General features: G+C 33.7%; 1 protein-coding gene across 4 annotated transcripts; it reads right to left on the reverse strand.

Annotated features, from left to right (window-relative positions):
- Positions 1–19,939: 19,939 nt before the first annotated feature.
- LOC122020503 (protein FRIGIDA-ESSENTIAL 1-like) lies at positions 19,940–58,762 on the reverse strand. Of its 4 annotated transcripts, none has more exons than XR_006122238.1 (6): positions 58,400–58,762; positions 23,722–23,893; positions 23,034–23,242; positions 21,592–22,910; positions 21,342–21,487; positions 19,940–20,396 (listed from the first exon to the last, which is right to left on the reverse strand). XR_006122238.1 is itself a non-coding variant. In XM_042578459.1 (5 exons), exons 1-5 carry the CDS (start codon positions 58,644–58,646, stop codon positions 21,458–21,460), a joined length of 1,977 nt encoding a protein of 658 aa, XP_042434393.1. In that variant the 5' UTR covers positions 58,647–58,762; the 3' UTR covers positions 21,062–21,457. The 4 variants fall into 4 exon arrangements, 1 of the variants encoding a protein (XP_042434393.1); XR_006122239.1 differs by having other exon boundaries at positions 19,941–20,364; XR_006122237.1 differs by having other exon boundaries at positions 19,941–20,406; positions 58,400–58,761.
- Positions 58,763–72,089: the final 13,327 nt, after the last annotated feature.

A 72,089-nucleotide genomic window follows, 5' to 3' on the forward strand; every position in this document is an offset into this window, starting at 1 on the left:
ATTGTTGTCAATGAGCAAAATATCATCTACGTATAGTACAAGAAATACCACCACGTTTCCGTCACTCTTCTTATATACACAAGACTCATTCGGATACTGAATGAATCCATAAGACTGGATCACTTCATTAAACTACATGTTCCATGATCTCGAAGCTTGCTTCAGTCCATTAATAGACCGATTGAGGTTACATACAAGATGCTCTTTGCCCTTCGCAATGAATCCCTCTGGTTGCTTCATATGAATGTTTTCTTCAAGACTTCCAATAAGGAAAGTTGTCCTGACATCCATTTGTCAAATCTCATAATCCATATGAGCGGCAATTGATAAAAGAATCCGGATAGACTTAAGCATGGCTACCGACGAAAAGGTTTCCTCATAATCGATTCCCTCTTTCTGAGTATACCCTTTTGCAACAAGTTTTGCTTTGAAAGTTTCCACCTTCTCGTCTACCCCTCTTTTTCTTTTGTAGACCCATTTACACCCAATGAGTTTTACACCATTTGGTGGTTCTACAAGCTCCTAGACCTTAGTAGAATACATAGATTCTATTTCAGAGGTCATTGCAGTTTGCCAAGATGTTGTATTTTTATCTTGGAGTGCTTCATCATATGTGCAGGGATCAGGTTTATGTTCATCATGGATCAAGTCTGAAGACTCTTTCAAAAACATGAATCTATCAGGTTGCCGAACACTCCTCCCACTACGTCGTGACACTGCTTGTAATTGTGCATCATTAGTGACACGTGTTGCAGTTTCTTGTGGTATCTCATCTTGTACCGTTGGTACTAAAGTAGATGTGTCTTCTCTTATTTTTTCAAGAACAATTTTACTCATGGACTTGTGGTTCATTACATAGTCCTCTTCTAAAATTCGGGCATTGATGCTAACAATGACCTTCTGATCTTTAGGACTATAAAATAAACCATCTTTCGTTCCTTTAGGATAACTCAAAAACAAGCGAACTTTTGTACGTGATTCCAACTTATCAGTGTCTCCCTTCAGCACATGTGCTGGACTACCCCAAATCTGAATATGCTTCAGACTAGGCTTACGCACATTCCACAATTCTGTGGGAGTAGAGGGTACTAACTTAGAAGGTACCAAGTTCAGAATGTACATTGTCGTTTCTAGAGCATATACTCATCATTGATCTAACCATTTCCATAAGAGCCCTATTTCTTCGTTCTGCCACACCATTCTGTTGGGGTGTACCAGGTACAGACAATTGGGATTAAATTCCTGCCTCTGATAAGTAACTCCTAAACTCTCCTAAGAGGTACTCGCCACCACAATCAGACCGTAGTGTCTTGATACTTTTACCATGGCGTTTCTCTACATCAGCCTTGTACTCTTTGAACTTATCAAAACACTCAGACTTACAGCGCATCAAGTAAATGTACCCGTATCTTGAATAGTCGTTTATAAAATAGACAAAATATTCAAACCCACCTCTTGCCTGGATAGTCATAGGTCCACACAAATCAGAATGAACCAATTCCAACACATCTTTGACTTTATACCCCTTGACCTTAAAATGTCTCTTGGTCATTTTCCCTTCCAAGCAAGATTCGTATGTTGGAAAGTTTTTCACCGCCAATGAACCCAAAGGTCTATCAGCTATTAGCCTTTGAATCCTACTCAAGTTAATATGACCAAGCCTTAAACGCTAAAGATATGTTTGATTCATTTCCGAAGGTTGCTTTCTCTTATTAGAAGATGTGTTATTAATTTTTATTTATTGCATCGTGGGAGTTATTGGATTTAGAGTATACAAATTGTCAACAAATGTACCAGAACAGATAACTACCCTATTTTTCTTGACAACTACTTTATCATCAAAAGAAACAAAATATCCATCCATAAATAGTTTAGAAACAGAAATCAAGTTCTTTTTAAAACTTGGTCACAAAGATAATTTCTCAAAATCAATGTTTTATTCTTATTAAAGGATAAATAAACATCTCCCACTGCAACAGCCGCCACTTTTGTGGCATTGTCCATGTAGACAGTGATTTCCCCTTCATATAGTTGTCGAGTTTCCTGAAACCCCTGCAATGAATTGTAAACATGATCAGTGGCTCCCGTATCTATACACCAAGTACCGGTAGATAACACCGCTAAATATGTTTCAACAACTAATGAATAAAATATATCTTTATTGTTCTCCCTTTTGTGAGGACAGACCAAGTTTTATTTCCAATCAATGTAATTGGGACTAATAAGTTTGTTCTCATTCAATATAACAGCAAGACGATTGAAAGTCATTTGAAATCCTAAGAATCACAAAATATTTGGTCAAAACTTTAGAATTTAAAATAATATTGATTCCTCAAACAATATCATTTAAATTCACAAACACCTCAAAACACCGTGAATTTTGTATGCAATGATAGTGTGGATATATACAAATTCAAACATTTGTAAGAGGGAGTTTTACCCATTAATTTTATTATCTTGTCAACCTAACTTTATGACAAATAAAATTAATAGTTGATTTTTCTTCGGTCACACAAATAATAGCAGTGACTCCGATAGGCAGGATACTATTAAATGTGCCTAAGTGTATACCATTACTTGATACTTAGTCCATTAAATAGGATTGTGCCCTTCAGATGGAGAAGATCATACAACCTAAATAATTTCCTATAATCATACATAAAGGAAGTTTGATCTAGTGATCCGCAAACAAACTCATCCGATGTGGAGGAAGACACTCAAATCCAACGCGCAAGTTTGAATGCATCACTTACAAACCAGTAATGGAGATCGTGGAATTTAAATAATTCATCTCCCACTTAGTTATTTAAAGAGAGGAATTTTAACACACACAACACAACATAAAAGGCAATAAATATGAAAACTAATTTTTCAACTATTATGGCTTTATCTATAGTTGTCCTTCGTGTGCCACTAACCCTAGCCGCCGCCAACAGGTCATGTCGTCACGTCTATCTTGCTTCCTTTTCCGCTGTGCCTCTAGTCCTCAAATAACACCATGCCTCGCAAGGATACAATCCGCGACAAAATAAAATTTTACATTTATCGATCTTTTATTTCACAAGGGAATGTACATGTAATCTAGATCGAACAGAATGTAAAATCCTAAAATCTAATATAGCTCCTGCTGTATTTAATAATTATAATCATGCACACAAATAAAATGCCCTCGACATGCCCGAGGGTCCAATCACACATAAACACAATAGGGTCATAATAGTTGGAACTAGGATGCCTGCAACCACAAAGTTAATCTATTTGTACATCCTACTATTATCCTGCCTAAATTTATGTATGAAAAGTACATAAATTAATTGAAAACCAAATACAGAGAGGCAGAAAACTAGCTCTGATACCAATTGTTGGATGCTACCCAGAATTTCGTTCTGTTTCCCCTATACAAAAATTTGTACAAGTACAGAATTTTTCCTAGCAACCCATGTGTTCTTCAAAAGTTAAACTTGGATTGCAAACGAAACTTAACATTATTAATCCAAGTTCAACTCATGTGTTCTTCATAAGTTAAACCATATTATAGAAGTTGATTAAATATCTATTTCAAGGATTGGCTACCAAGTCGTTGGCGAGGCACTCGGCCTTCTTGGTTATGGGATCATCCACCACTTCCTAGACAAAGTCTTTCAAAGAAATTAAATATTTAAACTCCTTACAGTAAATTCTAAGTTTAACTACAGAGAACTCAATTGAAGCAAAGAATTGATAGCCTCTTATATTGGTATTTCAGGATCCATACAAAGAAAAACTAAACTAGTTTTGCTGCGGAATAAAGAACTAGTTGTACCTTTCTTCGTAGACAAAGACCTCTTGATCTTCTGCTATATTCCTCTCCTCTTCTTGGACGCTGTGTGGACGACGATCTACCAAGACAAAGACACCCGACCTACTCCTTCTTTTCCAAACTTTCGACCACCAAAGAATATAAAGTGAAGAGGCGCCTCCTCCTTCTTCTTCTTCTCCTCCAAGCAACCGACCACCAAGTGTTTCTTCTTCTTCTCTTCTTCTTCTTCTCCTTCAAGCCGTGACCACCAAGGTGAGATGGGCACCGGCCCTAGAGGGAAGAAAGGGAAGAAGTGGGGTGCCGGCATAAAGAGAGATAGAGAGAAGAGGTCAGCCACCAAAGAGAATAAAAGAGAGAGAACTTAGGTTATGTTTTTGGGCCCCCCCCCCCCCCCCTCCTCTTTTATATTCTTTGCTTGCGGCTAAAAAGGAAAGTTTTAACAAAATTTTCCTTTTATTTGCTATTGTGGATGGTTAAAAAAAAGGAAAGATTTTAACAAAATTAAAATCTCTCTTTTAAATCATTGTAAATAACTATAAAAGGAATATTATAACAAAACTTTGTTTTAACAAAATCTTCCTTTTATTCCTATATTGATTGGTTAAAAAAAGAAAAGATTTTAACAAATTAAAATCTTTCTTTAAACCATTGTAGATAACAACAAAAAAGGAAAGATTTTAACAAAATTAAAATATCTCTTTTAATCCTTTGTAGAAAACTATAAAAGGAAAGATTTTAACAAAATTTTGCTTTAAATAAAAACTTCATTTTCTCTTCTATTATGGCCGACCCCATGCTTGGGCACCAAGCATGGCTTGGTCGGCCCACATCTTAGGCACCAAGCAAGGCTTGGTCGACCCCTTGCTTGGGCACCAAGTAAGAATGTGGGCGGACCCTCACTTGAGTAGGAAGGAAAATCAAAATGGGTGAATGCGAGGCTTTATAGAGGCTACAGCAAGGACCGAGAGAAGGAATTGGTTTTGACCTACTGATGAGCTTGAGCTTCCTATGTTCGACCCGAACACCCAACTCAAGTTCATCAATAATATCTCATACCACTAAAGAGTTATTATTGAACTACCGCACCAATCTCATATTATATTATGGGCTCCTTCTTATCATGAGTGTGTTAATCTCCCTGTGTTTAAGATATCGAATGTCCATTAATTAAATGACTTACTGAAAACTCACTTAATTAATATCTAACTCCAAGAGTAGTACCACTCAACTTCATTGTCATGTCGAAACTAAGTCCACCTGCAGAGTTTACATGATAATCCTTATGAGCTCCTCAAGGGGGCATCATCATCCTAATAAATAAGACACAGTTTTCTTCTATAATCAACAACACACCATATAAATATTATTATTTCCCAACTTATCGGGCCTATTGATTTAACGAATAAATCTCACCCTTTGATAAATTAAAGAAATAAATACTAAGTACATGTGCTTATTATTATATCAGAATTAAGAGTACGCACATCCATAATAACAGAGGTTCTATTTTTTTATGCAGTCAGTATAAAAGGAGCAACCTCAAATGGTCATGCTTTATACACACATAGTGTACTAGTGTAATTTTATAGTCAAGATAAATTAGTACCAAATTATACTACATCCATTCCAATGGTTTGTCCCAATCTATCTTGGTTGTGAGCTTCTATTTATAATTTATAAGGAACTGATAACATGATCTTCTGTGTGACATCACACACCATGTTATCTACAATATAAATTAAATGGACAACTGCATTTAACTAAATGCAAACATTTGACCAATGTGATTCTCATTTCAAAATAAACACATTTCTGCTTAACACTCCTCCATGCTATGGCTCCACCTCCCAAAGTAAACACATACTCTGAGGCCGACTTACTATTGCCTCTATCTGATTGGAAGTCCGAATCCATGTAACCCACAGAGAGTAAATCATCTACCTGATAAACTAGCATATAATCTCTAATCCTTTTTAGGTACTTCAATATATGATTTACGACAGTCCAATGTCCTTGTCCTGGGTTACTTTGTTATCTGCTAACCATGCCCACGGTAAAACAGATATCTGGTCTCGTACATAGCATCACATACATTAGACTTCCTACAGCCGAAGCATAAGGAACTGTCTTCATGTCCTCTATTTCCTTTGATGTTTTATGAGACATCTCTTTAGATAAAGGTACTCCATGTCGAAAAGGTAAAAAACCTTTCTTGGAATTTTACATGCTAAAATGAGCTAGAATAGTATCGATGTATGAAGCTTGGGATAAGCACAACATTCTTTTCTTGCGATCCCTTATTACTTTGATCCCAAGAATATGTCCACATTCTCCCAAATCCTTCATATCAAACTACTTGGACAACCATACCCTTACGTCTGACAACACTTTGACATTATTGCCAATGAGCAAAATGTCATCTACGTATAGTACAAGAAATACCACCATGTTTCCGTCACTCTTCTTGTATACACAAGACTCTTCCGGACACTGAATAAATCCATAAGACTGGATCACTTCATTAAACCGGATGTTCCAAGATCTCGAAGCTTGTTTCAGTCCATAAATAGACCGATTGAGTTTACATACAAGATGCCCTTTACCCTTCGCAATGAATCCCTCTGTTTGTTTCATATGGATATTTTCTTCAAGACTTCCATTAAGGAAAGTTGTCTTGACATCCATTTGCCAAATTTCATAATCCATTCATAATCCATATGAGCGACAATAAATAAAAGAATCCGGATAGACTTAAGCATGGCTACCGGCGAAAAGGTTTCCTCATAATCGATTCCCTCTTTCTGAGTATACACTTTTGCAACAAACCTTGCTTTGAAAGTTTCCACTTTCTCATCTGTCCCTCTTTTTCTTTTGTAGATTCATTTACATACAATGGCTTTTACACTATTTGGTGGTTCTACAAGCTCCCAAACTTGATTAGAATACATAGATTCTATTTCAGATTTCATTGCACTTTGCCAAGATACTGCATCTTTATCTTGGAGTACTTCATCATATGTCCAGGGATCAGGTTCATGTTCACCAGGGATCAAGTCCAAAGATTCTTCCAAAAATATGAATCTATCATGTTGCCTAACAACCCTCCCACTACGACGAGACACTACTTGTAATTGTGCATTATTTGTGTGTTGCAGTTTCTTGTGGTATCTCATCCTGTACCGTTGGTACTAAAATAGACGTGTCTTTTCTTTTTTCCTCAAGAACAATTTTACTCATGGGCTTGTGGTTCATTACATAGTCCTCTTCTAAAAATCAGGCATTGGTGCTAACAATAACCTTCTGATCTTTAGGACTATAAAATAAACCACCTTTCGTTCCTTTAGGATAACCAACAAACAAGCGAACTTCTGTACATGATTCCAACTTAAGCGTCTCCCTTCAGCACATGTGCTAGACTACCCCAAATCCGAATATGTTTAAGACTAGGCTTACGCCCATTCCACAATTCTGTGGGAGTAGAGGTTACTGACTTAGAAAGTACCAAGTTCAGAATGTACACTGTCGTTTCCATATCATATCCCCAAAACGAATTTGGTAATTCTGAATAACTCATCATTGATCTAACTATTTCCATAAGAGTCATATTCCTTCGTTCTGCCACACCATTCTATTGGGGTGTACCAGGTGCAAACAGTTGGGATTGAATCCCGACCTCTGATAAGTAACTCCTAAACTCTCCTAAGAGGTACTTGTCACCACGATCAGACCGTAGTGTCTTGATACTTTTAGTATGACGTTTCTCCACATCAGTCTTGTATTCTTTGAACTTATCAAAGCACTCAAACTTACGGCGCATCAAGTAAATGTACCCGTATCTCGAATAGTCGTCTATAAAAGACACAAAATATTCAAAACCACCTCTTGCTTGGGTAGTCATAGGTCCACACAAATCAGAATAAACCAATTCCAACACATCTTTGACTCTATACCCCTTGGCCTTAAAAGGTCTCTTGGTCATTTTTCCTTCCAAGCAAGATTCGCAGGTTGAAAATTTTTCCACCACTAATGAACCCAAAGGTCCATCGGTTATTAGCCTTTGAATCCTACTCAAGTTAATATAACCAAGCCTTAGATGCCAAAAATATGGTTGGTTCATTTTCGAAGGTTGTTTTCTCTTATTAGATTTAGAAGATGTGTTATTAATTTTCATTTGTTGCATCGTGGGAGTTTTTGGATTTAGAGTATACAAATTGTCAACCAATTTACCAGAATAGATAACCACCCTTTTTTCTTGACAACTATTTTATCATCAAAAGAAACAGAATATCCATCCTTAAATAATTTAGAAACTGAAATCAAGTTCTTTCTAAAACATGGTACGTAAAGATAATTTCTAAAAATCAATGTTTTATTCCTATCAAAAGATAAATAAACATCTCCCACTGCAACAGCCGCTACTCTCGTAGTATTGCCCATGTAGACAATGATTTCCCCTTCATATAATCGTCGGGTTTCCTGGAACCCTGCAATGAATTACAGACATGATCAGTGGCTCCCATATCTACACACCAGGTCCCGATAGATAACACCGCTAAACATGTTTCGACAACTAATAAATAAGATACACCTTCATTGTTCTCATTTCTACGAGGGGAGTCCGTTAATTGAGTCATCATCTTGAGGATATGATCCCTTACGGGTGTCCCCTCAGTCATGGTGGTCGTCATTAAGTTTCTCATGGCCTCTTGCCTGACAACCTAATTCTGGTGCCCGAAGAGTTCCTTGAGATTGAGCATCATGTCATAGGTAGTGGGTAGGGCCTGATGCTGATGTTGCAGCACATTTGACATAGAAGTCAAAATGTAACACCGCGTCATCTCATCTACCTTAACCCATTTCCTATGCCTGTCAATCTCCTCTTCACTAGAATCGCTATTAGGCACGCTAGGACAGACCTCAAGAAGTACGAACTTGTAACCTTCAGTAGTTAAGACAATATTCAAGTTTCGTTTTCAATCAATGTAATTGGGATCAGTAAGTTTGTTTTCTTTCAATATAACAGTAAGATGATTGAAAGTCATTTGAAATCCTAAGAATCACAAAATATTTGGTAAAAATTTTAAATTTTAAAATAATATTGATTCCTCAAACAATATCATTTAAATTCACCAACACCTTAAAACATCGTGAATTTTGTAGGCCACGATAATGTGGACGTATACAAATTCAAACATTTGTATGAGGGGGGTTTACCCATTAATTTTATTATTTTCTCAATCTAACTTTATGACAAATAAAATTAATAGCTGGTTTGTCTTCGGTCACACAAGTAATAGCAGTGACTCCGATGGGGAGGATACTATTGAATGTGTCTAAGTGTATACCATTACTTGATATTTAGTCCATTAATTAGAATTGTGCCCCTTCAGATGGAGAAGATCACACAAACCTAAATAATTTCCTATAATCATCCATAAAGGAAGTTTGATCTAGTGATCCGCAAACAAGATCATCCGATGTGGAAGAAGGCACTTAAAGTCAACGCGCAAGCTTGAATGCATCACTTACAAACCAGTAATGGAGACCGTGGAATTTAAATAATTCTTCTTCCACTTAGTTATTTAAAACGAGGAATTTTAACATGCACACACACATCATATATATATAGCATAAAAGGCAATAAATACGAAAAATAGTTTTCCAACTATTTTGGCCTCATCCATAGCTGTCCTCCGTGTGCCACCAATCCTAACCGCCGCCAACGGGTCATGTCATCGCGTCTATCTTGCTTCCTTTTCCGCTGTGCCTCTAGTCCTCAAAAAACACCACGTCTCGCAAGGATACGATCCGCGACAAAAATAAAATTTTACATTTATCGATTCTATATTCCACAAGAGAATGTACATGTAATCTAGATCGAACAGAATGTAAAATCTTAAAACTAGTACAGCTCATGCTATATTTAATAAATACAATCATGCACATACATAAAATGCCCTCGACATGCCCGAGGGTCTAATCACAGACAAACACAATAGGACCATAATAGTTGGAACTATGATACCTGCAACCACAGGGTTAATCTATTTGCACATCCTACTATTATCCTGCCTAAATTTATGTATGAAAAGTGCACAATTTAACTGAAAACCAAACACATAGAGGCAGAAAACTAGCTCTGATACCAATTGTTGGGTACTACTCGAAATTTCGTTCTGTTTCCCCTGTACAAAAATTTGTACAAGTACAGAACTTTTCCTAGCATGTATTCTTCAAAAGTTAAACTTGGTTTGCAAACGAAATTTAACATTATTAATCCAAGTTCAACTCATGTGTTCTTCATAAGTTAAACCATATTACAAAAGCTGATTAAATATCTATTTCAAGCATTGTCTTCCAGCTCGCTGGCGAGGCACTCAGCCTTCTTGGTTATGGGATCATCCACCACTTCCTAGACAAAGCATTTCAAAGAAATTAAATATTTAAACTCCTTACAGTAAATTCTAAGTTTAACTACAGAGAACTCAATTGAAGCACAGAATCGATAGCATCTTGTATTGGTATTTCAGGATCCATACAAAGAAAAACTAAACTAGTTTTGCTGTGAAATAAAGAACTAGTTGTACCTTTCTTCGTAGACAAAGACCTCTTGATCTTCTGCTATATTCCTCTCCTCTTCTTGGATGTCGTGTGGGCAACGATCTACCAAGACAAAGACACCCGACCTTCTCCTTCCTTTCCAAACTTTCGGCCACCAAAGAATGTAAAGTGAAGAGGCGCCTCCTCCTTCTTCTTCTCCAAGCAACCGACCACCAAGTGCTTCTTCTTCTTCTTCTCCTTCAAGCCGTGACCACCAAGGTGAGATGAGCACCGGCCCTAGAGGGAAGAAAGGGAAGAAGTGGGGTGCCGGCTTAAAAAGAGATAGAGAGAAGAAGAGGTCGGCCACCAAAGAGAATAAAAGAGAGAGAACTTAGGTTATGTTTTTGGGCACCACCCTCCTCCTCTTTTATATTCTTTGCTAGCGGCTAAAAAGGAAAGTTTTAACAAAATTTTACTTTTATTTGCTATTATGGATGGTTACAAAAAAAAAGGAAAGATTTTAACAAAATTAAAATATCTCTTTTAAACCATTGTAAATAGCTATAAAAGGAAAGATTATAACAAAACTTTGTTTTAACAAAATCTTCCTTTTATTCCTATAATGATTGATTACAAAAAAGAAAAAATTCTAACAAAATTAAAATCTTTCTTTTAAACCATTGTAGATAACTACAAAAAATGAAAAATTTTAACAAAATTAAAATCTCTCTTTTAATCCTTTGTATAAAGCTATAAAAGGAAAGATTTTAACAAAATTTTATTTTAAATAAAAACTTCCTTTTTTCTTCTATTATGGTCGGCCTCATGCTTGGGCACCAAGCATGGCTTGGCCGGCCCACATCTTGGGCACCAAGCAAGGCTTGGCCGACCCCTTGCTTGGGCACCAAGCAAGAATGTGGTCGACCCCTCACTTGAGTAGGAAGGAAAATCAAAACAGGTGAATGCGAGGCTTTATAGAGACTACAGCAGGGACCGAGAGGAGGAATTGGTTTTGGCCTCCTGATGAGCTTGAGCTTCCTGTGTTCGACCCGAACACCCAACTCAAGTTCATCAATAATAGCTCACACCACTAAAGAGTTATTATTGAACTACCGCACCAATCTCATATTACATTATGGGCTCCTTCTTATCATTAGTGCATTAATCTCCCTGCGTTTAAGATATCGAATGTCCATTAATTAAATGACTTACTGACAACTCACTTAATTAATATCTAACTTCAAGAGTAGTATCACTCAACTTCATTGTCGTGTCGGAACTAAGTCCACTTGCAGATTTTACATAACAATCCTTATGAGCTCCTCAAGGGGGCATCATCATCATAATAAATAGGACACAGTTTCTTTCTATAATCAACAATACACCATATAAATAATATTATTTCCCAACTTATTAGGTCTATTGATTTAAAGAATAAATCTCACCCTTTGACAAATTAAAGAAATAAATACTAAGTACATGTGCTTGTTATTATATCGAGATTAAGAGTACGCACATTCATAATAACAGAGGTTCTGTTCTTTTATATAGTCAGTATAAAAGAAACAACCTCAAATGGTCCTGCTCTATACACACATAGCGTACTAGTATAATTTTATAGTCAAGATAAATTAGTATCAAATTACACTACAACCATTCCAATGGTTTTCCCAATCTATCTTGGTTGTGAGCTTCTATTTATAATTTATAAGGAACTGATAATATGATCTTCTGTGTGACACCACACACCATATTATCTACAATATAAATTAAATGAGAAACTGCATTTAACTAAATGTAGACATTTGACCAATGTGATTCTCATTTCAAAATAAATATTTATAAAAAAAGTTAGGCTTTTAGTATACATTTAACATTGGACACATATACTTAATTTGACTAACCAAGTGAACACTGCTATCTTCTGATAGTTGGTTAGTAACTACTGGTTAGACATAGAAAGACACTTTCTAGATGTTTAGATTTTTTTTAATATCATATTCAGGGGGGGATATTTAAAACTAATTTTCAAAATAATTTTAAATCCAAAGTGTCTTTAAAAACTACTTTAAATATACTTTGAAAAATATTTTTGAAAACACACTCAAACTTTTCCAAAATTTTTTTAAAAAAATATTTCAAAAAATTACGTTTCCAAATCATGTTGACTACATTTTGCAAGTAGGTTAGAGAAATATAATACAACTTATCTTAAGATATCTTGAAGAAATTATGAAAATATTTTTAAATTCTTATTTAAGATACTTTGAAATTCCTTATTCAAAAATTCTTCAAAACTCATTTCAAAATTATTTTTTAATACAGAAGTATTTTTTAAAACCACTATAAGGCTATTTTTTCAAAATTACCTTGAAAGTTTCTTCAAAACTATTTGAACTGTAAATTTTACAGTTAATTTTATAAAAGTTATCTTTCAAAACCTAGCATAAAAATTCTAAACTTTTTTTGCACAAAATTCTGATATTTTTTTTTTATAAAATCTAAGTGTTTTGATGAAAGATTTTTTAAAAAGTTTATAAAACTCTTTTAACTCATTGCCCCAATAATCCTGAAAGTTTTTTTTTAAAAAAAAATTATTTTCACTGATTACTTTACTTATCACATATTTTTTTGTTATCTACTCATGTTTTTTTTTATGATTGTTAAAGGGGAGGATTAGGGGTTAAGTTAGAAAATAAATGGAAATCAGAATAACTTAACTCTAAAAATGATAAAGAGAACGAAGTCATTTTTTTTTTATGTGTTGCTTCTCTTAAAATAATTTTGTGTGTATTTGTTGTATATTTTTCCTAACTTAACCCAACTTATTATTGCATTAAAAAGGGGAAGATTATTAATATAGTTTGTACTAACGGTGTAACTCAAGTTTTGATGAATGACAAGTGAGTTAAGTTAGGTGTTTTATGATCTAATTACTTTACTGGGTGTGTAGGAATTGATGCGTCTGAAGGACCAGACATCAGACTAAAATCCAGCTAGATGCGTGAGACCGGATAGCTGGTGCAAAGTCCAGATAGGTTAACAGACCGACTAGATATCTGGCGGGGAGTTCGGTTGGGTCCGCGGGACCGGGCAACCGGCAGAAGCTCAGTTGGGTCTGCGGACCAAACAACTAGCATGAAGACCTACTAATCAACCAACTATAAGATGGTAAGTAAAGGTAAGTCACTAGAGGAGAGTGACTTTGTGAGGACGTGTCCCGGTTGAGGAACAATAGGTGTCGGTCCAAGTTAGGTCCATTTTGGATTCCTAATCTTTGACCTTGACTAGCTTCTGGTCCTGGGAGGACAAGAGCTAATTACTATTTCTTATTTTCAATGTGCTAATCTTGTTTTGCAGGTTAGATGTTTTAGTTTTGTAATGACACAACTTGTAGGGAAAAAGGAGCAAAAAACCTTCGGATGAACAGTACCCAAAGGCGCCTTAGCACTGTTCATGGAAGGCGCCTTCAATGGCTTAAAGACGCCTTCCACGGGATAAAATTTGGACACCGTTGCAGATAAGGCGCGGTGCGGTGACTTCAAGATCATATTTGACCCATTGGAGGTGCTTTCAATGCCTATGGAAGGCGCCTTCCATGGCCTTTATAAACCAGTCTCGACCAAGCTTCATACAACAACTACTATACGAGCTACTACGTGTCTATTTGAGGCTCCGACAGCTCCGGCATCCTACTATAACTCTACTACGAAGGTGCTGCGCCCGACTACTGCTTCGAGGACTTCTGATCATAGCTGGCACATCAACACCGCCACTCAAGCACTCTCACTTTGATTCATACGTGTTGGTAATAAAAATTTTTTTACTTAATTATTGCAAAAGAATATGTGCAGGGTGGTGTACTTGTTTTAACTTTCTTTGTACTCGATTCCCTCTTTCGGAGGTACCAGAATAGATATTTTAGTGGATTACCCATCGATAGATCCACGGAACCTGGGTCTTGGAGTAGAAGTCACTGAAGGCTCTGAACCAAGTAAAACCGACCGTGTTTTCTTGTATTCTTTTTCTTTTTAATTTTCCGCTGTGTACTTATCTTTTAAATTTTAAAAAGGAAAAAATTTCAAAATCATGTGATCCCCCCCCCCCCCCCCCTCTTCACACGTGTGACTTGATCCAATACTCTCGATGAAGATTAAGAAACTTATTTGGTAAGGAAAATGAATAATTTTTTTTAAAACTAACAACTTTGATAAGAAACTGGCCATAGAGCTTTTATGAAGAAAGGAGAAAAGAAAAATAATGTGTTACAACTGTAATGAAGAATGACACATCAAGGACTATTGCCCTAAATTGAAAAAATAAGGGAAAAGAGAAAGAATAAGGATCCAAGTAGAAGAATCTCAAAGCAATATGGAGTGAATCGTCATCAGAAGAGTTCGAGACTGAGGAATACGTCAGACTAGCAATAATGGCAAGTCACCAAGAAAAAACAGACGAAGCCAGTTCAAAAGAGAGTAACGATGAATGGGAAGCATCTACCGACAAATTTGACATGGTAAGTGAAGTATGATTCTTACCCTCCGATAAAATGTATGATGCGATTAAAATACTAAATAGAGTCTTATGTAAAACTAGGATAAAATATATAATTTCAAAGAAAAACAATGCATGCCTACTAGGAGATTTGAATAAACTTAAAGTTGAAAATGCAAAATTAAAAGAGTTTCTACATTATCTAAGGGATAATGGAATATTATTTCAATGAACTCCGTCTTATATGCCACAACACAATGATATATCTGAAAGGCGAAACCGAACCTTGTTAGACATGGTTACTAACAAGGTTCGGTTAATGATGAGTCATGCGAATCTTCCAAAATCTTTTTAGGGTTACGCACTTGAGATAACTATTTACTTACTAAATAAAGTCATGACCAAGACCATCTCTACTACTCCATTTGAGAAATGGACTAGTAAAAAACCTCACCAATCTTACTTGGAGATATAAGATTGTCCAGCTTATATGAAGAGGGCATTATAGATAAGCTGAAAGCTAAGTTTAATAAGTGTCTATTTATTCGTTACCTTAAGGAAACAAGGGGTTACCAATTTTATCATCCCTTGGAACAAAAAGTGTTTATTTCAAGGCATGCTATATTTCTAGAGAAAGAGTTTCTCTTGTAGGTAAATAATGGGAGTAAAGATGAACTTGAGGAAGTTCAAGAGATTCTAATTGATACGAAAGAGACACCTAGTCAAGAACCACAACCGATTACTCATGATGAGAGCTATCGGTTGAACCTATGGAGACACAATCTCTTCATAGATCTGATAGGACACGCAATATTCTTGAAAGATATAGATTTATCGTAAGTGAATCGAATGACGTGTTACTCATTAAGAATGAGGAACCTACTGATTATGAAGAAGTTATGAAAAGTTTAGAAAGGGACAACTTGTTAACAATTATGAAGTCTGAAATCAAGTTTGGAACTTGATAGACCCACCTGAAAGCATCACGGTGCAAGTGGATTTTCAAAAAAAATTAACATGGATGGTAATGTGATCATCTATAAAGCAAGATTAATGGCAAACAACTATCATCAAAGACCAGACGTTGACTATGATAAAACATTCTCACTAGTACTTAAATCCATTCAGATATTCCTAACCATAATATCTTATTATGATTATAAGATATGACAGATAGATATAAAAATGACATTCTTCAATAGAAATATATTTGAAAATGTGTATATGATATAATCTGAGAGTTTCATATCTATTGATAAAAATAAAATATGCAAGTTTTAATGATCCATTTATGGATTGAAGAAAGCACCCAAGAGTTGAAAAATCCATTTTGATGAGGCAATAAAAGAGTTTGATTTCTCATAAAATCCTAACGAACCTTGTGTGTACAAGAAGGTTAGTGGGAGTACGCTCGGATTCCTAGTGTTATATGTTGACGACATATTGCTTATAGGAAACTATGTGCATATTCTACAGTCGATTAAAGTTTGGTTATCCAAAAAAATTTCCATAAAAGACATAGAAGACGAGAGGATTTGCATGAGTACGATACCCTATGCTTCTATGATTGAATCTATCATGTACGTTATGATATATACAAGGCCCGATGTATCGTATGCTTTGAGTGTCACGAGTAGATACCAGTTAGATCCAATAATGGATTATTAAATGGATATCAAGGCAATCCTTAAATACTTGAGAAGGATTGAGCATGTGTTCTTGGTATATGGAAATGGTGATATAGTTACATGTGGGTATACTGATGCTAGCTTCCAAATAAATAATGATGATTCCAAGTCTCAGTCTGGGTACATATTCACATTGAATGGTGGCATAATAAGTTAGAAGAGTTCCAAATTAGACACCATTGTTGATTCTACCATAGAGGCAGAATATATTGCAACTTCTGAAGCAACAAAGGAAACGGTTTGAAACAAGAAGTTCATCTCTGAACTTAGAGTGGTTCCGACCATTGTTGAAATATTACCAGTTTACTATGACAACAATAGAGCAATCGCCCAAGTGAAGGGACCCAGGTCTTACCAACGACACAAACACGTGCTTCAGCATTATCATTTGACCAGAGAGATCATCAATAAGAAAGAAATACAAATTGAGAAGATTCCCATCGAAAGGAACCTAGCAGATCCTTTGATAAAACCTCTACCTCAGAATAAGTTTGAGAGACATTTAGAGGAGTATGGTGTTGGATATCATAACAATTGACATTAGCTCACGTGAGAGTATGTTATATTTGAGTGATGTTTTAAGGCAATCATTTTATGATATATACTATTTATTGAATAAATAGAGAATCACTATATGAGTGTACATTCTTTATGTATATGATTGGATCTTAAACTCATTTACTGAATGTACGTAATACGATTCATAGCATGAGAGAACTTATGATTGGATCACAACTAGTAAGTATCTCTACATATGCAATTATGAATGTATTGAAATAATCATTAGTCGATGAATTAATAAGTTCAGATATCAACGATTCTATGAGATTAGTAGATGTTACTCCTTGATTTACCCAAACAATTATTCCTTATAAGTTAGAGATATTTGGATATCGAGAGTTAAATGTGGATGCTAGTTAAGGGTAATTAGTTCATTAGAGTGACTTGCCATAAGACTTCATATGGTTCTATACATATATGAATATGTTAATGAAGATCTCATTACAGCTTAAGTGTGAGTTTCCTTCGACTTAAAGTATTCAAGTCATTGGTAGATTTATACTTTAACATCTTAAGCAAGAATCTCCTTGTAAGTGTAGACCCTAGTTGATTGGGTATAAGTCAAAGTACCCGAAAGTGTTTGGATAACCCGCAAAAGATTTACGCTCCTTGTAAAAGGAGATAAATACCATGCGGTTGCTTGTCAGGATTGTTACTCGAAGTCTTTGGCCAAAGCATCATATGTCAAAAGTATGATATTCTTGGACACATGTCTAAGTAATTTAAATCCACAGGATAAGAAAGTATGACTTGGGCTAGGTGTGATGTAGTCAAACTAGTGCGAATTGACACATAGATCATGTCCTGAACCATGTAGGTATAAGACAGTGAAAGGAATGAGACACGACTCATTGTAGTTATTGAAGAGTTCAGAAAGTGATTCTGAGATCAACCATTGATTTTTCTATCAATTGGGGGTCATAATATATTACTAACTGTCACTCATGATCTATTCGTAATTAATAGTTAATTACGAATGAACAACATAACCGGAAATCTATTGAGTCACACACGCTATAAGTTTATCCGAAAGACTAAAATGAGTTTGATAATTGAATTCTTAGATCGAGAGAGATTGAGTCTGGTTGGACGAGACGAAAGGCAAATATAGAAAATATTTATCGAAATGAAAGTGCGGATGGACCACTTCTTTTTAAGGCAAAATTGATCCTCTTTAGTTTAATTATAAACTAAATTAGTCTAATTTTAATTAAAAGGAGGTTTATTTATTGAATGAAATGGTTTAGTTTTGAACCAACTTGGTTTGGTCATGAACCAAACTTAACGCAAATGAGTTTGAGTTTTGGGCTAATGGATGAGTTGAACCAAATGGTTTGATTTTGAACCAACTTAGTTTGGTCATGAACCAAACTTAAGGCAAATGAGTTTGGGTTTTGGGCTAATGGATATGAGTTTGGATTTGATCTAAACCCAATAGGAGGTCCATATATAAGATATGGATGGACAAGAAATGAATGACTTGGAGTAAACCTAAGAGTTAGGTTTTTAATTGCTCGGGATCTCCTCTCCCTCACTCTTGCACCACTGACCTCAAGAACCCATCGACACTGCCCACTAGACGCCGACCAACCTCCCTCCTCTGGCGAGTAGCTTCAGATGCTACTGGACAACCGCTGCCCATGCGTCGCATCCAGTCGTGCATCGCCATGAGGCTCAACCGCTGGCCAGTAAGCACGAAGGAGTGTCCTCCTCCCACAGCCCTTGGCCGTGGGAGTTGTTCGCCCGCCACCATCGCCGCACAAAGCAGTCATTGTTTGCTCCTGTCATTGACTGCCCTCCTTCCGACAGTCAAGTGTTGACCACAAGAGTCTCGACCACATCACCGATAGCAGTGAAGTACGCCTTAAACAGTAGCTCCGAGGTTGTCGTTCATCTTGCTTCGTGCCATCGGGTTGCGAACATCGCCGGGCATCGAAGTGAGTGAGTAACCTCCACGTTTAGTATCGTCGGGTTACAAACGCCGCCAGATACCAGACCGTTGGTGAGATCCTCTTTCGGATCACCTCATCTCTGATCGTTGGCTAGTACCGAAACAGAAATGCGACTCATGGCTTTAGAAATTGTCTTGACGAAAGTTTGACATAGATACTGGTAGAGGTAAAGTTTGACAGCGTCACTTGACTGATGTTATTCCCACTCTCGTCATCCATCAAGTATAAATAGAATAAAAGTTATTTTTTAAAATTTTATTATGCGATTATATCTTGCTTATATGCGTGTGATACGTGTATTGTAATAATTAGCGTAATTAATATTTATTTTCTGCTAAGTATATTTATGAAATATATTTTAATACACATCCGTGTCAGGCTCCCTAACAATAGACTGGACTACTTTGAGATTGATGACAGGAGGTGCACGTTTTTGAGAGGGTGGAGAAGGCTCTCATTTGTTTTTCAGGTGTCAATCGGTTAGTGAGCTGGAGGCTACACATGGATCAGGAAATGTTCACATGTCGAAGGATGGTTAATGTTTTCAAATAGCACATTCCTAGGACCAATAACTTGGTAGAGGTTCGGCCATGTCATCCATGATTCATTATATATAAAGGACAAGGAACCGAAGTATGTTTGAGGGTATTAATTTTGATGCCGAGTTGGTATTTATGAAGACACAAGTACATGTATACCGGTCCTTGAATATTGACTCAGATCTCAACTATCCTTTGCTAACATTGTACATTTTGCACTATCATATATGCGTTCACCCTTCATCACAAATAGTAGATTCACTTAATTTTTCACAGACGTTAGAGGTCTTGGGGCTTCAAGAAAAGCCTTGTGGTTTGTTGAACTATATTACTGGTTCATATCATAAGTTGACCATCTATAACTACAATTGCAAATCATGTTATGTACATTTTAATTCTTTTCAAACTCCTATCTCTTCTCCATGTCTTCCTGTAGAATAAATTTATTTTAACTATTAAAATAGAAGCAGTCAAATGCCACACTCACAGGTCATTCTTTGGCCATTTTTTTTTGTCCGTTCAAAATGGGGCAAAAACAAACTTTCCTTCCCTTCCTCGTCAACACATGCATCACTCGAATCTCCTGCAGTAGCACAACAAGGCCGTTCACAGCCATGAGCGACCTCGCAGCCAAAGATGGTGTCACTGGTGGCTGCTGTTCGTGAGGCGGCCACGAGCAGCCTTGCTTGAGACCACAAGGTCCGAGAGGCAGTCACTCACATTGGCAAACTCATTGAAGACTGTCGTTCTCTTTGTTTTTCCCTCCTTGAATTTCTTTTCTTCAATTCACACTTCAAAGTAAAGAGAGCATCAGTCATGATACCTGCATATTCCTACAGATTTAGATTTATTCCACCTGTTAGAAATGTTGACTAGATTTGTATAATTTGTTATAATTCATGACTTAGTTTATATAATTAATAACAAATGAATTAGGGTTCAATTAATTTATTTGTTATGAATTATATAACAATTTAATTAATTACTATTATCGAAGTCAAATTGTTTTAGTCAGACATCATGTGTTAGAGATTGGAAAATTCCGACGCGTCTCAAGATTTTATAACGAGAATCCACTCCAAACCTTTTGTCAAACTTCTGTATCTTCCTTTATCCTAAACATACTAAAATCAGAAAGTCCAGTATATTTAATCTCGTAACAAAATGAGGCACGAGTGCAACCTCTCGATAATCGCTGATTTTAATCTGACCAGAATACAAGAGAAAATTGACAAATTGATAAAGCAAGATTTCGAAAAGCAAGGTACTATGCATTTACAGATACATGTATACAAATTCCCGAGCACCTACCCAAATATGACACTTCATTAGACATAAGAGGATGTGCATAGGCTTCTACCGAAACATATCCTCTCAGCATAATACCAAAAGGTATAACCTTCTTCTTAGGGAAACTTATTTCTCTTATCTGAGTAACCTATTCGGTACTTATATCAGTGAAGCCAATAAGTTATAGCAAATAAGTAGAACAAAAAGCAACACTAATTTAAAAATTAAATGCTTTTGCAAAGACATGCACAAATGTAGACTTGCTTCAATATGTCTATCCATTTAACACAAAATATCCCTGCCGTCTATTAGTCCCATTGGCGGTTTCCTAATTAGTAAAGACATGGAAACTTCCATCTCATTATAACTCGGAAAATTGATGTTTCTCTATGATTTTGACATATAAAGTACACCTGCAACTTCCATAGTCCAGCAAAAAACATGAATAGAAAAGCAGGGAAATGATTTGGATGCTTACCACACATAAATAGCAAGGCCTGGATGTAGGTTTAGTATGCTCACGAAATAATTAGATCACATTCATTAGCAGTGTAGTTATCCACATCTAACTAAACTATCCAAAGATGGAATTTTTCAGGTTTTACTATGCTTGTCTACATAAGCCTGAAAAATGCCAAAAAAAAAAAAAAAAAAAAAAAACAAAGAGTGAGCATTAAATCTTAAAAGATTGGAGTAAAGGGTTATAAATGCGAAGATAGAAAGTGGACCTCCACTAGTTTCAGAAGTTTTGACTTGGAGGAGAATAGATATTGGTCTATTGCCTCTGGTCCATTAGGGACTTGATGCGGTTGCAACACTCCCAAGACTTTATCAGCTGCCTTTTTAACGATCAACTTATGAGTATCCTTGTTCAAGCGGCCCTCCTTCCATGACGGCTTTAGCAACTCTTTCAAAAATTCCACCAAAGCAGAATGGAATATCTTCATTGCCTTTGATTCCATGGAATATTTTACCTTATCTACTCTCAAATTATTCCTGCGTTCTGACTCATTAACAGGTGCAGGATTAGTTAAATCTGGGATTTGCCCTTTCTCTTCCTCTTTTGTAGTAAAACCAGGTGACATAGTGTAGCTAGAATATTCATGCACTTCTTTTCTTATAACAAGGATCCCTTCGCTAGCTGAAGTAAAAGAATTCACAGATTTGCTGGCATCATATCCAGGTCTAACATCTCCGGCTATAAAAGCACCAATTGTATGTTGGCTGTCCGTACTTACAAGAGTACCTTTTGGAGAAGTAGAAGTTAAAACTCGTTTTGGATGGTCAATGCTATCGACAAATGGATCATATTGGCTTTCACAAAAAGGTTTATAAAAAGGTGCAAGGGAAAATGAGGGTTGAAAAGGTACAGACGTTTCCCAAGCATTTTCTTGAAGTTTTTGTTCCACAGAAATATTTACTGGCGGAGATCCTTGACTTAATCTTGTGCCCACTTGAGCAAATGAATGAAGTGATTCAATTGCAGGTGATTCCCGAAGTGAATGAGTAGAGTAGACAAATTTTGATTTGATGGAGCTACTTAAGCCAGAAGTGTGTGAACCATGAAGTGTGAAATGGCTTGGCTGATATTGTCTAGCAAGGTCATCTGGCTTTTTCCCAATAGAATAGATGTCACAGCTATCATTGTGTACATTAAGAAGCATAGAGGATCCACCCACAGAACAAATAGATTCTGAAGTCAATGGATTCTTTATCAAAGAAGATGCATCATATCTATGCTCTCCGCTGGGCATTTCCTTGTACATCATTCGTTCACTTGAAACATGACGAGATGAAATTTCAACACTTGATGAGTATCTATCTTCACTAAAATCGGTATAAGGTATAGGCACATCTGTTACTGTACAGTTTTGTTGGAACTTTGGCTGCCTTGTTCCAGCCACTTGAAAATGTTCATCATTCTTAGATGCCTGAGAATTGGTGTCCTTGAATTGAGAAAATCCATGTGTTTCCCCACCATATGTCTGAACAAGGGCTCGATGCAAAAGAAAATCTGATTTTGTTAAATTTCCCATATTTGGCATACCTATCAAATCAATGAAACCTCATTTTCAACCATAACATAATATAGTAAACCAACAAGTATTCCTTCAAGTAATCTCTATGCAAAAAAAAAAAAACAACAACAGCATATGTTCATACTTCATACCTTTGCAATCAATGGCATCTTTAGTAGTCCTATCTTCCTGTGTCCCCTGATTGGCATAGTCAACCACCTCTTTCTTGTGAAGAAATTTACAAGAGCTTCCCTTGATGCACCAACCTCTAGCAAAAAAGTTACATATAATTGCAGGATTTTTACTCTCATGCTGAATACAGGGAGAGGAGCTCCTTGGTCTTCTTTGTGAAGTAGGCTGGCTGAAATGGATGCTGATTATATTTTCTAAAACAAGGATAGGATAAAAGGGAGAAGTAAAGATAAGAGTGCAATCCTACTGTTACGTGAGTCCTAATTTCTGCAAGGAGTTGGCTACTAAAGGTGGCATCCAACATAACATCTAATTACCAATGCATTAAGTCCTTCAGGAAACAGATTGTTAACTTTGAATTCTAATTTATCTCAAAGGAGTTGACTATTATAACTAGAATTAACTAACGTACATCCAACTGTGGTGTATTAATCCTAGGAGGCTTATCATTTCATTTTTGGAATGGATATATGATGTTTTTTTTTGCCATACAACTATCTTTTAATTCACTAAAATTGATTTGTCGAGTAAGATAGAGACCAACGAATAGCATCTTCAAACTATAATCACAACTAACTTGAATATCTGAGTGAAAATTGATTTTGGAGATTGTTCAAATTGACTACTAGGTTTTGTCGAAAACCTTACCTGAGATCATTATTGTTTTCAGAAGTCTGTTTGATATGTAACTTAGATGGAGAATGATTGACAAGGTTGCCACCCTTAAGATACTCAGCTTGAGAATTGGCTGAATTGACAAAAGAATTCGCGGGATTGGAAGATGGTTCCTTGAGACAGCCTTCATGCTTTGTGCTTGTATCTACATGAAAGGGACAATCACAAAGACAGTCAAACATCATCAGGGAAATGGAAGAGGAAGCCAACTCCAAGATTAAAAATTTCCAAGGTAACTACAATTGAGCCCATCTGGGCTGCAATTATAGATAGAGCATTGACTTATCCACGAAAGTTGTATCGAAGGTGACTAGGAAACAAAAAAACAAAATCGGTATAAAAGGTTTGCTTGAGAAACAAAAAGACCACGAATTAAGGGTGCTTACTGTGGTTTTACAGTGTATATAGGTTGGCGTTGGATGAAGTTTCATTTTTTGTTGGGAAAAATTAAAATTAATTGAACTGCTAAAAAACTGATTAGATAGTTGTTAAGAACTTAAAACATTATTAATTATCATTAGATATTGTTCACAACCATCACTTAACTAATAACATATCATAAATGTGAGTGAAGTGTCTATCACATAGAAACATGCCATGCAATAAAAAACCATTCGTACTTTATGAACATGTTTAAATAATATTCTCTAGGAAGAAAGTCATCTAATAAGTCATCATAAACATCCTAAATGATCATTTGATTCTTCATAGATATCATCTGCACCCTTCCTGTGAGTCTGTGTTCTAGTTAATTAATATTTCTTTGCTAAGCTAGGGAAGAAATAAACTAATTTAGTCCAACAACACTAGTTGTTAATACATTGTAAGGCATGGGTGTCATGCATATTGTGAATCATAGCTTGTTGTCGAACAACACTAGTTGTTAATACATTGTAAGGCATGGGTGTCATGCATATTGTGAATCATAGCTTGTTGATTAATGCAACACATCCTGAGTTTCTATATGACGGTGTAAATCTATTACAAATATATTCAATTCTAGAATTGCTCTTAGGACTCAAAAATTTTTCAATTGATTATTAGTGCTTATAAAGGAGAGGCTTCGCGCAACAGTAAAATTATTGATTTATGACCTAAAGGTTGAGGGTTCGAATCCTGGAAACAATCTCTTACAAAAAACAGGATAAGACTGCGTATAATAGATCCTTCCCTAGGATCCCGCATGGCAAGAGCTTCATGCACCGAGCTGCCCTTTTAATTATCAGTGCTTATAAAAGTTGTCCTTAGATTGTACTTTCTCACAAAATGAAAAATCTTTTATATGTTTTTCCTCTCATGAAACACTGGATTGGAACTAATTTGTGTTGCAATTTGATTATCACAATATAACTTCATTAGTTCAACATGATTGATACCCAACTTTCTCATTAGCTATTTAAGCCAAAGAAATCCACTTGTTGCACGATTCATTGCAACTGCCATTGTACTTGATTTTGCCACTACATATGTATATTTTTTTTCCTTTTGCACTGAGGTATTAAGTTTCCTTCCAAAGGAACTAGTTTCCAATGCAACACTACTATTTTATCTATTATAGCTCATCTCAAACTTGGATTAGATAGAGCAAATTATATAGACTGGGAATCTTAATCGAAGCCAAAGAAAAAGCATAAATAGTGATAGGAAGCATAAGAGAGGTAATGTGAAGGTGTGAGGAGGTGCACTTACGAGAACCCTTCCTTGCACGAATAAGAAGGTTAAGTTCGGATGTACAATATAATATTGAAAGAAAACGTAAGAGGATCAGATTGTGTATGTTGTAGGTTTGTAAAGGCTTAGTTTACCATAGTGTGATGATGTGAAACCAACAAAATAAGTAACATCACGAGAAAAGACAATAGAAAAAAATGAAAATCACGAAGGAAGAAGCAGACTCAACCTCGGTTTGGAATTGATAATTCAACGGTTCAAAAAATCTCGACCCTTTACCTTAATCTTCAAAGGTAGTTACAGTTCACGGTTTGAAACTGCCAATTACAATTCGGTTCACAATTCAAGGAGGTTTAAGAATATTATTTATATATTAATTTTAAAAAAAAATTAAAAAATAAAGACTTAAATTTATTTAAATTACCTACATATCCACTTAGGGCACAGGACAATGAAAGCTCACGTAATTTACTTACCTTTTTACCCTTATTATCTTAAGAAGTGACGTCATTTAGGATTTAGGATTTATTTCCGGTTCCTGTAGTAATAATTCCTTCGGGCTTCAACATAAAAAACATTCTAAAAATTATATTTTTTTTTAGTAACTCTCGTCTAATAATAAAGTAATACCTAGGCCTCTAAAGTGTCGGAGATAAACTAAATGTATGTTCTACAACAATGGTTTGCCACTAGAGAAGATAAAATCTTCTTTGTTATGATAGAAAGAGTGGAATAACTTTAGATATTCTACTATCACTATCGTAAAATATTAAAATCCGACTCGCTGTATATTTCATTGAAATAAAAATAAGTCGAAAAATAATTCTCAAGTTTCAAACTGGAACTTGAGGATACTCATAGATATTTTTCTCATAGTAAAAGTTATGCCTTTGTGAATTTTAAATTATTAATACTACTAATATTCTATGTTTCAACCACATTACCTTTTAATCCATATTTTAAATTATAATCTTTGTAAATAACATATAAATTATTTCTAGTATTTTATACAATAAAAATCAAATAGGAGAAGAAAATTTTTTAAATGGAATTAAAGCATAATAATACAAAACTAACATCTTATGCAAAACATCTATTTTAGGATAAGACAAATGCAACTAAATAAATATCATGTATATAATAAAAATAATTCTCTTATTTTGCATTCATTGCTAACTCTCTAGGAGATAAAAATTCATTCATGATATATTGATTTAAAATTATATTTATGCTACAAAAATTCATTATAACTAAATGAGAAGTGGGAATTAAACAATTTTACATTTTTCACAAATACTACTTCATATATTCCGTTAGTGTGAATATATATATATATATATATATATATATATATATATATAAAACATTTTATGCAAAAAAAATGAATAAAATAATCCTCTATATTGAAATTAATTATGTTAAATTCTAACGTGTTAGTGCATCACATAAAAATTTTTTAGGTCTCATTTCATTATACTAGGATGTAATCATAAATAAAAAAATACAATTTAAATTGATCTAATTTGATTTTTTTTTTTAGTTTTTAAGCTATCTTAGACGTATAAATTTAAAGCAAGACATACACATCGAATATAAAAATATAAACCACTAATAGCAAGTTAACATACAATTTTAAGTTCTTCAATACTAGTAGTATCATAACTAGCATTATCAAATAATATTAAAAATATTTTAGAAGTTAATCTGTATTCTTTTAAAATTAAGCACATCAATTAAGATATTATGTGTAGTGTGTTCTTCATCAAAAACTTGATATGTTAATAAACGTTTTTAGGTCAACAAAGAATTATCAATTCAATGGCAAGTTACACTCGTATATAAATGAGTTTACCAATACTGTTACAACAACAACAATCAATCCTTATCCCATTAGATGGGGTCGGCTATATGGATCCTTTTACGCCATTGAGCTCTATCTCCAACTATATCATCATCTATACTTAAATAAATTTTATCTTGTTTTATTCTTGCTAACCAAGTCATTTTTTATTTTCCTCTTCCTCATTTGATATACGTATTTGTCATAGTTTCATATCATCTAATTGAAGCATTCATTGGTCGTAGTACATGCTCGTACCATCTTAAACGTGTCTGTTTTCCGTTAATAGATGTAGTTCCGACTTTATCTCTAATGCTCTCATTTCTTATTCTATCTATTCTCGTATGTCCACACATCCATCTTAACATCCTTATCTCTGCAACTCTCATCTTCTGCTCATGTGCTCGAGTCATAGCCCGACATTCAGCTCCATATAACATAGTAGGTCTAACTACGGTTTTGTAGAATTTTCCTTTAAGTTTTAAAAGTACTTTACAGTCATAAAAAACATCTGACGCTCTCCTCCATTTCAACCATTCTTGTATTGTATGTACGACATTTCTCTCAATCCCTTCACCATTTTACAAAAATGATCATAAATATCTAAAGCACTCGGTTCCAAACAACTCGTCATCTCCTATCTTAACAATTGTCTCATTATATCTAATATTGTTAAACTTAAATTCCATATATTCTGTCTTTATTCTACTAAGCATAAAACCTTTCCCTTATAATGTTTCCTGCTAAAATTCTAGTTTAGCATTTACTCCTTCACGTGTTTCATCTACCAAAACAATATCATCTGCAAACAGCATGCACCACAATACTATGTCTTGAATTTGTGTAGTGAGTTTATTCATAATTAGTGTAAAAAGATCGAGACTTAGAGTTAATCCTTGATGTAACTCTATCTTTATTAGACATACTTCAGTTACTCTGTCTGAAGTCTTTACTCTAGTCGTTACATCCTCATACATATCCTTAATTAGTTCAATATATGTTACGTTAACACATCCCTTTTCTAGAATTCTCTATATAATTTCTTTTAAGACTCTATGATAAGTTTTTTTTAAGTCAATGAATATCATGTGTAGATCTTGTTTTTGCTCCCGATATTTTTCAATTAATTATCTAAAAAGATAATTAATTGACTCATTAGCTTTTGCTTCTATTGTCGACCTTTCAAACATGAACCCAAATTGATTTTCGATCATGTCTCCTTCCTTAATCTTTTTTCTATTACTTTTTCCCAAAGTTTCGTGGTATGACTCATTAGTTTAATACCCCTATAGTTTACACAATTTTGTATGTCTCCCTTGTTCTTATATAAGGGAACTAGAGTACTTATCCAGATCAGGTATTTTTTTCGTATTCAATATTATATTAAATAATTTTGTAAGTCATTTAATACCTTGTTTCCCTAAGCACTTTCATACCTCTATCGGAATATCATCTGGTCCAACGATTTTTCCATTGTGCATCTCATTTAAAGTTTGTTTTATTTCTGAAGTTTGAATTCTACGATAAAAATTAAAATTTCTATACTCATTTGACCTACTTAAATTACCTAAGTTAAGTTGGTCACCTAAACCTTCATTAATAAGTTGGTGAAAATACTTCCTCCACCGCTCTTATATTTCTCCATCATTTACTAGTACCCTATTACATTTATTTTTAATATATTTTATTTGGATAAGATCTCTTGTCTTCCTTTCTCTCACTTTAGCTATTCTATAAATGTATCTTTCCTCTTCTTTTGTATTCAATTTTTGATATAATCGTTCAAAAATTTCATTCTTTACTTCATTCACTACTCTCTGAGCTTCTTTCTTAGGTATTGTATAGTTTTTTAAGTTTTCCTCGTTCTTACAAATATATATTCCTTATAAACTATTCATTTTTCCTTCATTTTATCTGGTACATTCTCATTCCACCACCAAGATTCCTTACTTAGTGTGCATGTCCCTTTGACTCACCAAGTACACTCTTAGCTACTATTTTTAACTTTGATATCATTTTATCTCATGTCGTATTAGAATCACCATATATTTCACTTAATGCTTATACTCTTATCTTCTCCTTCAATATATTTTGCTTCCCATCCTTTAACTTCCACCACTTAATTCTAGGAGTCGTATATATTTTCTTTCTATTGATATTATGCTTGAGGCGTATATATGTAGGATCGAAAGAGTGCGATAGAGAGGGGGGTGAATATCGCGCGTTTAAAAACTCTTTTATTTTTCTTTTTTAAAAACAAAGTAACAGCGGAAAATAGAGACTTGTTTCAGTTACTTGGTTCGGATCCTACGTCGACTCCTACTCCAAGACCCGTGATCCTTGATCGCACCGTTGGGCAATTCACTAAAACTCTTCTTTCTGAATAGTGCGTACAATGCAAGCTTTAAAGTAAATGTATACCGACACTATATGGGAGATGAAGCTTGGTCGGCACTTGAACGAAGTAGACGCTTGCTTAAAGACGGGTTGCAGAGTAGTAGCACGAACAGAGAGTTTCTACAGCGATGAACAGATAACTTCGTTACTTCCTCAGACCTCGAGCTCCACTTTTATAAGAATCAGTACTGTTCAGTCGACCGATTCTTGGGTTTGATCGACCGAACCCGCTCCCTGCCTTCTTTGCTGAGATATGATCCTCGGGCATTAATGATGTTTAATGGTTTGGTCGATCAAACCCAAGAATCGGTCGACCGAACAGTACTGATTCTTATAAAAGTGGAGCTCGAGGTCTGAGGAAGTAACGAAGTTATCTGTTCATCGCTGTAGAAACTCTCTGTTCGTGCTACTACTCTGCAACCCGTCTTTAAGCAAGCGTCTACTTTGTTCAAGTGCCGACCAAGCTTCATCTCCCATATAGTGTCGGTATACATTTACTTTAAAGCTTGCATTGTACGCACTATTCAGAAAGAAGAGTTTTAGTGAATTGCCCAACGGTGCGATCAAGGATCGCGGGTCTTGGAGTAGGAGTCGACATAGGATCCGAACCAAGTAACTGAAACGAGTCTCTATTTTCCGCTGTTACTTTGTTTTTAAAAAAGAAAAATAAAAGAGTTTTTAAACGCGCGATATTCACCCCCCTCTCTATCGCACTCTTTCGATCCTACATATATACACCTCAAGCATAATATCAATAGAAAGAAAATATATACGACTCCTAGAATTAAGTAGTGGAAGTTAAAGGATGGGAAGCAAAATATATTGTAGGTTTTCTTTCGCAATCAACCAGTTTCAGAACACAAACTAAAGGGTCATATATCTTTAAAATATGCACAATACTGCTCCAAAATCTAAGTGTCATGATGATTTTAGCTACCTTCTTCCCCGCCGCTTCTTTTGCCCATTACTCTCTGTCCAATCCTTTGAAATGAACATTTTTCTTAAATTTTGCTAGTGCATCATTTCAAGAGTGAGAAAAGCAATAGCAAATCTTGTGACACCCGCCCGACAAAGCTCTTTTTGTCTTGTGATTTGCCTCAACATATTTACCATGCCGGGGCGAACATAAATGTATGCATTCACACTCATTGCCTTCTTCAATGTTACTTTAAAATCAGGCAATTCCCCAATATCTTCTAAGATCAAGTCGATGCAGTGAGCAGCACAAGGAGTCCAATACAAGTTGGGCATTTTTGCTTCTAATAATTTTCCTACAAAAGATGTTAGAAAACTAGCTAATTTTAACATATATAAGAAAAAACATAATAATAAGAAAAAATTAAATAAATTCTTAACAGCAAGCACATTGTTACTTGCACTATCCGTAACAACTTGAATAACATTTACTTCTCCTACACGCTCCATTAATCGATCAAGTAACTGAAATATTTTCTCTCTAGTTTTTGCATAATCAGAAGCATCAACCGATTCGATGAAAACTGAACCTTTAGGAGAATTCACTAAAAAATTAATCAATGTCCTCTGCCTTTTGTCTGTCCACCCATCTGCCATCAAACTACAATCATACTTTGCCCATTCTGTTTCACACGACTTAATGTAATCATTAATCACACTATCAACAGCCTTTTTTATAAAAGGAACATGCACCTCATGATAACTAGGTCCTTTTAGACCTACACCATATTGGCCAACCAAATCCAACATCCTTTTGAAGCTTGAATAATTAACGACATTAAAAAGAATTGTCGAATCATACATCCACTCAGTTATAGCCATACAAGTTTTTTCCTTCAATTCTTTCTTATATGCCTCATTTATCGTAGTTCGCCTCTCTTTATCCTTTCTACTTTCAACATTTTTTGCACATTAGGAGCAAAATACGTATCCATTAGACCTATTTGTCTTAGCCTTTTATGCATATTCACTGATCTAGAACTTGTACTTGTACTTATAGGTGGTACAGCTTTAGCTCCAATATCATCTATATCAATATCATCACCAAGAGGGTCTACATCCTCAAAGTCCAATGTCGCAAGTTTAGAAAGATTGCTTTTCTCCGCCTTTTTCTCCTTGAAATTTTTTATTTCTTCACGTACATGAGACAGACATTTTTTGCAAGTCGTAGTATTTCGAAACCTCCCAACAAGATGTTGTTTTGCATGATAGATACCTCATTTTGTAACTTTTTGACAAAAAATACAAATCAAATCATTTTTGTTATTCGGATTAACTTTGAAAATAATTCCATTTCGGGTCTTTTGATATATATGTTGGAGTATTACTACTACCTTCCATGATAATTAAACAAGAAAATAACGTAAAAAAATTAAAAACAAAATAAAAAAATACTTTAATGAATTAATGGAATGGAAAAGTACTGTACCTAGCACCAACAATAATAGAAAAATACTGTATCACTAGTACCAGTAATAGAAGAATAGGAAAAAAAAAGAAAAAAAAAAATCAGGACCAACAACAAAATAAAAAACTGGATAGCAATTTTTTACAGTACCAGCAACAGGAAACAAAAAATAAAAACAAAAACTGGAAAAAAAAAACGGGACAGCAGCAGCAGTTTTGCTGTCAACAAGAAGGGAAAAAGAAAAGAAAACAGAGGAAGAAGATATAACAAAGAGAAGAAAACGAAGGTGATGAAAAAACGTTGAAATATTGAGTAGTGAAAACTGAAAACGAAGAAGAGAAGAAGAGAAGAAATAACAGAAAAAGAAGAGAAAAAGCGAAGGAGCGAAGAAGAAGATTACAAAAGAAGAAGAAGAGAAGAAGAAGATGAAGTGAAGAATAGAAAAACAAAAAAAAAAGGAAAAAACACATACCTGGGCAATGACACGACTCAGCAGCGGCGACGGTGGCAACGACAGAGGAAATACCTGGGCGACTCTTCTTCAAATTCAGGTTTCTTCTTCTTCTTCTTCTTCTAATTCTTTTCTTCTTCCCTTTTATCCTTTTCTTCTTCGTGCCCTAGTTCCAAATTAAATTAGGTTTGAAATGTTTTTTTGGTTAGAAATCTGGAAATCGTTAACGTGAACGATTGAGCGATGCGCTTCGATCGCGCTTCGTTGAGGCGCGAAGGAGCCCTAGGCACGCGCTTGACGAACAACGCCCGCCTCACGTCGGAGAAAGCGTTTTTCCCAGCACCTTGTGCGCCTAATGCCTTGGGCGCGCCTCGGGCGTGCCTTTAACAACCTAGCATATAATTTTAACTTAGAAAAAGCTTGTTATAGAGTCCAAAGAATTTTATATGAAAAGAGGTGCTAGGGTAGCGTACATTAAAAAAATTAAGAATACATATGAGAATGTAATGATAAGAATATAAACACCAAGCAGATTAACAGAAGTGTTTCCTATAAAATAGGGTTATTCAACATCAGCTCTAAATTTATATCTTTTTACTATAGATGAACTCACTCGACACATACAAGATACGTTACCATCGTACAAATTTTTGGCAGATGACATTGTTTTAGTCAATGATGATATTATTTTGGTCGATGAGACATATAAAGTAAAGAGTGTAAGTGTTCGTTGTGATCATAAGGTACATCTAAACCTTAAAGAAAAGTTTTTACAAATCGACAATTAAACATGCTATATTATATGGAGCTGGATGTTGGGTTATGAAGCAAGCACAGAAGCATGAGATGAATCGCAGAGATGAGAATATTAAGGTGGATGTGCAGATATATAAGGATGAATAAGATAAGAAATGAGATCATTAAAAAGAAAGTTGAACTTGCACTTGCACTTATTAAAGAAAAACTACGAGAGACGTGTATAAGATGGTACAAACATGTACTTAGATGATTAATAAATATCTCAATTAGGTAATGAGAAAACACGACAAATGCACACATTAAGAAAGAGAAAAGACAAAAAAAACACTTAGTTAACAACCATAAAATACAATAAAATTCATTTATATATAAATAAGGATATAGTAGAAGATTAAGTCTAATGTCATAAGAGGATCTATATAGTCAATCCCAATTAGTGGAATAAAAACTTAGTCGTTCTTGTTATTGATCATATTAAATCATATTTAATCTCCTGTCATGTGCATCTAGTAATTATTTTTTAATTTTACTTCTTTTTATTGGATTTTTATATAAAATTCTTCACATAATCTATCTTAGACTACATTATAAGATTTTTCTAAGTTAAAAATAATATGTGTTCAATCAGTTGTTTAAGAAAATATATAGTTTCTATTGTTATCCTTAACATGAATCCAAATTAATTTTTTGGTCACGGTCTCCTACCTTAATTTTTTTCTGTCATTCTTTTTTAAAATTTCATTGTATGACTCATTACCTTAACGACCTTATATAGACACACACAAACAATGTATAAAACTATAATAGATGAATATTTCATGAATAACTACATAAAATAGTAAATTATTTATAAATTTTAATTTGCAATCATAGTAGATTGAACTATTGAATAAGTGAATTAATTAAATAAATCAGGCAGCAAAATAAATTTGGCAGCAAGTTGGAGAGAATAGGTGTTTTTTTTTCAAAAAAAAACATTCACTAAACCAGATTATCTATATGAAAAGTAATTGATATTTCCAAAGGTTTACACTAATTCTTTGAAGCAACATATATGATAGAAAAAAACTATCATACTAATTCTTTGAACCAACATATATGATAAAAAAAACTATCTTCAAGGAGGCATGAAAGTTTTCCCCTATGCTGACGGTAAACACACAACTTTCATTCCACCTATCCACGTATGTTTGAGCTTCTATATGTGAGAAGTTAATAAAATGGTAACTCGGTGCACAAAGCTTCATCTAATGCAAGTCTCGAGAAAGAGTTGGACTACATTGAATCTATTATACACAATCTTACCTTGCATTTTTTCAAGAGGTTGGTTCCACGACTCGAACTTGTTACCTAAGGCTACATAGCAACAACTTATCATTGTGTTAAGACTCCCTTTCATATGATGACCTCACATCATAAGTTGGATAAGACATATTATAGGAAAACTAATAATCAAAGATTTAGAACATGAAACATAAGAACCCCCACTGATAAATCAATGAATGTAGTAGATGTGATGATTAAGAGAAGAATTAGTATTTTATATGTATAAGAGACAAAATGGGTAAGCGAAAAAGCATAAATGATAGAGAATTCAAGTTTTAAGTTATGATATATAGGAAAAAGTAAAACAAAAAATGGAATGGGTATTGTTATAGATAGTTCGTTAAAAAATAAAGTTGTAGGAATAGTTAGAAAAGAAGATAGAATTATAGCTCTTAAGATGATAATGGCGAAATAAACTATAAATGTAATTAACATATATGCATTGCAGGTAGGATTAGATGAAACTACCAAATCAAGATTTTGGAATGACCTAAATGAAGAAGTATAAAACATATTGGCAAATGAAATGATTTTAATAGGAGGTAATTTAAATGGGCATGTCAAAGTGAAAAATGAGAAATATGAGAGTATACATGGAGTTATCAGATTGGAACAAGAAATAAAAAAGGAAAAACTATATTGGATTTTGCAATAGCACATAACCTTATATTAGCTAATACATTTTTTAAGAAAAGAGAAGAACACTTGGTAATGTTCAAAAGAGGAAATCATAAATTGACTTTCTTATGATTAGGAAGAGAGATAGAAAGATTTGTAAATATTGCAAGGCATCCCTAGAGAAAGCTTAACAACTCAATATATGTTAGTAGTGTTGGATATACACCTCAAGCACAGTATTAATAGAAAGAAAATATATACGACTCCTAGAATTAAATGGTAGAAATTAAAGGATGAGAAGCAAAATATATTAAAGGAGAAAGCAAAAGTATATACATTAGGTGAAATATACGGTGACTCTAATACGATATGGGATAAGATAGTATTAAAGTTGAAAATGTAAGTTACCCTGGTAAGTTTTGATGTGATCAACCGAGTTAAGTTAGACTCTGTAGTTTAATGCCTTGTGTTTAAGTGTGCAAGTACTTAGGAACATAAGAAGTCGAGCAGAAGACGCAATGAGCGAGAAGGATGACACAAGAAGCGAGTTGATGGGCTCAATGCATCCGAGGAATGAGAAGCTGCGAAAGAGTACATCAGTGGACAAGAAGGACGTGCTCGACGCTTCCGAGAGATGAGAAGCCGGGGAGGAAGAGTGCTCGAGGAGAAGGCCGGAGCTGGGTTCGGGTTAGCTCAACTCCGGATGGCTGGAAGATCACCCAAGCAACCAGACAAGTCAACTTGAGTTAACTGTGTCCAAGCGCCCAAGTCCACGCACCCGGATGTCCCGGCCACGTCAACGAACCGTTAGAGTGAGGATCAAGTTAGAGTCCACGTTAGCAATATTCCAGACGCCCGGACTTAATCCAAGTGCCCAGGACCCGATAAACTATCAACGAAGAGTTGTTGTAGAATGGATTGAGGCGACCATGTCCAAGCGCCCGGACCTGGTCCAAGCACCCAGGAGCTTAGCCAACGGCTAACTTCAACCAGTAGGCTATAAATAGATCCCTTGTCTTCGAAGTTCAGTACAACACACTCATTCTTAACTTCTGTACGTTGTTTTTAGTGTTTTACGCTTTAAACGCTTGTACGAGACTACTCTTGGAAGATCATTTTAGTGGAGATTTTTCATTCCTTTGGATTAACAACATGCTTGGTTGCAAACCAAGTAACTCTTGCCTCTTCTTTATTTTTTTTATGTTATTATTGTTTTTAATTAACCTGCATTGTGTGCTTGCTAAGTAAGTAGCAAGAGAAAGTTCTTATTTACTATTGCAAGTTATTCACCCCTTCTAGCTGGCCTACATGGGACCACTAACAAGAAGGAAATGACCGATCTAGCATCTACCCGCCAAAGTTCAAGGGAGAATTTGCCACATGGAAAAATAAAATGGAAATATTTTTTAAAACTGATTTTGAAATTTTGCTAACTATTAAATATGACTATGTAGCACCTAGAGTTCAGCACAGAAAAAAAAAAGAACACCTTTGGAGCAAAAAAGAGCAGAACAACTTTGTGGCGAACGACAAAGCAAAATTCCATCTATTGAGTGCTCTTCTGCCCTAAGAAGTCAATCGGATCAATAGCTACGACTCAGCTAAAGAACTTTGGGAGAAGTTCCTAAAGCTACACGAAAGGACATCGGAGACTAAACTCACAAGATGGGACCTGCTCCGAAACCAACTCAGCAATCTCCAGATGGAAAAGTAAGAGATTGCTCGTCTACACGCAAGAATTAAGGAGTTGATCACTGAACTAACGTATCTCGGAGAAATGGTAATAAATCGAGATTTGCTAAGGTATGTGCTAAATGTGTTTCCGAGAACTCCCGCATGAGATTTGCTAAGGTATGCGCAGGTCTAAAGGAACCAAGTCAAAACCAAGCATTGAAAGCTAACCAGAAAGATGAACCAAATTCTAACACATCACTTGACGAAGACGAAGCAGCTTTTAGGTAAGGAAGTTTTCAAAGTTTTTTAAATATAATAACTTTGACAAGAAACCGGCCAACAAGATCCTCCGGACAAAAAGGAAAGTCATATGCTAAGAAGAACGACACATCAAGGATAACTGTCCGAAACTCAAAAGGGAAAAGAAAAGGGGCAAAGACGATCAAAGAACAAGAATCTCAAGGCGACTTAGGACAAAACGTCATCATACGAATCCAAGATGGAGCAATACGTTGAACTAGCATTAATGGCAAGTTGACAAGAAGGAGAAGCAAATGAAACTTCATCTGAGATAAGCATCGAGAACATCAATGAATGGGGAGCTTCAAATTACGAGTCTAACAAGGTAAGTGAGGTACGATTCTTACTTCCTGATCAGCTTTATGAGACAATTAAAATGCTTTCTAGATCATTATTTAAATTGCAAATTAAATATATGAATTTAAAAAAAGAAAACAATGATTTAAAAATAAACTTAGCCAAAGCATGCCCTTTAGAACATTTTAACAAAGTACAAACAGAAAATGCAAAATTAAAAAAAACAAATAGATTTATTTAAAAAGAATAATGCATGCTCAAATTTTTCACCAATTTCAAATTTTAAAAAAAAATGGACTAAATTAGTATACTAGGAATCATAGGAGTCAAATTGCAAAAATTCTTAGAAATTATATTCCACAAAAATTTCTAATAAACCCAGTATGTAGAAACTTATTTTGAGTTCCCAATCATACTTAGTCTGATTAAATTAAATTTTTTTTCACGCTATAAATTGAATTTACTTTAATTTTTAAAGTTGTTTACAAAATTAAATATTTCGCATGCTTCCTTTTAATATTTTGTGTAAAAAAAATCTATGAAAAATAAAGAGATTATCCATTAACAGAATTTTTTTTTGAAATTTTCAGAATGTTGTATTATTTTTTAAAATTTTTCTTTTAAAAAAAAAATTAAAGATTAAAAATGTTTCGAAATTTGATTTTTGAAAATCTTAATTTTTCTATGATAATGAAGTTCTATTAGACAAAATTTTTTCGAGATTTGTTGACAATTATATATATTTTTTTATGAATTTTTATCGAAAAATATATTTAAAATTTTTTCGAATTTTAATATTGAAAAACTTGATTTTTTTTTTTTTGCTAGCAATAGGTATATTTTTTATGTATAAAAAAATCAACAAGATTTTTAGATAACAATTTCTATTTTTAATCATTTTTTTTAAATGATTCTATCTGTTTAAAATGATTTATTACACTTAAAATAAAATTTATCTGTGTGTAAAAATTTTTCTCTGGGTTCAAATCCTATGTTTAATATTGACAAAAAATTTTAAAATTTTTCGACATCTAAAATAAATTTTAAAATTTTTCGACTTCTAAAAAAAAATTTAAAATTATTTTTGTTAAATAACAAATTAATTAATAAAAATTACTGTTTTTGAAAAATAATTTCGGTAAAACACAAGTTTTTGTATAAACTATTTAAAAACCTCTAGAAATATGTCCAATGTTTCTCTAATTATTTTTTTTCATATTTTTCCTAAGATATTTTTGATGTAATCAAGAGAAAGAATTAGGGACTAAGTAGAATTAGGGACTAAGTTAAGACGGAAATATATAATTTAATATTTTTTCTTGAACTAAATTGATCGCAATTTTTTTTTAAAGTGCAAATTTTTATTGTTTTATTATTTGTTTTGACCATAACTTAATTTAAGTTAATTTACATCAAAAAGTGAGAGATTTTAAGTATCCCGAGTGAGTTGTAATGTAATCAACCGAGTTAAGTTAGACTCTGCAGTTCAATGTCTTATGTCTAAGTGTGTAGAGACTTAGGAACACAAGAAGTCAAGCGGAAGATACAGCGAGAGAGAATGATGACACGGGAAGCGAGTCGATGGGTTCGATGCATCCAAAGGACGAGGAGCGGAAAAGTATACCGACGGAAAAGAAGGACGCGCGCAACACATCCGAGGAGCGAGAAGTCGGAAAGGAAGATTGCAAAAGAAGGTCGAAGCTGGATTCGGGTGAGTTCAACACTAGACAGTTGGAAGATCACCCAAACGATCGAACAAGTCAACTAGAGTTGACTGTGTCTAGGTGCCTGGACCTGGTCCAGGCCAGGTACAGGCACCTGGACCAAGTCTAAGCGCTCAGACTCTAAGCGCCTGGACCATGTTTAAGCGCCCTAGATGTCCCGACCACGTCAGGTAACCGTTGCAGCGAGGATCAAGTTGGAGTCCACGTTAGCAAGACTCCAGACACCCGGACCTAGTCCAAGCGTCCGGGACCCAATAAACTATCGACGAAGAGTCATTGCAAAATAGATTGAGGCGACTACATCCAAGCACCCGGACCTTGTTCAAGGGCCCGAGAGCTGCCACATCAGCCAATAGTTAACTTCGATCAATGGACTATAAATAGAGTCATAATCTTCGAAGTTCAGTACAACACACTCATTCTTAACTTCTGTACTCTGTTTTAAGTGTTATGTGATTTAAACGCTTGTAAGAGACTACTCCGCCTGCTTGGAAGAAGATCGTTTTAGTAGAGCTTTTTCATTGCCTTGGATTAACAACCTCCCTGATTGCAAACCAAATAATTCTTGCCTCTTCTTTATTTTGTTTATGTTATTATTTTTAATTAACCTGTGTTGTGTCCTTGCTAAGTAGCAAAAGAAAGTTCTTATTTATTATTACAGGCTATTTACCCTCACTCTAGCCGGCCTACACAGACCATCAGAAAATAATAGCTAAGAGTGTACTCGGTGAGTCAAATAGACATACACCACTAAGTAAAAAATATTGGTAATAGAATGACAAAGAAAAGAAAAAATGAAGAAAAAATAAACAGCTATATATTTATAAGAACAAGGAAAACTTAAAAATTATATAATAGCCAAGAAAGAGACTAAGAAAGTAGTAAATTAAGAAAAAAAATAAAACTTTTGAACGAATATATCAAAAATTAGATTAAAAAGAAGGAGAAAGATCCATTTATAGAATAGCTAAAGTGAAAGAAAAGAAGACAAGAGATTTTATCCAAATAAAATGTATTAAACATGAATGCAATAGGGTACCAGTAAACGATGGAGAAACAAAAAGCGGTGGAAGAAATATTTTCATCAACTTTTTAATGAAAGTTTAGTTAACCAACTTAACTTAAGTAATTTAAGTAGATCAAATGAGTATAGAAATTTAAATTTTTATTATAAAATTCAAACTTCAGAACAAGCTTTAAATGGAATGCACAATGGAAAAGTGACCAAATAATATTCCAATAGAGGTATGGAAGTGTCTAGGGAAACAAAATATTAAATGACTGATAAAATTAGTTAACATAATATTGAAAACGAAAAAAACATGCCTAATCAATGGCGGATAAATACTCTAGTTCCCTTATATAAAATTAAGGATGACAAACAAAATTGTGCAAACTATAGGGGTATTAAACTAATGAGTCATACCATGAAACTTTGAAAAAAAAAATAATAGAAAAAAAATTAAGGAGACACAATGACTGAAAATTAATTTAGATTCATGCCTGGAAGGTCAACAATAGAAGTTATACATCTTCTTGGACAACTAATTAAAAAAATATCAGGAGCAAAACAAGATCTACATATGATATTCATTAACTTAGAAAAAACTTATGATAGAACTCTTTGAGAAATTATATAGAGTTTTAGAAAACGGAGGTGTTACCATAACATATATTGATCTAATTAAGGATATGTATGAGGATGTAACGACTAGAATAAAGACTTCAGACGGAATAACTAAGCATTTCCAATAAAGATAGGGTTACATCAAGTATTAGCTCTAAGTCCCTATTTTTTTACACTAATTATGAATGAACTCAAACATTCAAGACACAGTGTTATGGTGCATGTTGTTTACAAATGATATTATTTTGACAGATGAAACAAATGAAAGAGTAAATGCTAAACTAGAATCTTGGTGGAAAATAATAGAAGGGAAAGGTTTTAGGCATAGTAGAATAAATACAAAATATATGAAATTTAAGTTTAACATTATTAGGTGTAATAAGACAATTGTTAAGATAGGAGATGACGATTTGCCTGGACTGAGAGCTTTAAATATTTAGGATCTTTTTTACAAGACGATAGAGGAATTGAGAGAGATGTCTTAAATAGAATAAAAGTAGGATAATTTAAATGGAGAACATGAGGTATTTTATATGATCGTAAAATATCTCTAAAACTTAAAAGAAAGTTTTATGAAGCAACAATTAGGCCTGTCATTTATATAGAGATGAATGTTGGATTATGACTCGAGAACATAAGTAGAAGATGAGAGTTAGAAATATGAGAATGTTAAGGTGAATGCGTGGATATACGAGAATAGACAGAATAATAAATGAGAGTATTAAAAAAAAGTCGGAGTTGCATCTATTGAAGGAAAACTTCGAGAGATATGTTTAAGATGGTACGGGCATATATCTAGACGACCAATAAAAGCATGTGAAAATATTACAAATACACATATCAAACGAGGAAAAGGTAAACCAAAAAAGATTTTATTAGTAACAATAAAACAAGATAAAATTTATTTAAGCATAGATGATGAAAAGTATAAGATAAAACTCAATGGCATAAAAGGGAATTCATATAGCCGACCCCACCAAACGTTCGTGAACAAGCTTGGTATTCGGCTTAGTAAAAACTTGTTTATGTTCGTTCAATACATATAAGACCAATTAAATGAATAAACTTGAATAACTCGTTAAACTAAACGAATAATCTTTAACATATATGTGTTCAACTCGTTAATGTTCGTGAACAACGTTCATGAACAATGTTCTCATGTGAACAATATTTTTGAATAATGATCGTGAATCATGCTCATCAATAAACCTCTTATCAACCTATTAAACAAATAAAGAAACTTTCAAAATGAATAAACAAATTTATATAATCAAGTTCAATAATCAATCAAACAAACTTAAAATGTAAAAGTTATAAACACTCAAACAAATTTGAATTGAGAGCTCGATAATATCTAAACAAATCAAGCTTAAGCCAAACTTGAACCAAGCTCAAGTTAAGCTTGAACCAAGCCCAAGCTCATAAAAAGGGAACTAAGCCAAGTTGAACAATGATTTCAACATCTTGGTTCATTTTAGGCTCGACTTGGCTTGAATCGGTCACCTTACCAAACAAGCTTAAACACCACAAAGCTTGGCTCGACTTGGCATGTTTACAAACCTATTGAGAATATTAAATTATATTTTAAGATAATTTAAGTAGGTCAAATGATTATAGAAATTTAAATTTTTATCGTAAAATTCAAATTTCAAAAGGAGAACAAGCTTTAAATGGGATGCACAATATAAAAGCTATTAGACCAGATGATATTTCGATAGAGGTATGGAAGTGTCTAGGAAATAAGGTATTGAATGACTTACAAAATTATTTAATATGATATTAAAAATAAAAAAAAATGTATGATCAATGGCGGGTAAGTACTCTAGTTCTCTTATATAAGAATAAGGGAAACATGTAAAATTGTGCAAACTATAGGGATATTAAACTAGTAAGTCATACCATAAACTATTGAAAAAAAGTAATAAGAAAATGATTAAGGAAGAAGACAACGATGACTAAAAATTAATTTAGATGCATACCTGGAAGGTCGACAATAAAAGTTATACATCTTCTCAGTAACTAATTAAAAAGTATCGAGAGAAAAAAAGTATTTATTGACTTAGAAAAAACTTATGATAGAGTGTTAAAAGAAATTATATGGAGAATTCTAGAAAAGAGAAGTGTTAACGTAACATATATTGAATTAATTAAGGATATATATGAGGATATAACGACCAGAAGACTTTAAGCAGATTAACTGAAATAGTTTCAATAAAAAAAGGATTACATCAAGGATCAATTCTAAGTTCTTATCTTTTTATACTAATTATAGACGAACTTGGACACATTCTATACACAATACCGTGGAGCATGTTATTTGTAGATAATATTATTTTTGGTAGATGAGACACATAAAGGAGTAAACGTTATACTAGAAGTGAAAAGTTTTAGGCTTAGTAGAGCAAAGACAAAATATATGAAATCTAAGTTTAGAAATATTGAACGTAATATACTTAAGATCATGTTTTCAAAATGATGGAAGGATTGAGAGATGTCTTACATAGAATGCAAGTAAGATGATTAAAATGTAAGAGTGGCAGATGTTTTATGTAATTATAAAGTACCTCTAAAACTTAAAAGAAAATTCTACAAAACCGTGTTTAAACTTGATATGTTATATGACGCTAAATGTTGGACTATGACTTAAGCAGAAGATAAGAGTTCATGAGGATATTAAGGTGGATGTGCGGACATATGAAGATGGACAGAATAAGAAATGAGAGCATTAGAGAGAAAGTTGCATCTATTGAGAAAAAATTTCAAGAAACACATTTAAGATGGTATAGATATGTACCAATAAATACTCCAGTTATGCGAAGTGAAACTATGGCTAATACACACATCAAATGCGGAAAAGAAACCAACAATAAAATAAGATAAAATTTACTTAAGTATAAATGCTTAAATAGTAGAGGATAAAGCCCAATAGTATAAAAAGATCCATATAACTGACCTCATTTAGTGGAATAAGACTTGATTGTTGTTATATTCTAATTTTGTATCTATAAAGAATATTATTCAACAAAATGTTTCATGTTAATCTTGCAAAAGGAATGAGAATGTATATGTTATTGATCTCCTTCATATTACTTATTCCTAATTCCTCTATTAAGTGTCTAATGTGTAAGAAAGGAAACATGGCTAGGCATAGGAGATTGGCACGCACAAATATGCAATCAATCAACAAAATATCTAGAGAAAGCTTAATAAAAGGAGTACCCGAAATATAATTTAACAAGAATAAAGTTTATGATGCTTGCCAAAAGGAAAAACAAGTAAGAATTATTCATAAAACTAAAATCATTGTAAATACCTTTAAGCATTAGAACTATTACATCTTCATTTGCTTTATAACCATGACATTTTCATATTGTCTTATCATTGTTTTAGTAGGTTTACATGGGTAAATTTTTTAAGACATAAAAGTGATATATTTAAATGTTCATAAATTTTTAAATGAGAATAGAAAATGAACCTCAAAATCAACCGATTAGAAATGATCGTGGTAGTAAATTTTGTTCATCACTTTTGTGAAACAAATAGCTATTTTGAATTCTCATCCCTAAAACATCACAACAAAATGATGTTGCAGAAAGGAGAAACAAAGCATTATAAGAAACCACTAGGACTAAGTGAATACTCCTCATTAAGTCAATCTGAGGCTAAGCCACACAATAGCGGATGTTATATTCAAAATATAAAATTCTGAATTAAAACACCTTATGAATTATATTTTAATGAGAAACCATTAACTATTTTAAATTTTTGGGAATAAGGCATACATATTAACCACTAAGTGTTGTCTAGGAAGATTTTCACCCAAAGTGGATGAATGAATCTTTGTTTGAGGAAACCTAATATAGTATTTGATAAAATCATAACATATATCATAAAAAAGAAAGTAAACAAGAAGATATATATCATATGTCAGACGTTTGTTTGGTCCTCCAAGCATCTGCCACTCTCTTGGGCCAAGATTTGTCTATCTAAACAAAGAGGATATGGACTTCAGGACCTACAAGCATGGAATAATGCTCTATTTTGCAAGACACTTTGGAACATCCAATGCAACACTAATTCTTTATGAGTGCGATGGGTTCATCATCACTACATCAAAGGAGTTGATTTTTGGCAATGGCAGACGAAACTCTCAGATTCTCCAGTGGCTAAGCGACTTATTGACATTCAAGACCAGCTGGGGCTGAACAGGAAAGGAGTAGCGAATATGAAGTTGTTGGAATGGTTTGCTGCGAAGAAAAATGGGACAACAAATGCGTACGATTTCTTTCGGCCAAAGGGGTCGATGGTACCTTGGGCACAAGTGATATGGAGGCCAGCAGTACTCAAACACCGCTTTTTTGTTTGGTTGCTTGCTCATGGAAGGCTGAGGAAAACATATACACTTCTGTGTGAATCGTACAAAACTTGTGCTTTATGTCGTAGGTATGATGAATCAAATGCACATTTCTTTTTTAAGTGTTCCATTACCAAACTCCTATGGAATAAGGTAAGAAGACGGCTAGACATTCGATATAAGGTCAGAACCATAGAGAGCCCACTTCAGTTTTCCAGCCACACTATAGAGGCAACCAGCGCATCATGAAAGTGCGATACCTTGTCATTTCATGTATAATTTATCTTTTGTGGGAATGTTGCAATAGATGTCGTTTTAAGAGTGATATACCTAATATTGATAGGATGTTTCACAAATTACAAACGCATGTCTATTGGTTTATGGATCTCCATTGATTGTATCTTTAATTGCATGTCAATATGACATCTATATATATATATATACCTTTTCCAAAAAAAACAAAGTAAATAAAAAAGACGAACAATCAATAATAGAAAATGTTGAAAAAATAAAGAAAATATAGATAATATAGAAGAACAACCACAAACATATAAAACTAATATTATTCATTCTACTGAATAAATTTTAGGAGACAAATCAATTATTGAAAAGATATCATTTTAAAAATCTATGAAACAACCTTGCTTTAATATTGAACCAAACAAAAGAAATGAAGCATTAAATGATCGAGACTGGATCATTGTCATGCAAGAAAAAGAGTTCGCACAATTTGAAATGTACTTGTCAAAGTTGAAGATTATATTAACGCAAAACATATCAAATACATGCAATTCTTACCACCTTTTATAGATCGATAACACAACTAATTATCTTTAAAAAAAACTTATCTAAAGTATAGAGACTGTTGTGGAAACTAACTACACTATCATATTCCATAATTTATGGAATATTTTCAACTTATACATGATTACAAAAATTATTTTCACACTCAAGCAGGTGAATAAATATTTATCTTTCCCAAATTCTCAATTTGATATAATATTTTGAAACACTGAGCTACTTGACCACTTAATAAGCGTATTTGCAAGTTTCTACATGATGAAGTGTCAATTTCAATGTGCTTCATTAGATCGTATATTACTAGATTGTGGGATATGCTAATTGTAGACTTATTATCATAATAAAGTCTCATTGAACCATCTCAAATTTCTAAGATGATATTTAAGTAAAGTAGTTCACACACATCTGGAGTCATTGTTCAGAATTATACCTTGCACTAGACCACTCCACTGGATTCTGTTTTGTTGCTCCTCCAAGGCACAAGATTATTACCAAGAAGGTGCAATATTAAGTGGTTGACCTCCGGTCAACCACTAACCCAGCATAATAAGATCTATCTCTAGCATCAAACCTCTTTTTCTTTTAAAGAGAATACTATTTGATTTCCTTTGAGAAATTGTAATACTGGGTAAGCTACTTACAAATGAGTTATTTTTAGGTTATGCATGAATTAATGCATATATACTATATCTGGCCGTGTTTGGAGCATAGATAAGTTTTCCGACTAAACATTGATACATTCTCTTATTTAATGCAGCATCTTCCATTATCACTCCAAGTATAATATTTAGGTTTGTTAGAGTACTTATTAGCATCTCTTAAAGATATTTGTTGGAAGATAAAGATAATTTGCTTAGATTGAATCCCCCTAAAGAAGAGTGTTTAATAAGTAATGTATAATTCTCTTAACTTTGTTTATATCCATGGCAATCATACAACTCTTGCAAATCTACTAAACTATGCTCGTCGTAATTGTTTAAATCCATATAAGACTTTCTTCAATTTATATATACAACATGAGAATCCAAATTATTTCCATATCCTACTAGGACCTCAATATAAATTCCTTTCTCTAGTTCTTGATGCAAAACAAGCATTCACATCAAACTATTGTAACTCTCAACTATAATTAACTGCCAATGATAGTAGAATTCTGTCAATATCAGCCAAAGTCTATATAATCAATTTCATAGGTTTAAGTATATCCCTTACCTATCATCCTTGCCATATACCTCTCTATTGATCCATTCCTTTAATATTTCACTAGAGACCCCATAAGTTTCCTTCCTTCTGGCAATTTCACTGATTTCCATATTTTATTCTTCTTTAATGCCTTCAGTTCTTTCATAGTTTATTTTCATTTCTCATTTGCTAATGCCTCAAATAAGGTGGTGATAGGGATAAAAATGGTGTTCGGGTTAACTAAGAAAGTTTATGTGATGGTGAAAACTATTTTAAAGATGCAAAATTTGCAAAAGGATATAAAGGTCATTTTGTGCACTGTCTAGTTCCATTCCTATAGCAATGGAGAGTTTTGGATATTCATTAGCTCCATGAAATTCAGTTTTAACTTATAACGAAGAATTAGAAATTATTAATCATACTCTAAATCTTGGTGGGGTTGGATTCTTGGACTTTCATTAGATCAGCAACAATGATTTTCATGCACAGAGGTTCATGTTGGTGAAGTGAGCCCCTAGTTGAGGTTGACCTAACTGGTCAAGGTTAACCATAATTTAGGAATTTGATGTTAGGTGGCAAGTAGGTTAAAGGTAAAAGTGACTTGAGTCAAGAATAACTATACATTTGGCATCGATTGAAGAGCAACATATGTTGACAAACATGGAGAATCCACTAAGGAGTTGGCAAGAGAGAAAGTCCAAGTGGACTAAGGTTGATTGAAAGTTGATACGAAGTCTAAGTGAGGTACACTACACATTTGACACTTATTGCTAGTGAAAGTTTAGGTGGTCAAGAGTGATTAGATGCTTGATAAGTGTTGAAGTCTTAGAACTCTAGGCATGTGATAAAGTTCTAAAGAAGTGAACACTAGGCAAGTGTTGAAATCCCTAAAGTAGTAAAGTTTAGGAAAGGTTGAAGTCCCACAGGAGTAAACTCTACCCATGCGAAAGTCACTATGAATCAAGGTCAACCTCAAGCTGGGCAAGTAAAAGTCTCAGTGAGTCGATGGTGGCTAGACTAGGCAATAGATGAAGTCCCAAAGAATTTATCACAGCATTGGAAGATCGAGGTTGGCATGTACTAAGCAAACGAGGAAGACCCAGAGACACGGAATCTCTTGGCACGACATGGATTTATCTCTGATGTGGCTAGAATTTGGGTTCTAGGCAACTAGTTAGAGTTAAAGTTCTAGTCGTCTAATGAACCCGAAGCCACAAAATTGTCATTTGGTTGAATTTTAGGTAGTGCATTTCAATTGATGTTGGGTTCAGATAACACTTGTACCATTTTAACGCCCTTAGATCTAGCTTCCCTCTATTTTTGACCATGCACATGAAAAAATAACACATCCAAATATCTTAAGAACAAACAAGTTTGTTTGTAGTGTGTATGCATAATGATTTAAAATCTTGAATCGTGATAAGGTTTCAATTCCAGACAAGAATGATACAATTTCGGTAGCGTATCACGCCAACATAGTTTAAGTATTTTTTTAAATATAAAATATATTAACTAAAAATAAAAAATTTAATATAAATATTTATAACAAAAAAGATTTTATATATATATATAGAATTAATGGAATAATTTTATTAGGTTTGAATTAATCTGTCTAAATTATCTTAATCATAGGTAGGAATTAATTAAAATTATTAACCTAAGTTATTTAATTATACCTAAGTTAAAACTTTCGCCCTGAATGCTCCGCTCACCTGCTCTGCGCTGCGACATGTCGCTGGCATCTAGACATGTTACCAGGACAACACGACACCTCCGGATGTGTGGTTAGCAGTTTCAAGCTAGCACAACGCGCCGAAGGCATCGTTGGGCAGCACGACTCATCCTAACGCTTCGTCAAGCCAGCATGACATGTCCAAAAGCATCGTCGGGCCCACTCGACGTGTCTGGAAGCGTCATTGGCGCCTCCAGACACATCGGGCCCGCACGTCCATAGGGCCTCGAGGCACACGAGCACTGAAGGTGTGTCGGTGTTGGTCCAGGAGCAGAACGTTTTGCCCATATTGGGCAAAACAAAATGAGATTTTAAACTATGGTATGTATAGATAGAATGTTGAGAGTGTTTCCTTTGGATTATTGAACCTTAAGATTTTAAAAGGCAAATGATTTATATGATAAATGGTTGTAACAATTACTTCCCCTAAAACATTTGATATAAACCCACTGCGCTCGCAACTTGTGATCACCTAACAGCCATGCTATTACAACCACCTCTACAACAATAAGCCAAGGGTGAGCACAACAAGCAATCGCCCAAACATTCGAAACTCATGCTAGCAATCATTTATTTAAAAAAAAAAACCTTCATGCATGGGGCACCACTTCAAAGAATTCAAGTGTCCTCTTACACAATCCTATTCATGGAGCATTATTTATTGCCTAATAACATCTTTCAATGCCAAAACTCTCACACCACAATCACATCTGCCAACTTTCAAAAGGATAAGCTCCACTTACTCTTTAAGCAAGACTCAAAAACCTTCTTGATCAAAGAGCAAGACATCTCCTTTTGAAGATCTAAAAGCAAGGTGAAGAGAAGCACCACCACTTCGACTTTGTTGTTTCAACCTAATTGCTTGCCTCCACTTATTGGGAGGACTTATAAGATAATGAACAGCATAGTTACCACATATTCACAATCCAATTACCTAGCATCTATAATATGCCATGCGAAAGTAAGCTCCACCATTACCAACCTCTGCTTGTGATCTAACAACTTGGCTACAACTATAATTCACATAGATGAAAGCACCACCACTAATAACCTGTTCTCGCAACTTAACTTGATAGTTTGTCAACAATTGCACCTAGCAAAAATGTGAGAACCACCATTATCAATCTCTGCTAATGACCCAACTTCTTGCATCCTCCATCAACTATTTTTACATATTCTCATATTTGTCATTAAAGGGATCATGAGATGTGTGATTGATTAAGTCAATAGGTTTATTTCAACATATTATGGTTTCATTTTGTTATCATGTCTAGTTCATCTTTCTACTCATGAGAGTTCTAATTTATGTCAACATAGTCTCTAGGCTTCAGCTCAAGGGAAAGCACTACTTCAAATAGAATATACAATCTAGAAAACCTTATTATACAATCTTAAAACCAATTCCAACAACTAATAAGAAATTCAAAAACAACATAAAAGCAAGTTTTATTAAGGACTATCAGCCCAAAGCATATTGAATTGCATGGAGAATTCTTTTTTTAAAACCATTAGACATCATGTCTAGTGTTGTCTTATCCAATCTTACTTACTGATAAAATGGGATGATCTAAAAAAGAGTGTATGTGTTATGTTTTGCCCCTTTCATACTATATACCCTTCTTGGTTCTTAATGAAAAGGCAGGTCTAAAAAAGTAATTCTTAGATCATTTCCAAGGTAGTAAAAAAGAAAAGAAAATGTTTGTAGATAGCGTTTGCTAGCCTCGTAAGACTAGTCTCTATCGGAATCAACGAGCAAGCTTAACGAAACTTGCCTCTACTCATATCCATGCCGAGTTATTCTCGAGGCAACTTCACTAAGTCATGAGTCGTGTCTCTGCTTCGGTACTAGCCGAAAGGGGAGGACGAGCAATCCAAGAGAGGAATCATGACTCGACTCGGTAACCGGCGGTACAAGGCAACCCGGCAGTACCAATCGAGATGGACGGCAGCCAGCTATTGTCCGGAGGTTGGAACCACGCTACCCAAAAGAGGACAGCATGATTGTGGCAGCTGAACCGATTCAGCCGGTGCTTGCAAGATCCGGCAACAAATTTTAGCCTTGCTGGAATTTTTTACAGCAACCATCGCTGGCTGAAATAGGAGCTTGACACCACATAGCAGTTTTGGTTGTTGTTCACGTTGAAAGTTATTCATGTTTGAAAAACGTGAATTGCTTGGTTGAAAAACGTGAACAGTTTCACATTTTCAATTGTTTGTTCCAGGGTTACAAATGTCGTTTCGTGCCGCCCGGCACGGGCGGTTTTTACCGTTCCGCCGGGCGGCCGAAACGGCACGGGGGGCGTCCCCGTCTCGGCGTCGCCGGAGGAGACGTGGGACGCCGGCGGCGTCCCGCGACGCCTTCGGCACCGAAGGCGTCGTGCGCAACTCCTTCTGCAGCGTCGCGCACGACGGCGTCTGCGGCGCCGGAAGCGTCCGGCAAGGTCGCCGGACGCTTCCGGCGCCGCCGGACGCCCCTCGCGGGATCGCCCGCGACCATCGCGGCGCGCGATCTCGCGATCGCGTACTGCGCGTTTTTTTTTTAATTTTTTTTTTCTGTTTTTAATAAATATTTATTTTATTTAATTAATTTAAAGAATTCCCAAGGAGGATATGTGGAGGATGTGTGATATTTCGAAGAGGCTTTTATAAGTCCTAATTAAATTATCCTAATAAAATAAATAAAAAATATATTTAAAATTAAAATAAATTAAATAAATTTTATTAATTAATATTCTGAAAAAATAATATTTTAAATTTCATTTAAAAATTTTAAAAAATATATAATAATTTTTATTTATATTCTAATATATTTTTTATTATTTTAAATTTCATTTAAATTTTTAAAAAAAATTTAAAAAATTCTAAAAATTTTTTTAAAAAAATCTAATAAATTATATTTATATTCTGATATTTTTTTTATTTTTTAAAATTTTTTTACTTGATAGTTTTTATTATTTAAAATATATATTATTTAATTAATAATTAATTAAATGAATAAATAGTTAATTTATATAATTATTATTAATATAAAGTAATATCTTGTATTAATTTATTATTATTATTATTATTATAGATACTTCCATTTTAATTTGAATTATTAATATATCAATTCTATTTAAATAAAATTATTTTTAATTATTTTTTCTAACAATATTAAATTATTCAATAATTGAGAACTTATAATAAATCAATATACAACTTATTTTTATATACACAATAAACATATTTATCTTATAATTACTATAGATAAATAAAAAATACCGAAACTGTATCGGCACGGCACGATACGATACCGAAACCGTACCGTTCCGATCTGAGACCGAAACCTCGGCACGGGTCGAAATTTTAAACCTTGGTTTGTTCAACAACGTGAACAATTCACGTTTTCAACTTATCAAGCAACGTGAGTGGCTTTCACGTTCCAACATGAAGCAATCCCGGTTTGCAACGTCAACGTGAATGGCTATTCGTTCATGTTGCAGTTGGGCGGCAACCGCTTTCGCCGTAACATAATTTCCGACAAGACAACACCTTCCGTGGAACTCCGTCGATGTCCTTTGTTGTCCGGAATAATGTCTTGGACAGTCGGATGTGATTGTTTGTTGGTGTGCGGCGGCGGGATAGCAAGGGGGCAGCCTCCTTCGTCCTTGGGCAGCGGCGATGGAAACTTCAGCCGGCGGCTGCTGCTCCTGAGGTCAGTGGCTAGCCGGAGGAGGGAGGGCAGTCGGTTGCTAAAGCTGGACGGGGACACAAGGGGAGGGTTTCCCCTTGGTGATCGGCGGCGGCTAGGAGAGAAGTAGAGAAAAGATCCCAAAAACCTAACCTTTAGGTTTTCATTGAATTAATTAATTAATTATTCTCTTCCATCTAAATTTTATTTATAGATCTTCTATTAGGTTTAGATCAAATCCAAACCTATTAACGTAAACCCAAAGTCCAAACCAATAGCCTTAATTTGGTTAACGACCAAACCATGCTAGTTAAAAACCAAACCACTTAGTTCAATAATCAAACCTCTTTTAATTAAAACTAAATCAATTTGGTTTATAATTAAACCAAAAAAGGTCCAATTCGTCTTTAAAAGGCGTGGCTTATCTGCACTTTCGTTGCGCCAAACTCTTTCCATATTAGCCCTTCGTCTGGTCCAATCAGACTTAATCTCTCTCGATTTGAGAATCCAATCATCAAACTCGTTTTATGTCTCTCGGATAAACTTATAGTGCATGTGATCTTAGAGGTTTCCGATTTATGTTGGTTGTCCATAATTAACCATTAATTATGGATCGATCATGAGTGACACCAAGTAGTATATCATGATTCTCAATTAACCGAAAAATCGACAGTTGATTCTAGAACTTCTTCTGAACCCTTCAACAGCTACATTGAGTCATGTCTTGTTCCTTTCACTCGTCTTATACCCACTTGATTCAGGAGATAGTTTATGTGTCAGTCTCCACTAAGCTGACTACATCACACCTAACCCAGGTAATACTTCCTTGTCCTGTGTATTCAAATTACTCAGACATGTGTCTAAAGAGTATCATACTCTTAACATATGATACTTTGGCAAAAACTTTGAATAATAATCCTGACAGGGGGTCATAGTGTATACATCTTCTTGTAAGGAGTGGTGAATCTTTTGTTGGCTATTGAAAAACCTTCGGGCACTTCGACTTATACCCAATCATCCCGGATCCACACCTCCACGAAGATTCTTGATTGCGATATCAAAGTATAAGTCTCCATATCATCCCGGATCCACACCTCCACGAAGATTCTTGCTTGCGATATCAAAGTATAAGTCTCCATGGCTAATGTGACTTGAATACCTCAAGTCGAAAGAAACTTACACTCGAGCTGCAATGAGATCTTTATGCATATCTGTATATATAAAAAACCATATGAAGTCTCATGTCAAGCCATTCTAATGAACTAGTTATCATAACTAGCATCCACGTTTAACTCTCGACAACCCAATGTCTCCAGCCAGTGAGTAACAGTTGCTTGGTTGGACCAAGGAGTATTATCCGTGTTAATCTCATAGAATCGATAATGTCTAAACACATCAATTCGTCGACTAGAGAAGATTTCAATACATTCATAATTACACATATAGAAATGCTCACTAGTCGTGATCCAATCACAAGTTTTCTCATGCTATAAATCGTATTACGGACATTCAGTAAGTAAGTTTAAGATCCAATCAAACACATATAAAATGTGCACTCAAATTCAAGGCGATTGCCTTAGGACATCTCTCAAATATAACAATGATGACAAGCTGTTGTGACCATCAGGTTCTTTTATTTTTTTTCCTTTCTTCTTTTTCCCTATTTTTGTTTTTTTATTTTGTATTTTTTTACGTAATTAATTTCAATTCTGTCTCTTATTTTAAATTTTTTCCACTTTTATCCAATAATTTTTCCCCTCCATCCTTAATTTTTTTTCCTCCATCCGTCCACAAGGATAAACAAAGAGAAAAAAAAACCTCTAGAAATGTTTTTCCTTTCTTCATTCATCCATGAGGAAAAAAACATCTTTGGGCACAACGGCTATATAAAAAAAATCCGTTGTGAGAATCTATAGCACTCTATTAATAAAAATATTTTTTATAATTATATTTTATATTTAAAAAATATTAAAACTATATTGACACGGCACGACATGGTACTAAAATTGTATATTGATCATAAAATGAAACTTCAACATGACTTGAAATTTTAAACTTTACACAAATATTATGTGTGAATCCATCAAACTATTGCATAGATACTAGGTTGTTCCGTCGAAGAAATGCATTACAGGGACTACAACGTCTCGACAAGGATCGCTACATGTCCATAAAAATTTAGGTGTAGCATTGAATATACAAGAGTTCTTACACTTAGATAAGAACACATTATAGGAATATTAATTGTCTTAGATTTAAAACATGGAATGTAGGAGCTCTTACTGACAAAGCAATGATGATAGTAGATATGATAATTAAAAGAAAAAATTAATATTTTATGTTTCTAAAAATAAAATGGGTAGGGGAGTAGGCAGAGATGATAAAGAAGTCAGATTTTAAATTATGGTACATAGAAAAAGTAAAACGAGAAATGAAATAGACATTGTTATAGATATCTAGTTAAGGGACGAAATAGTAGTAGTTTGGAAAGGAGATGGGATTATAACTCTCAAGATAGTGGTATCAAAAGAAATTATTAATGTAATTAGTATATATATGCACCACAAATAGGATTAGATGAAGACACCAAGCATAAATTTTGGAAACACTTAGATATAGTAAAAAAAAATATTTCAACAAACAAGATAATCTTAATAGGAGATTTAAATGGGCATATAGAGTAAGAAATAAAAAATATGATAGGGTATATAGGAGTCATGATTTTAAAACAAAAAATGAAGAAAAAGCTATATCAAATTTTGTGATAGCGTATGAATTTATAATAGCTAACACATTTTTCATGAAATGAGAATAACACTTGGTTACGCTTAAAAGTTAAATAATAAGTCGCAAATTTTAGACAAGGGATAAAAAAATTATAAAGATTATACGGTCATCCCTCAAAAAAGCATACCCACTCAACATAGGTTAATGATATTAGACATGCCACTGAAGGATAGTATCAGTAGAAGAAAAACATGCATAAGGCCTAGGATCAAGTGATGGAAATTAAAGAATGGGAAGCAAATTATTTTTAGAGAGCAAAAGCACAAGTATTAGGAGAAATACATGGTGACTCAAATACAACATGGAATAAGATAGTATCAAATTTGAAAATGACGGCCAAGAGCATATTCAATTAAGAGGACAGACACCACTAAATAAAAAATCTTAGTAGTAAAATAAGGAAGTACAAGAGAAAGTGATTAACAAAACAACCTATAAATTACTATACACTTGTGATAATGAAGAAACATTAAAAAGTATGCAGTAGTCAAGATAGAAGTCATGAAATACAATAAGTGAAACTAAGAATGAAGCTTTCGAACATTTGCATCGACAACTTGATAAAAAAAGGGCAAAAGTATATATATAGAATAACTAACGTAAGAAAGAGAAAAATAAGGGATCTTACCAAATAAATATATTAAAAATAAATCTAATATGATACCAGTGAAGGATGAAGAAATAAAGGAGCAATGAAAGAGGTATGTTTATTAACTTTTTAATGAAAGTTCAGATGACCTACTTAATTTAGGAAATTTAATTTTTTATAGAAGAATTTAAATTTCAAGCGTTAAATGGGATGCAAAATGGAAAACAGTTGGAGGAGTTGATATTTCAATAAAGGTATGAAACAGTTGATATTTCAATAAAGGTATGAAAGTGAATGACTTACGAAGTTATTCAACTTAATATTGAAAATAGAAGAATATCTTATGAAAGATAAATACTCTAGTCCCTCTATATAAAAACAAAGTAGAGTTACAAAATTGTGTGAATTATAGTGGCATTAAGATAATAAGTTATACCATGAAACTTTGGAAAATAGTGCTAGAAAAAAAAAGGAGAATAAGGTGACTAAAATTAATTTAGATTCATTCTTAAAAGGTCAACAATGTAAGTTATACAATTCACATACAACTAATTGAAAAGTATCGAGAAAAAAATAAGATATATGATATTCATTAACCTAGAAAAAGCTTATGGCAAAATTTTGAGGTAGATTATATAAAGAATCTAAAATATAAGGGTGTTAAGATAGGCAGATTAACTTAAACATTTTCTGTAAAAATAAGGTTACATTAAGGATCAGCTCAAAATTTCATATTTGTTTATATAAGTCATGGATGAACTCATTGAACACATCATGTTGTTCCCGATGACATTGTTTTCGGACATAAAAGAGTAAATGCTTAACTCAAATCTTGACAAAAATATTATAAGTAAAAGATTTTAGGCTTAGCAGAGTAAATACAAAACATATATAATTTAAATTTAGTATTAGTAAACATAGCAAAACAATTGTTAATATAGAAGATAATGAGTTTCTTGTAACTGACAACTTTATGTAGGATTGTTTTTACAAAAAGATGTCGGGGTTAAGAGAAATGTTTTACATATGATACAAGTAGAATGGTTGAAATGACGGATAGTATTCTTTGTTATAATAAGGTACCACTAAAGCTTATAAAAAAGTTTTATAATATAGGGAGCACACAAGCAAAAGACAAGAGACACAAAGATAAAAATCTGAAGATGGATGTGTGAGCATATGAGCATGTACATAATAAGAAATGAGAATTTTAGGAAAAACAATTTGAGGTTATGCCTATTGAAAGAAAATTTCGAGAGATGCATTTAAGCTTGTACAAACATGTACAGGTGGCCAATAGATACTCCAATTAAATGATATAAGAACATGATAAATACACACATTAATTGAGAAAGAGAAGGCTAAAAAAGACTTATTAGCAACGATAGAAAAATATAAATTTAAATAGATGAGGATATAGTAGAGGATCAAGCCCAATAGCCTAAGAGGATCTATATAATCTACCCTACTTAGAGGACTAAAGGCTTGGTTGTTGTTGTTGTAAAGGGGGAGGGGAGATAGGTTGTGGTAGAATAGCTAGCTCTTTGTCAAATGAGGATTCAAAAAGAATGTTCCAGAATCAAACTATGGCTTTAATGTCATTAACAAAAGTGTTATGGGATATTATTTCTTGATGGTATTCAACCGTCCATAGCTCAATTCAAAAGATGCACAAGGAGTAAGTTATGAAAGAAGGAGTAAGTTATGAAAGGAGAAATTAAATAAAGGTTCTGCTAAGTCTTCACTAGAAAGTACTAGTTACAATTCACTAAAAATGTATTGGCTAGATGAAGTAATATAAATGGTAATGGGATGAAGAACTAGAATAGAAAATTGAAGAAAAAATAGACATCATAATTTCTATTGTAATTTTAGCATGTGCTCTTATTTCAAGTTGATCTTAAGATGGATGAAATCACACAAACTGATCATAATTTAGTTAAATACTTCTACTCAAACCTATGTTTGCTAAAACAAACAAAACAAGACAATACAAGACCCTTTTAATAGTGGAATGGTGCAACCAGGTGATGAAACGTAGGCAAGAAAGTAAGAACTCAAACCTAAAAGTCCACGGTTAGGCTAGATAAAAGGATATAAGCTCTTCGAAGAATTGTCCATCTAAATGGAAAAAAAAAAACATAGCTTTTTTAATCAGTTAGTAGTTGTTCAAGTGGATTTTACTAGTGAATACCTTGAAATAACTGAAAAAAGTACCTGACACTGGCAAAATAAGATGTTCAATGTTCAGGATTTCAGAACATGTTATAGACCAGTTATCACTCCATAAATTCAATGATCTGCCAGAAAACTATGGAAATAACCTTTGCCAATTTGCTGTAAACTAAAGCATACATTCTAACAGTTCCCAATAAGGGGAATGAGGGAATTCAGTAATAGACAATATCAGAGGAATCAATAGAAAAATTTTAAAACATAGAAGATGAAAGATCGGTAAAAGGGACAAACCATAGTCTTGGTCTCTGAGCAAATCGGAGCCTCCTTCTCCTTCCTTTCCTCCTCCTACTTCATCTTCCTCCATCTCCTCCCCTTGTTCCTCTTCCACCAACTTCTCGTCCTCCTCATCGCGCTCTCCCTGGTGTTCAAACAGAGACTCAGCGTCGCCATCACCATTAGCGGTGACAGCGTGTGAATCGACCTCTCCCGTTGGATGAGGGGAGGAATCAAGGGTTGCCTTGGGGAAGGCTTTCAACATCTCCAACAGCTACTCATGCAACCGTCTTCGGAGGCGGCGGCGGCGGCGGCGGCGGCGGCGGTGGCAGCGCGGCTGCGAAGGGGACGAAAGCGAAGGTTAGAGACCTCTCGTTATTTAAAACAATGAAAAATGGAGTAATAAAAATTACTCAATGAAAAAAAAAAAAAAAAGTTAAAAAAAGTTTAAGAGTAGACATGTAAAATTATGATCCATCATTTCAGTTTTTATGGATCCCATCAATTTATATATCTATTCTTGAATTTTTTTTCTTGGACATATCATTTTTTTGAAAAATGTATGCGTTAATAATGTTCCCTGATTATTTTATTTCAGCATTTTATATTATACCAAATATTTAGTGGAGCGAGCCGACCAACCATGGTTAATCGACCTAAAAGGTCAATTAAAAATTAAAAAATATATACATATTTTTAGTACCGAAAAATTTTTTATAAATATTAAAAACATCCATATCACCTTTTAAAATATATAATTTATTTTAAATTTTATATTTTATATTAAAAAAATTTTACATTAATTATTATGTTTATTTTTTAAATTTAAATTTCATGAATAATATTTTTTAAATTTATGGAATAAAATTTATTTCTTAAATAATAAAATACATTTAATAATATAGCGTATAGTTAATATAGTGGATGATTTATTTTAAAATTTGTTACTTTTAGTAAAGAGTATTTTTTATATTTATTTAATATTAAAAAAAAAGAAAAAATCTTGAAAAGATTTTTTATTAACTTGTGTAAATTTTAATTTTTAATTTTTTTTTACTTTTTTTAAAAAAAATTTATTTATATATAAAATATAGAAATTTATAAATTTTATAATTAAATTAATTATAATATATTAAAATTAAAATAATTTAATTATTATATATTAATAGTTAGTTTATAAACTTTCTAAAAATTTAGAAATTTTAAAATTTTATTGGTGCAATAATTAAAGGAAATAATGAGGTGAGGGGAGTGTTGAAAAATAAAATATGTGGGTGTCCATAACCCCTAATGACTTCATAAACTCCCTCATCTACATAACCTATTTTCTTTTAAACTCCTAAGTTATATAAATTCATGAGGAGTTTTAATATGATTGTATACCTATAAATACATATGTATATGTTCATTTCAAGAAGTAAGAAAAAGAGAGGAAAAAGAGAAAAGGTTAATAATATTTCCTTTTCATATGCAATTGCTTATATAATTTTATAACACGTTATCAGCACGAAGAGCTCTACTCTTTCTTTTAAATCAATTATAGGTAATATTAAAAAAATGTATAGATATATTTATATATACATTTTTTTTTTCCTCAATCAAAATTATTTAAATGTCAAGAAGTTAAATTTATAGTTCCTTTATCATTTGTTAACTATTATCCGATTAACTATTAGTTAGTTACTTATTTGTATGATTTGCAACGTTTTAAAAATTTTACAATATTTTACAGTTAAGTATTACCAAATCATCTTTTGATTATATCATGTTTTATCATTTATTAATAAATATATATGATGCACGATAATTATTATTAATAATTTAGTTTTCTTTGTAATAGATTCTTACTATGTCCAATCTTTCAAAGTTAGAGTTTGTGGCTCTTGATATTTCGGGAAAAAATTATCTATCATGGATTTTGGATGCGGAGATTCATTTGGATGCTATGGGTCTTGGAGACACCATAAAAGATGGAAATAAGGAATCTTTACAAAATTGTGCAAAAGCAATGATATTCATTCGTCACCATCTTCATGAAGCATTGAAAATTGAATATTTGACAATTAAAAATCCACTTGAGCTATGGAATAATTTGAAGGAAAGGTATAGCCATTATAAAACTGTGATTCTTCCAAATGCTCGTTATGAATGGATTTATTTATGTTTACAAGATTTTAAATCTGTAAGTGAATATAACTCAGCAATGTTTAGAATTAGATCAAAATTAAAATTATGTGGTGAAAAAATTACTGATGAAGATATGTTGGAAAAAACATATTCTACCTTTCATGCATCTAACATGCTCCTGCAGCAGCAATATAGAGAGAAAGGTTTTAAGAAATATTCTGAGTTGATTACATGTCTTCTGGTGGCTAAGCAAAATAACGAGCTTTTGATGAAAAATCATGAGATCCGTCCAACTGGTGCTAGTCCAATCCCTGAAGTGAATGAGATAACTGGTAAAAATGATAAACGACGGCACAGAAAAAAATTTAATCATGGTCGTGGTCGTGGCCGTGGTCGTGGTCGTGGTCGTAGATACGGAAATGATCGATCTGAAGAAAATCATGATGGTTATAATAAAAGAAACACAACAACTCACCAGAAGTGGGTTAACAATAATGTCCATCAAAAGTGGACAAATGACAATGGTAAAAGGGTTCAAAGTGGACAAGATAATGACGAAAAGAAATCAGAAAATTCATGTTATAGATGTGGCATGAAAGGACATTGGTCACGTACTTGTCGTACGCCAAAATACTTTATTGATCTCTACCAAGCCTCTTAAAGGGCAAGACAAAAGATATAGAGACAAATGTTGTCTTTCAAGACAATAATACAACTGTTGGTCCTTCTATGACAACACATTTGGATGTTTCTGATTTCTTTACAGATCCTGATGGAGGGATAGACAATTTGACTGGAAATGAAGATATTTATGGAAATGTCTAAATTAATCAAATATTTTAAAATAAATTAGTTCATTTGCAATTATGTTTTCTTTTACTAATCTTTTAGTTGTTTCTCATTATGTATCTCTTTTGTTTTAATGAAGAATATCATGGCTTTTGGATTCAATAATGGAGATTTATGCCTTATTGATAGTGCAACGACGCATTCTATATTTAGAAAGAAAAAATATTTTTCTTATTTAGAAATGGGTGAAAGTAATGTTAATATAATATCTGGTACTACAAATATTATTGAAGGTTCCGGAAGAGCTAATATATCATTATTTGGAGGAACAAAATTTGTTATTGACAATGCATTGTTCTCTCCTAAGTCTCAAAGAAATTTGCTAAGTTTTAAAGATATTCATCGAAATGGATATCACATTGAAACATATGATGAGAATATTGAATATCTCTACATTACAAAATTGGTGTTGGGTAAGAAACATGTATATGAAAGATTACCCGCTTTCTTATCTGGTTTGTATTACACAATAATATATGCAGTAGAAACAAATGTAATAGTAAACCCGAAGTTTACTGATTCAAATGATTTTATACTTTGGCATGACCGATTGGGACATCCTGGTTCTACAATGTTTCAAAAAATTATCAAGAATACACATGGACACCCATTAAAGAACCAGAAGATTCTCCAATTTAATGAATTCTCATGTTCTGCTTGTTCTCAAGGAAAACTTATTATGCGGCCTTCACCATCTAAAGTTGGAATTGAATCCCCTGTATTTCTGGAACGTATACAAGGTGATATATGTGGGCCTATTCACCCACCATGTGGACCATTTAAATATTTTATGGTGCTAATTGACGCCTCTACAAGATGGTCACATGTATGTTTATTATCAACTCGCAACCTGGCGTTTGCGAGATTGCTCGCCCAAATAATTCGGTTGAGAGCTCAATTTCCAGAATATTCTATCAAGAAAATACGTCTTGATAATGTCGGTGAATTTACATCTCAAATATTTAATGACTATTGTATGTCTATTGGAATAACTGTTGAACATCCTGTTGCTTATGTTCATACACAAAATGGTTTAGCTGAATCATTTATTAAACGTCTCTAGTTAATAGCTAGACCATTGATTATGAGAACTAAGCTTCCTATATCTATTTGGGGGCATGCTATTTTGCATGCAGCAACACTTATACTTATCAGGCCAACCAGTTATCATATATTCTCCCCTTTACAATTGACTTTTGGTCAAGAGCCTAATATATCCCATTTGAGAATATTTGGATGTGCAGTATATGTGCCAATTAACCCACTACAACGCACTAAAATGGGACCCCAAAGGAAATTGAGAATATATGTTGGATATGATTCTCCTTCAATTATAAGATATTTGGAACCAATGACAGGAGATGTTTTTACGGCGCGATTTGCTGACTATCACTTTAATGAAACAATTTTTCCAAAGCTAGGGGGAGAAAATAAAGAGTTTCCCAAAGAAGTCACTTGGCATACATCATTATCGCAATTTGATCCTCGTACAAATCAATGTGAACTTGAAGTTCAAAGAATAATACATTTGCAAAATATTGCAAATCAATTGCCTGATGCGTTCACTGACTTGAAGAGAGTGACTAAGTCGCATATACCAGCTATTAATGCTCCGGCTCATATTGATGTACCAATTGGACAATCAATTAATGAGATTACAACTCGCCTGAAGCGTGGTAGACCAATCGGTTCTAAAGATAAAAATCCTCGAAAAAGGAAAGGAACAACTAATCAAGATGTTCATTTTGAAGCGCCTAAGTCTCCTATAGAGACAACTGACATAACTTTTGATAAAACTCCAGAAGAGGTCCAGATACTTGAAAATAATGAAGAAATCTCAATAAATTATGTCAAGACAGGGAAGAAATTGAATCGATCAAGATTAGTTATTGACAATAAATTTGCATACAATGTAGCGCTTGAAATTATTTATGAAAATGATGATCAAGAACCTAAATCTATTGAACAATGTCGAAGTATGCATGATTGGCCAAAATGGAAAGATGCAATTCAAGAGGAATTAAACTCACTTGCAAAACGTGAGGTTTTGGGACCTGTAGTCCAAACACCAAAAGGTGTAACCCCTGTAGGGTACAAATGGATTTTTGTACGAAAGAGAAATGAGAAAAATGAAATAATAAGATATAAAGCTCGTTTAGTGGCACAAGGTTTTTCTCAAAAACCTGGTATTGATTATGAAGAAACATATTCCCCTGTAGTGGATGCAATCACATTTCGATATCTTCTTTGTATGACAGCACAAGAAAAGCTTGAAATGCGTTTGATGGATGTAGTAGAAGCTTATTTGTATGGAAAACTTGATAATGATATTTATATGAAAATCCCTGAAGGGCTCAGAATGCCAAAAGCATCAAGTTCAAATTTTAAAAATATTTATTCCATTAAGTTACAAAGATCTTTGTATGGATTGAAGCAATCTGGACGTATGTGGTATAAACGTCTAAGTGATTATTTGGTGCAACATAAATATCAAAATGATCCTATATGTCCATGTGTTTTTATAAAAAAGGATGGACTAAAATTTATCATTATTTCTGTATATGTTGATGATTTAAATATCATTGGAAGTCCTGAAGTAGTTATACATACAGTTGATATCTTGAAAAGAGAATTTGAGATGAAAGATCTAGGAAAAACAAAATTTTGTATTGGATTACAAATTGAACATTTTGCTGATGGAATTTTTATCCATCAATCAGCTTATACACTAAAGGTTCTAAAACGATTTTATATGGATAAAGCTCATCCATTAAGTTCCCCAATGGTTGTTCGATCACTTGATGTGAACAAAGATCCTTTTTGACCTAGTGAAAATGGTGAAGAACTGCTTGGTCCTGAAGTACCATATTTAAGTGCAATTGGTGCATTAATGTATCTTGCTTATAATACAAGACCAGATATAGCATTTGCTGTAAATTTATTAGCAAGATATAGTTCTTCTCCAACACGTAGACATTGGAATGGAATTAAACATATATTTAGGTATCTTCAAGGTACCATCGATTTGGGCTTATTTTATTCTAATATGTCTATTTCAGAGTTAATTGGTTATGCAGATGCAGGATATTTATCTGATCCACATAAAGGTCGATCTCAGACTGGTTATTTATTTACATATGGTGGAACAGCCATATCTTGGAGATCTATCAAACAAACCATAGCTGCTACATCATCGAATCATTCTGAAATACTTGCAATACATGAAGCCAGTCGGGAATGTGTTTGGTTGAGATTAATGATTCAACATATCAAGGAAAAATGTGGTTTAGCTACTAATAAGGAAATTCCAACAATATTATATGAAGACAATGCGGCATGTATTGCTCAATTAAAGGAAGGGTACATCAAAGGGGATAGAATTAAACATATTTCACCAAAGTTCTTCTTCACTTATGATCTACAAAAGAACGGTGATATTAAAGTTCAACAGATTCGCTCTAGTAATAATTTGGCAGATTTATTTACTAAAGCATTACCTACAACAACATTTAAGAAATTAGTACATGGTATTGGAATGCGGCGGTACAGAGATCTCAAATGATATTTCAAATAGGGGGAGTAAATTTTCACTATACCATATTATGTTGTCTGGTAAATTTATAGTGATACAGTTGTGGAATGACGTACTCTTTTTCCTTACTAGGTTTTTTCCCATTGGGTTTTTCCTAGTGAGGTTTTAATGAGGCGGATTCCTTAATTATGAACATCCAAGGGGGAGTGTTGAAAAATAAAATATGTGGATGTCCATAACCCCTAATGACTTCATAAACTCCCTCATCTACATAACCTATTTTCTTTTAAACTCCTAAGTTATATAAATTCATGAGGAGTTTTAATATGATTGTATACCTATAAATACATATGTATATGTTCATTTCAAGAAGTAAGAAAAAGAGAGGAAAAAGAGAAAAGGTTAATAATATTTCCTTTTCATATGCAATTGCTTATATAATTTTATAACACGTTTTAAGCACTAATAGCTATAATTTATCATTAAAATCAATATATATGTCAACATATTAAAAAAGGTCCCTCTATATATAGAATAAAAGATTTAACTTAAAAAATATTCATTTATACTTTGGTATAGGATGTATGATATTGGGCTAATGAATTAGTCTAACTTAAATATATTATTAAGTATTAAAAAATGAGAGATTGTTGGTACAATTAATCTTTGATTAAGGTTGACCAAACTCGAGTTGACTCGAGTTAAATTTTGATATTCGATCAATATGTTTAATGGTAGAGAGAGTTGTCAAGTAAAAGGAGAAATTGTTGGTGTAATTGACCTAGAGTCAAGGTTAAATAAGATTGATTTGGATTTCAATGGTCGATTAAGTTGGTCAAGGTTGACCAAATACTTGACGATAAAAAAGTTTAAGTGGATCATGGTTGATCGAACACTTGGTAGTTAAAAGTCCAATAGGGAGTTAATAAGGGTAAAGTCCAAATGGGTTATGATTGATCGGATATTTGGCAATTGAAAGTCCAGTAGAGAGTTGGTTAGCGAGCAAAGTCTAAGTAGCTTATGGTTACCGAACACTTGACAATAAGGAAAGTCCTAATATGTATGGATGATCAGATGTTAGGTATGTGAGTAAAGCCTAATAGGTTATGGAGGTCCAGATATTGAGTGTGTGGGTAAAGGTCTGAATATTAGGTGGGTGGGTAAAGTCCATTAGGTCATCGAAGACCAAATGTTAGGTAGAAGAAATGAAGTCTTGATAGGTCATAGAGGACTAGATGTTAGGCATGCGAAAGGAAGTCTTGATAGGTCAATGTTGACCAAATGTTAGGCAATCGTGAAGTCCTAACGAGTAAGGTTGACGGAATGTTAGGTAAAAAAAAGTCCTAGTATGTTGAGGTTAACCGGATACTAAACAAAGTGAGAATTCAATCTTAGTAAGGCTGAAATATAAGAGGTATCAATTGACTATTATAGGTTTACTAGTCAATAGATGATCTGAAACCATAAATACGAGGTTTAAAGGGGTTTCGAGCGTTGTTGTACTGTGAGCAATTGACTGTTGAATGTTAATAGTTGACTGATAAACCCTAAATCACAAGTTTAGCATTTAAGAAGGCTTAGTGGGTTTGCGGTGATTAATCGATTGATGAATGACTCGAGTGGTATACGCAATTGATGACATTGTTGGAGTGAATGAAATATTTAGTACTTGACTAAGTAACTCAACTAATAAGCATCAGTCGATTACTGGTGATAAGAAATCGATTGTTGTTGAGCTAGATTAAGTCATTGGCCTCATAAAGCAGAGCAATTCAAATAAAAATTAGAGCATTCGACTAATGGTGACAAGCAATCAACTACTAGGCAGATTCCAACCATGACTTGAAGCCTATAAAAGAGCATTTTATGAAATATTTCAGATGTTGATTCTTGAAAGTTTTGAAAGGAAGTGTTGTTACATTTTAGACCTTTAGGAAGCAATCTAAAAGAACCATAACGTAATTAAAGCCAAGTTTTTTTGTTTATGTTAATCTTGTTTATTTCAATTGCATTCAATATCTTTTGTATATTTGTATTGTTTGTAAGAACAAATTTGTAAGAGGTTTCTTTACTTCAAAGGATGTTCGACAATGAGAAAATATAGTGGTGTTAATGCTAGGAAGCTAAATTGTGGAGTATGAACTAAGGTTTCTGAACCACGTAAAAAATATCTAGCTTGTGTTTGGGTTCAATTTTATATTTTCTTTTATTTTTTACTATTTATTAACATTTTGTAGATGATCACATGATCGACAAACAACGAATGATGTGAATTGCTATTCAGTCCCTCTAGCAACATTACTAATCCTAAGATTCTTTATGTACACTTGGGTTTATTGAAGGATCGAAATGAAGTGATAAAGGGGGGGGGGTGAATATTGCTAGTTAAAAGTTTTTCCTTTTCATATTGATTCATAAAACAAATATCAAAGTTGCAGCGGAATATCAAAGTAAAAGCAATACAAATAACTCAGTTGATTATTTGGTTCGGAGCCTATGTCGACTCTTACTCCAAGACCCGCGATCATTGATCACACCATTGGGTAATTCACTATAATTCTTCTTTCCGAAATCTTGAGAAAGAAGCAATTTGTAGAATGAAAGAATAATAGTAACACACTACTATCTTCTTGTAAGAATGCAACCTACAAATAAAATATACCGATAAAGAGCAGATGATTAAGCGAGTCAGCACTTTTCAACGTAGCAGCTTATACGTGGAGTTGTGGCGCAGAACAGTAGAGTCACGAGCAGAATGCAACAGAGGAATGATCAGAGAGTTGTTTCTTCGGAATAGATCTCAAGCTCCTTTTATAAGTCAAGTGTGGTTGACTGAAAAGCCCTTCGGTTGACTTATCTGTTTGGTTGACCGAACCCTCTATCAGTCTGTCGGTCGATTGAATACTGCGCCTTCCTTTGGTGGCAAGATCTGATCTTAGTGTAATTAATGCCATGAAAGGTTTGATCAACTGATCACCTTGTTCGATCGACCGATCCCTCAAATTGCCTTCTTTGCTAGGATCTGAATCTGCTTCGTCATCAATGTTAATTAATATTTGGTTGACCGATCGTTGGATTCGGTAAATCGATCATTAGATTTGGTTGACCGATCCCCTTGCATACTAAATGTGCTTTGCTATATCACTCTATGCCATGTCAACTTGGTCCAGTTGATTGATCCTCCTATTCGGTCGACCAATCCACCTGGATTCTGTAAAACAGAGTTAGTATGCACAGTAGTATAAAATATCCCTGCAACACAAAGTTAGTATAGTAATAATGCATGAATAGTAAAATAAATGAGTAGTAATTGACAGTAAAACTGTCTTGATCTCAACTTGGAAACCTTCTTGGTTTCTTCAGTTGGATCAGGGACCTAAGGTTGTTCCTTTCAGTAACAAACAAGCATGTAATCTTTGCCTTTAGCAATTATTCTCCATTACAATACCCATAAGTCAGCTATCTAAGGGAAGTGCTCGAAATTTTTTATTAGAAACAAGGGTCTCTATATTACAAACACGTATTAATCAACTAGAGACTGAACTAAATATTTTGGATAAAAAATGATGGAAAACCTTCCTTCATTTTCTTCTCAGGCTTCTCCTGATAAAGATAAAGGCTTACAAATTACACTAGTAAATATAAACAAAGATCTAGTCTTCATAAAAGCCTCTAGTATATGTAATACAGGAAAGACTCTAGATATTAGAGTCAAATGTCTGGTAAATATCCATAGTCATGTGTTTACTTTACATGCCTTTTGTTGGTTAGTCCTAGGAAAACGTACCGATTCCATTGTACAATTTTTTTTTGTACAAGTGTCGAACCTTTCCTTAAATAACCTATTGTGTTCTTTCGAAGTTAAATTAGGAATCGCAGACGGAACTTAATATCATTGATTCCAAATTTAACTTATATGTTCTTAATGGTTTAGATTTGAATCGCAAGTGAAACTTAACACTATTGATTCAAATCCACCTATGTTATTAATTTCATTAAATATTAATTTCCAAAATTGGCTTCCAGGATTGCATGGCGAGGCACATGACCTTCTTAGATATGGGAGCAACCACCACCGCCTAGACAAAACCTTTTAAGGAAAGCTAATATTTAATTTCCTTAAATAACTCTAGGTTAACCAAAAAGAACAATCGAATCACAAATTCAAAAAATAAAACAAAAGAAACACATCTTCAAAACAAATCTGAAAATCTAGAATCTAATGCCTCTTGTGTTTGGAATTCATACAAAAGAAATACAACTAGTATGATGTGGAAATTAATTACTAATTATACCTTCATTTATAAACTTTAATGACATCTTGATCTTCTACCGTATACCTCTTCATATCCCGGACGTTGTGTGGGCAACGATCTACCGAGATGAGAATCCACCTAAGCCACCTTCTTCTCCAAGCATGATTCGGCCACCACAAATATTCCATGAATAGATGTGGTTCGGCCACCACCACCAAGCTCCAAGGGATGCTTCCTTTCTCTCCTTCTTCTCCATGTTAGAATCCGACCGCCTTCAAGCTCCATGAGATGATGAGGTTCGGCCAATGAAGAAGAAAGAAAAGGAAGAAGAAAGAACTTCTATGGCCGACCACACCAAGGAAAAGAGGGAGAGAAAAAGAATAGAATTATTAGCTATGAAGGCACCTCTACCCCCTCTTTTATAATTCTTGGTCTCGGCAAATAAGGAAATTTAAATAAAAACTTCCTTAATTCTTATGCCATGAAAAGGAAAATTTATTTAATTAAAAACAATTTTCTCTTCTCAATTTATAATGGTCGGCCACTATTAAAAACAAAACAAGGAGAGTTTTAATTAACACAAGAATTAAAACTTCCTAATTTGTCTCCGAAAATTTATAAAAAAAAAATTTCTCCAATAATTTTTCCCTTCATGGTGGATTAAAAAAAGGAAATTTTAAAATTAAAATCTTTCTTTTAAACATGTGGATGATTTCCAAAAAGGAAAATCATCTCTAAAAATTAAAATCTCCTTTCAATCTACAAATAAGGAAAGATATCAAATCTTTTCTTAATCTTTTGTAGAAACTTATAAAATAAATATTTAATTTTTTAAACTCTCTTTTAAATCATGAACATTGTTAAAAAAGGAAAGTTTTCTCAAAATTAAAATCTACCTTTCAATCTACAAATAAGGAAAGATTTCAAATCTTTTCTTAATCCTTTGTAGAAAGCTATAAAAGGAAATATTTAAATTTTAAACTCTCTTTTAAAACCATGGAATCCACATAAGAAAAAATTTATAAATAAAATCCTTTTTAATATGATGTGACCGGCCACATCATGCTTAGACTCCAAGCATTGACCGACCATCAACTTGGCTCAACCTTTGGGTCTTGGCCGACCCTAGCTTGGGTTCCAAGCTAGCTTGGCCGACCACCAAAAGTGGGTAAGAAGATGGGTATGTGGTGGGTATAAATTTCTATATACAAGAGGCTGCGATAGGGACCGAGAGGAGGAATTGGTTTTGGTCACCCGATGAAATTAAGCTTCCCGTGTTCACCCCGAACACATAACTTAATTCCATCAATAATAATTCATTCCACTAAAGAACTATTACTGTACTACCGCATCAATCCCAAATTACATTTTGGGCTCTTTCTTATTATGAGTGTGTTAGTCTCCCTGTATTTAAGATGTCGAATGCCCACTAATTAAATGAGTTACTGATAACTCACTTAATATTTTAGTCCAAGAGTAGTACCACTCAACCTTATCGTCATGTTGGACTAAGTCCACCTGCAGGGTTTAACATGACAATCCTTATGAGCTCCTCTTGGGGACATTATCAACCTAGATCACTAGGACACAGTTTCCTTCTATAATCAACAACACACACTATAAGTGATATCATTTCCCAACTTATCAGGCTTATTGATTTATCGAACTAAATCTCACCCATTGATAAATTAAAGAAATAAATATCAAATATATGTGCTTGTTATTATATTAGGATTAAGAGCACACACTTTCATAATAACTGAGGTCTTTGTTCCTTTATAAAGTCAGTATAAAAAGAAACGACCTCTAATGATCCTACTCAATACACTCTAAGTGTACTAGTGTAATTATATAATTAAGATAAACTAATACCTAATTACACTACAACCTTCCAATGGTTTGTTCCTTTCCATCTTGGTCGTGAGCTACTATTTATAATTTATAAGGTGCTAATAACATGATCCTCTGTGTGTGACACCACACACCATGTTATCTACAATATAAATTAATTGAACAACTACATTTATCATAAATGTAGTTATTTGACCAATGTGATTTTTATTTCTAGATAAATGTTTATACCAAAAGCTAGGCTTTTGTATACAGTCTAACACTTTTCTAGATAGTGGAGCCACTAACTCCGTAATAGATGAAAATACACTTCTTTTAGTCATGCCAAAAACTTTTATAAAAACATTATCATAACCATTAATCAGTACACAATTTGATGGTCAATACTTAGCTTGTACAAACTTCATCACTAATGTTCATCTCAGGTTTTATAATAACTATGACAAATATAGCACACCATTCTCACTCTCTAAACTTTGGATTAAATCATTATTACATCCTGATATTCACTTAAGTTTATACTTAAATTTCCTTTTAGCACTAGATAGAGCTTTCCTTCTAACTAAGGATTATGCTCTTTTCTTTTCCTCACTCATAGTATCACCTATAATCTCAGACTATCCATCTATTATCCACCCTTTAACCATCAAATCACAAATAGAAACCATGTCACCTGATACTATGAATAATACTTCATCTTGTCAATGTTTTCCAAAAATGCCTGTAAATAGGCAAGTAAGCCAACACCATCTAGTATTAGCCAAACTTGTGCTATAACTCTTTCTGACTATCAAGATCAGGAAAACTAGTCTTACTTGACTGGTCAAGCCCTATATCTGATCTTGATGATGCTAGAGTGTATACTAAAAGTCTAGCTTTTGTATAAACAATTAAGAATCATATTAGTCAAATGTCTACATTTATATGTAAAGTGTAGTTGTTCAATTAATTTATATTAAAGATAACATGGTGTGTGGTGTCACACATAGAAAATCATGTTATCAATTCCTTATAAATTATAAATAGTAGCTCACGACTAAGATGGATAGGAACAAATCATTGGAATAGTCGTAGTGTAATTTGGTATTAATTT

Source organism: Zingiber officinale, chromosome 9A (genome assembly GCF_018446385.1).
Source record: "Zingiber officinale cultivar Zhangliang chromosome 9A, Zo_v1.1, whole genome shotgun sequence".
In the NCBI taxonomy this organism is placed as follows: Eukaryota; Viridiplantae; Streptophyta; class Magnoliopsida; order Zingiberales; family Zingiberaceae; genus Zingiber; species Zingiber officinale.

Excerpts from the sequence above, each read along its gene's own strand:
- LOC122020503 (XM_042578459.1), bottom strand. The coding sequence starts at position 58,646 with ATGTTGAAAGCCTTCCCCAAGGCAACCCTTGATTCCTCCCCTCATCCA. Across the intron at positions 23,243-23,721 it reads GAAAACAATAATGATCTCAG|CCAGCCTACTTCACAAAGAA; the intron begins GTAAGGTTTTCG and ends CATCCATTTCAG. Across the intron at positions 22,911-23,033 it reads AGATGCCATTGATTGCAAAG|GTATGCCAAATATGGGAAAT; the intron begins GTATGAAGTATG and ends TTGATTTGATAG.